Below are 72089 nucleotides of genomic sequence, written 5' to 3' on the forward strand. Positions count from 1 at the left end.
CTATTTGCATGAGTTCTTGCCTCAATTCCAATTAATTTTCCACGATATTCTAATAATATGAGTTTCACCTGTGAAGCCAGAATAGAAAGGTCATTTTCTTTTTCAAGTTATTTTCAAGTCTTCATTCACTGATTATTTTACAAACATTGAAACATTGTAGGCAGTATTCCAACAAATAAACCATTTCCATACTAGTTGAATGTTTTCAAACTTTTTCACATTTCATAACTCATTCAACATTCCAGTTAAGCATCAGCTTTTCAGCATCGCGCATTCACACATATTTTCAGCAGTTAGTGTTTTTAACTTTTTTTTTATATATTTTATGTTGCATCAGAAATAAACTAACATTGGGGTCATGCTCTGAGCTGTCAACATTGTAATATTTTTGGGTAAAATATGTTAATTCTTGTACAGTAGGATAGTCCCTCTTTTACAGCTTTTCAGCATTGCGCATTCACACATAATTTCAGCATTGAGTGTTTTTTAACTTTTTTTTTATATATATTTTATGTTGCATTGTTGAAGGCAGCCTGAGCTTGACTGCATCTGTATGTTTTGGCTATGTGTCAAACAAATAAACTTAAAATTTGAAAGGAAGGCTTATGAAAATGCACACAATTTACTATGAAGTTGTGTAGCCTATGTGATTTATTAGATGAGCTAATGTAACTACCAATCAAAACAAACTTAATTAAAGAATTCACTTCTCGTCAAGATCAGAAATAAACTAACATTGGGGTCATGCTCTGAGCTGTCAATATTGTAATTATTTTTGGTAAAATATGTTAATTCTTGTACAGTGGAAATCGTCCCTTCACTGCATTTATTGATGGCCTTTTCAACTCATTCAAGTCACCGAAATGTATTTAAATATTGAAAGATTAACGTGTATTACTATATCATTGCTGTTGTGATTAATCCCACATTGCCCTTAGGAACTGTTTTCTGTTAACTATTTATTGGACTGTCATTTATTGTAAAACTAAAAAAAAACATTTTAACTCTGGTTTTATCCAACATCTATGATGGTAACTGAATGTGACAGTCAGCTAGTACTATTTTTTTCGCTTAATTAGACAGATTGTAGAGACATAGATGAAATGTGTCAGAGAGGGGAATGACATGCAGAGAAAGACCCGGGCTGGATTCTAACCCGGGTCTGCTGTGAAGAGGACAGACAGACAGACAGACAGACAGACAGGGGAATGACATGCAGAGAAAGACCCGGGCTGGATTCTAACCCGGGTCTGCTGTGAAGAGGACTGAGCCTCTATGGGATGCTCTAACCACTACGAGTGCCCCCTTGTACTCTTTTTTTAGAAAGGGTGTGTGTGTGTGTGTGTGTGTGTGTGTGTGTGTGTGTGTGTGTGTGTGTGTGTGTGTGTGTGTGTGTGTGTGTGTGTGTGTGTGTGTGTGTGTGTGTGTGTGTGTGTGTGTGTGTGTGTGTGTGTGTGTGTGTGTGTGTGTGTGTAATTGCTTGTTAGTGAGTATGCATTTGAAGGTATCCTTATAGCATATTGCTGTGATTTAACGCATAATGCAATTAAATGTCTATCATGTAATGTGAGGGCTTGGCGCAAAAGGGGCGTAAAAAACAAACTTTTTATTTATTGTAATTATTCAATAAATCCATTCTAGTTTGAAACACATATTAAAGCAATCTCTACTTTTATAGAGATTAGGTTCCAAGGAATTCATAGAAAAATAGAAAAAAGTTACCATATTAGCCTTTATGTTATCAGCCTTTATTTCAAAGAGTTAAATGTCTAGTGAAGTTATTGTTTTACCATTTGATAGAAATAATCAAGACCTTATAAAATTATATATAAAAGTAATTTTTGACAAATATGTCACTTACGCCCCTTCTGCTCCAAGCCTCAAATGTATATGTATTGTACAGTATGGACCGAGGAAAGAGTGACTGACTGCTGCGGCATCAGCGAATGGGGATGTTTTTATTAACAAATCTATAAGTTTGTTTTTTTAAAGAGATGAAAATGTGTGCATAATTATTTATTTATTGCCATGATTGTATCCAACATTTCTGAAAAAACTGATACAACAATAATAATTTCAATGTAAATAATCAACTGGCAAATGTTCATGTAATATTATTACACTAATAAAATGTCTGATTCAATTCCACTAAAATGCTTTTCGTATTTTTTGGATTATTATTTGCATTGAGCTAAATATTGTGTAATTAATTGTGTTTCCCATCAAACTCTTGTTAGATCTCCTTGTCTGTGATTATTTCTCTAAGAGACTTTTTCGCTATACATTATCTTATTATAGGGCTATGAACTAAAATAATGAATTGAAACAGAATATTGATTTCATTTAAGTTTGATTTAGGGGGGCGTCCTTAGCTCAGTTGGTAGGGCGTCAAAATAACAATAACAAAAATAAAAGACATTAAGCCCATACGTCCACATTAAAACAAAGATAGCTCAAAACCCATATGTACACCCTGGCTTTTCCTCCCCATTAACTATCTTACCTCTGCACTATAGCCTTGATTTAAAGGCAGAAATGGAGGGGGAATCACATTTGTCAGGTGGCAGTTGGTTTCACAAGCACGGAGCAACTAGTGCGAAGTACATTTCTGAGAGTTGTGCCAGTGGCATGGCTGTATACGCTGGTCACCAAAAGAAACTGATTGTCTACAGTAGCTCAGAAGAGACTGACATCTCCATTCCACTTAACGACACCACTGAGGAGAGTTCAGATGGCCAGAAAGATGATGATGGTGACTTTGTCATTGTGAGCTTTGCAGGTAAAACCACCTAGATCTGCTAGGCCTTGTTTAAGAAAATGTACCTTCAATCTTTGTAAAATATTTACTTTATTTACTTTAAATAAACCTTAAATAAGTGATTGTCTAATGGATTTGTCTTGCATTACAGTTTATGAGATATATATCAATGGCACAATTTACCCCATGGTATTCTTTCCAATGGATCAACTTACACCACACCAGGGGCAAGTTGTGCCACAAGAAAACTTTTTTTCCGAAAGCTATATTTCTTTAACAGTTTATTCCAGATCCAAAGTTTTTATTGCCAGGGATGCACAACATCCTGAAATATATGTAGGGGAAAATGGGGGAATGTGAGCCATCGGGTAATGTGAGACATCCCCTGTATCTAGACAATGGAACACATTTTTGGTCATGTGAGATATACAAGCCCCTCTCATTTCCCCTTGGCCCTGAAAGAGAGGACCTCATGGTAAGCATGTTTTTTTCACAAACATGTATTTTTTGCATGTAAAAGTAAATGTTCTTGCTGTCGACTTAATCGATTGTTGTGCCAAAGCAAATTGATTCAGGTAGAAAAACTTCTATCATACATGTTGATGAACTACCAACATATGAAACCATGTGATGCTGATAACTGAAGATTAGCCTGATTTGCTGAGAGAGGTAGTTTTTCTCAAATTGTGGCAGTGGGGTAAAGTGAGACAAATGATGTGGGGTAAAGTGAGACAGTGTCTGTGCCCTCTTTTAATGAATCCATTATATTTAAGGTAGCAAGGAGACTAGTTTGAATAAGACAAAAGACAATGTGGGCTGGAGGTGGGGGTTGATGGTTGAAGGGGTGTCAGCAAGGGCATGGTTTGGCACGTATGTATGTGGGGGACAGGAGAGTGACCTTTAACATCAATAGACTCTTAAGTAATATGTCTTTATTCAATGAATGATCCCAATAAAACAAATGCAGAAAAATATTAATCAAAGACTCAAAAGATGGAAAATGACAGCTGGGTCTAGTCCTGTGTTCTGAGTCCCAGGCTGTTCTGGTTCTGATTGTTCTTTGCTCTTGTGGTGGACATGCTATAACCTGCTACGCCTGAGTGAGTAATGATTGTATTTGTTCAACGATAAAATAAAGTAACCACTGTTCACATTCGTATCGACCACAACCAGCTTATTTCCACCACATATTTTGGCGTCACGATGACGGATAAAATAACAAGGGAACATGAAGAGACTACCTGTACTGCGGCGGGAATCATCTGTCGGAAAGAGAAATCCAGATGGACGCCGTAGTTGAAAGTTTCATGTCTGTCCCAGTATCTAAAAATAACTGAGAGAACTGCGACGGGAGATAAGGTGTAAACGGCAGGAAGCGCTCTGTGTCAAGGTCAAGGTCACGGAATGATTGTCCGGTCTGGGGACTTCACAGAGGCTCCGTTATGGCCAGGTAATCCACGAAGTTCCACTGTTATAACAAAGAACCGTGTGCAGTTTTATTGACTAAGACTTTGGGAAAAAAGGCTGGACTGGAATCAGGCTTGTTACGTCGCTCTGTGCTTTATGTACGCTCTGGAAAAAGTGAAAAAGACTAAAAGAAAAAGTGCAAAGGGTTGAGACCAACGTCTATGTCATCGTAAATTCAGACTGTGTTTACACAGAGCTGCGGCTCCGCTTAAGGCCATTTAAAAAGCAGTAGAAAAGCAGGAATGTTCAAAATGTTTCAGATTGAGCACAGCAGAGTGTAACTGTTTCAAACATAATCCATCCTATAAACCCTTTGTGTGCCAAATGGTGACAAGATCGGGTTTTGATATTAAAAAGTTTTGGCTGGATTATATTTCCTGAGTCGTTCCACATGTACCTGCTACTTGTGTCTGGGTGTGGTTGTGAAAAGTATTTGGACCCCATGAAAAAACAGGTTGGGTACCTTTTGTAGTTATTCTACATTCTTTGACATAAGTCTTCAGGTTGACACGGCCAGCCAGGTCTGACCAGTTTTTCAGAAACCTGGCCAATCGACCAACCAGCCGGGTCATACCACAATGAAGCTGACGAGCAGCATCATCCTGTTTTAATCATTGTAACCACCAAGGTCCTGCTTTCTGTATTGTTTCTAAAAATAAAAAAATAAAAATAGACCTTAAAAAGTTCTTAAAGCAAAGAAAGATACAAGGCACAAAGAAGTTGGAAATAACTGAAGGAACAGATTTGTGTTCAAAGATTAAGAACTGTTTTGTAATGATTTCAGTAATGCTTTCAGTACTTTTGCAGTGATGAGAGCAGAATGAACTAAGCCTAAATGTTGTAACCAAACATAGGCCAACTTTATAGTTTTGAAGGTAGGTTGGTTTGGTTATTCATGTAGAGAACCGCCTTTTTTTTCTTTTTTGTGTGAAGAATTTGTTGTTGATGTTAATTTTTAAGCGTTATTTATTTCAACAATACCACCAAAAGATTTCAAATTATTTATTGTCATGTGCAGAAATACCAAAAAGTGCAATTTTTGGTGCAGTTAATTAGTGTAAATGTATCTAATACCAGAAACTAGTAGCATAGAAAACGTGCAAATTGTGAAAAAACTTTTAGTTTCCTTTAGTGAATACTAAAGAAGAGCAATGTCTCTGTGTGAACTGATTATTTTGTAGAGATCTGCTGATTGATACGAGTCCTCAAGTATGAAGAACTCTTTGAATTAACTTGAAAAACGCCATGAGATCCAACGCTTACAGGAAATGAGAAAGAAAAAAACATGTCCACGTGCGTTGCCAGTGCCGATAGCTAAAGCAACACAAACAGCTTTCATAGCCTCGCCACATTGCAAACTATTCAATATCTATTCAGAGTTGTGTGTTTACACAGAGCTGCGGCTCCGCTTACGGCCATTTAAAAAGCTGTAGAAAAGCAGGAATGTTCAAAATGTTTCAGATTGAGCACAGTGGAGTGTAACTGTTTCAAACATAATCCATCCTATAAACCCTTTGTGTGCCAAATGGTGACAAGATTGGGTTTTGATATTAAACATTTTTGGCTGGATTATATTTCCTGCGTCGTTCCACATGTACCTGCTACTTGTGTCTGGGTGTGGTTGTGAAAAGTATTTGGACTCCATGAAAAAACAGGTTGGGTACCTTTTGTAGTTCTTCTACATTCTTTGACATAAGTCTTCAGGTTGACACGACCAGCCAGGTCTGACCAGTTTTTCAGAAACCTGGCCAATTGACCAACCAGCCGGGACAGGTCATACCACAATGAAGCTGACGAGCAGCATCATCCTGTTTTAATCATTGCCGTAACCACCAAGGTCCTGCTTTCTGTATTGTTTCTAAAAATAAAAAAATAAAAATAGACCTTAAAAAGTTCTAAAAGCAAAGAAAGATACAAGGCACAAAGAAGTTGGAAATAACTGAAGGAACAGATTTGTGTTCAAAGATTAAGAACTGTTTTGTAATGATTTCAGTAATGTGTTCAATAATTTTGCAATGAAAGCAGAATGAACTAAGCCTAAATGTTGCAACCATACATAGACGAACTTTATAGTTTTGAAGGTAGGTTGGTTTGGTTATTCATGGAGAGAACCGCCTTTTTTTCTTTTTTGTGTGAAGAATTTGTTGTTGATGTTCATTTTTAGGCGTTATTTATTTCAACAATACCACCAAAAGATTTCAAATGATTTATTGTCATGTGCAGAAACACCAAAAAGTGCAATTTTTGGTGCAGTCAATTAGTGTAAATGTATCTAATACCAGAAACTAGTAGCATAGAAAACGTGCAAATTGTGAAAAAACTTTTAGTTTGCTTTAGTGAATACTAAAGAAGAGCAATGTCTCTGTGTGAACTGATTATTTTGTAGAGATCTGCTGATTGATACGAGTCCTCAAGTATGAAGAACTTTTTGAATTAACTTGAAAAACGTCATGAGATCCAACGCTTACAGGAAATGAGAAAGAAAGAAACATGTCCACGTGCGTTGCTAGTGCCGATAGCTAAAGCAACACAAACAGCTTTCATAGCCTCGCCACATTGCAAACTATTCAATATCTATTCAGAGTTGGGTGTTTACACAGAGCTGCGGCTCCGCTTAAGGCCATTTAAAAAGCAGTAGAAAAGCAGGAATGTTCAAAATGTTTCAGATTGAGCACAGCGGAGTGTAACTGTTTCAAACATAATCCATCCTATTAACCCTTTGTGTGCCAAATGGTGACAAGATTGGGTTTTGATATTAAACATTTTTGTCTGGATTATATTTCTTGAGTCGTTCCACATGGACCTGCTACTTGTGTCTGGGTGTGGTTGTGAAAAGTATTTGGACCCCATGAAAAAACAGGTTGGGTACCTTTTGTAGTTCTTCTACATTCTTTGACATAAGTCTTCAGGTTGACACGACTAGCCAGGTCTGACCAGTTTTTCAGAAACCTGGCCAATCGACCAACCAACCGGGTCATACCACAATGAAGCTGACGAGCAGCATCATCCTGTTTTAATCATTGTAACCACCAAGGTCCTGCTTTCTGTATTGTTTCTAAAATAAAAATAGACCTTAAAAAGTTCTTAATGCAAAGAAAGATACAAGGCACAAAGAAGTTGGAAATAACTGAAGGAACAGATTTGTGTTCAAAGATTAAGAACTGTTTTGTAACGAGTTCAGTAATGTTTTTTCAGTAATTTTGCAATGAAAGCAGAATGAACTAAGCCTAAATGTTGTAACCAAACATAGGCCAACTTTATAGTTTTGAAGGTAGGTTGGTTTGGTTATTCATGTAGAGAACCGCCTTTTTTTCTTTTTTGTGTGAAAGATTTCAAATGATTTATTGTCATGTGCAGAAAAAAGTGCTATTTTTGGGTGTGGTTGTGAAAAGTATCTGGACCCCATGAAAAAACAGGTTGGGTACCTTTTGTAGTTCTTCTACATTCTTATAAACAGGACAGGCTAGTTACTCTGTAACTTTTCAGGGGCCCAGCCAATTGTGTGGGCAGGCCTGACGTGCGCTACATGTTACAGGCATTGAGTTGAGACACACCCAGTGATCAATATAAGAGGTAAACTCCTTCCCAGCTCAGACTGACTGCAGCGACCGCCGACATGACACCAGCCTTCATCATCCTCCTCTGCGTCGCGCTAACGGTATTTACACTTTTCAACTCCTTTGTGATTTTCTCTACTAATGACATCTATTGCAGGATGCCCAAGTGAACAACAAGTGTATTTTTTAAACCAGCATAAAACATATTTTTCTATTATTTTGTGCTTTCATCCTTGACAAAAGGCATCAAAATTTGTGATTTTCACCCCAACTACTAGGTGGTGCCCTTTAGGTATAATTTGCATGGGGTTGAATGACAGGCTATTTTCCTGGTTGTCAGTCCTGCAATATTTTTCCCCCCCAAAGGTCAATGTCAAAAAATATTTCAACCTAAATGGTGTTGATGTGTTGGTAGGGATACCAGTGTGTGGTGTATATGTAGATATTGAGAAATTATGGTTTGTGTGTGTGTGTACAGACAGCCAAACTTCAAACACCCAAACTTGTATGTAAAAAATGGCTCAATTTGAAAGCATTAAAATCGGTAAAAACCTATCTTTTTTAAACCATAGCCATGTTGACAGACAAATGTAAATGTGAGGTTATTAGGCATGCATCCCAAACTTAAGACACCAAAATTACACTTTTTACCCCCACTTAGCTGAATTATTCATTCACTTCAGCTTTTACTGATAAGTCAAAATGCTGCCTAAAACAAAACAAGAAAAAAACATGTTTATTTATAATTCTTGTCATTTTTTGCTCATAATAACTTTTTGTCAGGTTGCAGACCTATACATAAAAAAAATGAGCAACACATGAAAGGTTAGGATCCATATGGATACCTAAGGGTTGTGTCTGTGTTAGTTGTGAAATCATTGTGTGTGCGTATGTGTGTGTCTTTGTGTGCTTCCATATATTTGCAGCTAAAAGGTTGCTGCTGACCCAGCATGCACAAAATTCCACTGACACTCTCCCAAAACTGTGTGTGTGTGTGTGTGTGTGTGTGTGTGTGTGTGTGTGTGTGTGTGTGTGTGTGTGTGTGTGTGTGTGTGTGTGTGTGTGTGTGTGTGTGTTGTGTGTTTGTGTTTGTGTTTGTGTGTGAGCATGAGTGAGTGAGTTTGTGTGTGTGTGTGTGTGTGTGTGTGTGTGTGTGTGTGTGTGTGTGTGTGTGTGTGTGTGTGTGTGTTTGTTTGTGTGTATTTCTTAATGTGCTTAAGTATAGTCATAAAAAATGTGCTATGTTTGAGCGTATGTCTTAATATGCTTAAAGGTGGGGTATGTGATTTCTGATCCTAGCTTTAAATATAGTTCTAAAAAGTGTGTTATGTTTGAATGTATTTTTAATATGCTTAAGCTGGGGTGGAGTATTTGGGGAGAAAATGGCAGTTGGGATAGAGATTCGAATCCAAATACCTCAACCGCTCCACTTGTTCTCTTTGGTCCCTCCCCTATGGTCCCTCCCTGACACGCTCTACACCAACAAAGTCGTGCCAAAGTGAATGGACAGTCCCAACAGCCAATAAGAGCAGAGTATCGGAGCCTCGCTCTGATTGGTCAAATTGTCAGCTCATGTTAACTTTGACCAATCAGAAATCATATACCCCAGCTTTAAATAGTATACTTGAGTACAAAATACAGTCATGCCCAAAATTATTCATATACCCCTGGCAAAATTTGACTTAAAGTTACTTTTATTCAACCAGCAAGTTTTTTCTTGATTGGAAATGACCCAGGCTTCTCCCAGAAGATAATAAGACGATGTACAAGAGGCATCATTGTGGAATAAATAATTTTTCAACTTTTATTTACATTTGAACAAAAAGTGGCATGTCCACAATTATTCATACCCTTCTCAATAGTCAATAGAAAAGCCCTTCTTGGCTATTGTAGCAATCAAACGCTTCCTATAATTGCTGACCAGCTTTTTGTATGTCTCCACTGGTAGTTTTGCCTTTTCATCTTTAGCAATGAGCTCCAACTCTTTCAGTTTGAAGCGGCTCACTGCCATCACCCTGATCTTTAGCTCCCTCCACAGATTCTCAATTGGATTAAAGTCAGGACTCTGGCTGGGCCACTGTAAAACCTTAATGTGTTTGTCCGCTCACCATTTCTTCACCACTCTTGCTTTGTGTTTTGGGTCGGAGGGGGCGCCCTTACCCACTGCGCCACGGGCACCCCCATCCTTTTTTTTTAACACAACACACGATCTAACATGAATCTATACGGGTCTATTTGCCTCTATGGTTAAAACATTTATTATTTCTCTTTTGGATTTCTCCATGCAGGTTGATTTAGAAAATAGTGTCTTGATTATTTTAGGTTGTTAGTGACTCTGTGGATCAAATTAGTCTCAAACAAGAATCATCTTTGACTCCGGACACCTCCTCCTCCTTCTGCTATTTTGGGCCAAAGAAAATCTATATACCTTCTTTTTCTTTTGACCTTTTTCCTAACATAAATCTACAGATGTCACTATGTCACTATAAAAACTTTTTTTTTCTCTTTTGGATTTCTCCATCCAGGTTGATTCACAACCGGCCCAACCGACCCCAGCCGGCTCCGTGAGGTTTAACTGCAGCAGCACACCGTGCCCTTCTGGTCAGGACTGCCTCCTGGTGGACGGCACATCTCGCTGCATGGACCCGTGTGATCACTACACGCCGCTAGACGACGCCTGGAGAGCCACGGACAACAGGTTTGAGTTCGGTTTACTATGCGACCCAAACTGGCAGGGCTGGTACCGTCTGTTCCTCGGTAACAGCAGCGTTCAGATGCCAGGGAGATGCATTGATATGGACATGTGTGGATCTGCTGTTCCACTGTGGCTGCAGACGCCCCACCCGCGGCTCTCTGCAGGCATCATACAGGCCCAGGTTTGTGACAGCAGGAGGCGTGGTAAACGTGGAGCCTGCTGCAACTTCAAGTCCAGCCCAATCCATGTGAAAGCCTGCCCAGGACACTACTACGTCTACAAGCTCACAAGGCCCAATGGCAACTGCTATACAGGGTACTGTGCAGGTAAGCAACAAGTTCCTTCTCTGCAGTCACACTGTGGTATCAGAGTTGAGCCAAATGCTAAGATCAAGATCCAGAGGCTTCAGCTGCTGAAGCACAAAGGTTGCGTTCCGAATCGCATACTTTCTACTATATAGTATGTAGAAAAAAGATTTAGGATGTCCCGATTCTTGTGGCCAGATTTAGGATGGTTAGAAGTACCCGGATGTCCTACTTCATGCGGCCAAGATTGTTAGTGTTGAAAAGTGCATCCTATTTGGGCGATTCTGACCCACAATCCAGTGCGCACGTGAAGTGACGTCACATTGACGAAGCCTCCGTATGAAAACAAACGGGGATGCGACGGATATAAAAGCAAGAGGCAAGATCAAGGCGCAATGTTATGATGAAATAAGAGAGTAAAGTATGTTCCAATAGTATGCCTACTGCATCCTAACTAGATTCTTTTTATCGTCGGATGTAGTATGTAGAATAGAAAAAAGAAAGAGTATGCGATTCGGAACGCAACCAAAGTTATAAGTCTAGTTCTTCAGACTGACAGTGAATGGAATCCTTATTCCATATTGTATGTGGAGATGATCATGTCTTTGGATAATTCAGACCTTTGGCTCCATCAGATTCTCTAGTGAACTAATTTGTTTTGTGCTCCTCATCAGATGTCAACACAAAGATACCTGTGTGTAACACCTGCACTGCAGCTGAGACCTGTGTGAGCAATGGCAACGTCTGGAGGTGTGAAGGTGAGTCTGAGTGACCATCAAACATCCACCATTCCACATGATTTACCTTGATGGTTTTGACACAAAAAGAGTGTGGTTTAGGGGAGAACTGGTGTTGGGGTCAGTTCAAAACTGGTTACAGCCTTATCCCAGTTATGAACCGGTTGGTTTCACATCGACCGGAGACAGCCATGGAGCCGGCAAGAGAGCAACGTCATGACGTCACTGTAAACGTGTGTACGTCGCCCGACGCCGCTGCTCTTGTGGCTAACGCTAAAGCTACCGCTAGCTTTTAGCACAACAACAGCGGCGAATACGTCTTATTTTTACACGTGTTGGCTCTCGCTTTGCTTTCTTAACCAAACAGGACCCATACAGCGTATTCTCGCCGGTCAATTTGATCGCTACGTTCGGTAATTATGTTATGTTTACGTCTCGTAGTAGCGGTGTTTTGAAACATGGCGGGCATGAGGTTTGAGTTGGTCTGGTTGGTCAGGATAATCCCTCCCCCGGCCGCTGGCGCAAGCGGTTCTTCTCAAACCCTGCTCAGTCCTGGGGTTTGAGTTGAACCGGTTTTAACGGCCCGGAGCAGGCTCTCTGGCGGTGTGAAACCAAAACACTGGCTCTAACTCCGAACTAGCCCAGAACTAGCGCCGATTTTGCGGCGGGGTGAAAGGCCTATGTGAGGCAGGCAGGCTGGGTGGTGAGATCCGGGTGGGGGGGAGGCTGTAGGCAGACAAGAAAAAACAAGGTAAGTCAAAGTAGCAAAACAACAAGAGCAACGAGCAAAACACTAGTGAGAGAACAACGAGAGAAAACATATACAAGTAGCCAGGTACGTATAAATACCGTGGGTAGTGCGAAGTACGCTCTGGCACCGACTGCAGGGAAACCAGGAGTAGATGTAGGTGGGTTGATTGGTGATGAGGACCAGGTGTGGAAACGGAGACGGACAGGGGGGTGTGGCAGAAGGAGGAGGAGAAGGAGGAACACGCACAGCAGCCAGCTGTGATCACCACACTGCTGTGGTTAAGATAAATTAGTGGATCATGAGCAAAAGCCTTCTGTGTTGGTTTATGCAACATTCAGCATGCTTTGCTGTACTACAGGCATCTTGTCGCTTAGCGGGGAAAACAACATGGCGGTGAAGGACTATTTTTCCAGAGGATCTCGGGGCCGTGGACCAATAGGAAATAGGGGGGGTGGGGTTATCATGGACTACTGCACGGTGGAAGTGTCTGGTTACTAATGTGGGGGGGAGGAGGGTTTCCCGTTTTTGACGTCAGAAACTGATAGAATTCTGACTGGAGTATATTGGGGGGAGGGGAGGAGGTTTTCAGAAAGGGGGAGAGTGAGAAAAGGAGAAAGTTTTCTTTTTTTATATACTTTGGCAGTCTCTAGGCACACCGTGGACACATATTCATGTTCAAAAACATAAAAAAGTGAATTTTGCACAATATGGGAGCTTTACATATAATGGATTCATTAAAAGAGGGTAGAGACACTGTCTCACTTTACCCCACAGCATTTGTCTCACTTTACCCTACAATCTGAGAAAAAACTACCTCTCGTAGCAATTCAGGCTAATCTTCAGTTAGCATCATCACATGGTTTCATATGTTGGTACTTCATCAACATGTATGATCTAAGTTTTTCTACCTGAATCAATTTTCTTTGGCACAACAGTTGATTAAGTTGACAGCAAGAAAATTTACTTTTACATACAAAAATAATATTTTTGTGAAAAAAAAACATGTTTACAACAGCAGAATGACGTCCCCTCCCTCATGGCCAAGGGGAAATGGGAGGGGCTTGAAAACATAATGCTCACATGACCATAAATGTGTTCCGTTACCTAGATACAGGGGGTGTCTCACGTTACCCAATGTCTCACATTAGCTCGTTCTCCCCTACAGTAAGCACAGTGCAGTTGGTTTTCATCACATATTCACTAATTTGATATCTTACAGAATGGTTGTATTTGTGTCCAACAAAAAGCTACATTTTCATCACAAGTAGCCCATCTTTACTCCGATTTGTACCAAACATAAAATAAATCAAGGGGGTAAACTTCCTAAATAGTAGGGTTTGAATAGCAGTTGGAGATTAAATCAAGATAATAGTCAGATTTGGCTTTCCCAACCATGGTTGTGCATCTATTTCTGTGTTGTCTAAAAACAGTCCAATTTGAATTTTCTCCAGAGCGTCTAGCTAGAGACCAGGCTTTATTTCTCTCAGAAAATAAGTTGGAAAGTTAATTTGTGAACCAGGGGTTTGATCTAATTTTTACACACACACACACACACACACACACACACACACACACACACACACACACACACACACACACACACACACACACACACACACACACACACACACACACACACACACACACACACAGGGGGTCTCACCTTTAATTTTGTTTCTTGATCAATAAATAATTTGAACATAAACATAAAAATCACACGTGGACCTCGATGGAAAGGTTAAGGGGTGAGCAGATGGATAGTTTAATTTTTTTGTGTTTTTTTCCCCTCTTCTTTCCCTGTTATATTATGTTTGTAAGAAAAATTGCGTATAGATGTCAAGAGATATGCACAAATGCTTTCAATAAAAAAATACTTGAAACAAAAACTTCTTGTCTGTTTTCAGAACTGGCGTAGGGCCTCCTCCGATCAGCTTGCTGCTGCTGTCGGACCAATCAGCTGTGAGTATTTCCCGTTAATAAAAACAAATCTGTTCTTCATTGAAACAAGCCCTGCGTTCCAAATCTCATACTCTTTATGCTACAAGTGGGACATACTTTTCAGGGCTGTACAGTGCGACAGTTTTGATCGCATTTGCTACTGAAATTGATCACGTGCTATGATGAATACAAGTCCATTCGCACTAGTGCTAGTTGATAATGAGGAGAGGCTGTCTTTGAAACACAGAGGAGAGACGCACAACACTGCTTAGAGGGCTCTACATTAATACTCCAAATGGGGGTAAATGTAGTCTTAGGCAAGTAAGTTATTGAGTCCACCCTTCACTTTGGCTGGTGAAAGATATGTGTCCTCGGGATCTGTGCTCGCCTTCACGTTAAAAGCCTGTTACTAGCCAAACGTGAGTTGACTTTTATTTTGAAGCCGGTAAGAACAGGAAGTTAGCGCTTCACAGCCCTGCAGTGCTCTAGCTAGATAGGCAACTCATTCAGCTGCAGAGAAAAGTCAACAGTAGTCTAAAAACAAAGTTTGAAATAAGCCACTGAAGAAAAACTCCCAACACATTCACAACAACCTATTTAATTTATCCTAAATTGTACCAATATGTATACTTATTTATTTAATAGGCTATGTTTAATGTTTTAAAGTTTGGTTTCAATTAACAGAAGGACATTTTCTAAAAATGTTTATTATTATTAATATAATAATTATATGTATATACAAAACATATATAGATATAGATATTATTTTTATATTTTTATGGGGAAAAATTATTCTGAATCAGCAAAAAATTGCAATTGGCAGGTTAGATTCTTTTGCCTAAATTGCAATCAGTGCACCCCTATTCATTCTTCTATAATTATTACTGCACACACTAGGATATAATATTAATTGAGAATCTCAAATGAGACCAAGATGACAGGCTCAAAGGTAATTACAGTGAAATGCAAGGGTTAAGGTTATGCAAGTTTTCGATCATACTTTGTGTGCTACCAAATTTATTTTTGTGGTACTGAATTTTTTTGCTTGCTAGCACCAGTGCTACCACCTAAAAAAATAAGCGTACAGCCCTGCTTTTACTTGTTTATTTCATCAGAACATGGCGCCTTGATCTTGCCTCTTGCTTTTATATCCGTCTCATCCCCGTTTGTTTTCATACTGGGGCTCCGTTGATGTGACATCACTTATGGTGCACACTGGATTGTTGGTCAGAATCGCCCAAATAGGATGCTGATTTTTAACACTAAAAATCTCGTCCGGATCTAGTAAACATCAGGGTATTTCTAACCATCCTAAATCTGGCCACAAGAATCGGGACATCCTAAATAGCAGAAAGTATGGGGGTTGGAACGCAGCCTTGGTCTTAATGTTCTGATCAATAAATGTTTCTCTGTTTGTGTCTTCAGGGTTTTGAGGAGCAGAAGACGACGTCTCAGCTTTTTACTTTTTTTAATTTTAAACATTAACAGAAAATCAACTCTGATCAATTTAACCAGATATAATCACTAGACGGGTTCACATGGACATTTATATTCAGATTAAAAACGTTTTGTCAAAACCAAACCAGATCAAACCGTTACACATAAAGTCTTTATTCTGAATAAAAAATAAAAAAGAGAACGAGATTTCATTGGGTTGCAGAGCGGTGACTTAAACCTTTTTATAAACCGATCAAAAGAAAAATAGTTCTATGTAAATGAGTCAAAGCCATTTAAAGATTATTTTTTGGCATTTTCAAGTTTTATTAGACAGTACTAAAACTCTTCTGTACTTTAGTATGTAGCGTAGTAAAAAGAAAAGGTATGTGATTTGGAACGCAGGGCTGGTTTATCTACGAAAGGCCGACTCTTTTCTCCCACAAAATTAACTTAAAACCCTGTGTTTTTTTAACGATAATTTTATGGCATTTTCAAGCTTTATTAGACAGTACAGAGTTGAAATGGGGAGAGAGAGAGAGAGAGGGGGGGGGGGGATGACCTGCAGTAAAGGTCCACGGGTCGGATTTTAACCCGCGACCACTGCAACGAAGGCCGGAGCCAATATGGTACACGCTCTATCCACTACGCCACCGGAGCGCTCCACTTTGGGCATTTTAACATCTGATCCATTCATTGTATTAAACGTCCATGTAAACAGTAAAGTTGGAATCTGCAAACTGAATTAATTCTTTCTGTTTGGAGAAATATTATCCATGTTATTAATCAATCAATTCTTATAAACAGTGTGTATTCCTTTGTGATTTTATACTATTATTCTCACTCACACACACACACACACACACACACAAACACACACACACACACACACACACACACACACACACACACACACACACACACACACACACACACACACACACACACACACACACACACACACACACACACACACACACACACACACACACACACACACACACACACACACACACACACACACACACACTCTATGTTAACTGATCAATCATTCGTATAAACAGTGTGTAATCAACACAACTTTAAGCTGATTATTTTTGTGATGATTAAACAAAAATGAAAAATATATAATTGCACTTTGAGTCTGTTTTGTACCCGAGTCAAAACTTTTTACTTTTGTATGTTGCATGTGTGTATTTATGTGTTATGCACATAGATAGTAAATAATATGGATGCAGCATCCGGGCTGACCTCAGTTATTCACACGGCATCCAATAATCCTGGTTTGTGCGCGTCACCATTTTGTGAGGGGGAGGGAGATAGCTGACGTATACCTCCGAGGCAAAGTGAGGGACAACGGGCGGCGAGCTGTCACTCAAGAGATCGCACCAATACATTTTAACCTCCGATAAAATAAAAACTAGCGTGCGCCAAAAAAATTCACCCCCCTCAGTGTTGTCATGGAGATATGACCTACACATACAGACTAAAATGGTTTTGTGGACCAGGCTGTAAATAGGTTTAATAAGACTTTGAAAACAGCCTGTTTAACAAGTGAGTCAATGAGAGATGGCTGTCTTCTGCTTCCTCCCCCCTAGTGGCACTTCCGGTTACTACAGTTGTGGTCACTTCCTTATTGGATGCTGGTAAAAATCGCTGAGGTTGGGGCTTGGTTATGTGAGAAAAGGCTATAGTGAGTAGGCCTATGTAGTGTGGATTGAGGCCTAGGTTTAGGCTACAGATCAAATAATGATCCCAAAGCATTTTCTGCTGGTCGACTTTAATCTTGGAATGGCAACTTTATTCTCGATATTTTGACTAATTTCTTGAGGTGTATTATGAGAAAATAAACGAAAATTCTCCTTCGTAGCCTACTGTTATTGTTTTGACTCTCACCCCTGGCCATAAAACTCATGTCAAAGTCCGTTAACATAAAAAGATCCTGTTGGAATGATAAGACATGTAGTAGGCAGGGTGCGGTTCGACAAAGAGGGTATTGTATTTGAATCGCTCTTAATCATGAAATTAAGCACAACCTTGGGAAGTTGATCTTTCATTTTTTAACCACACCCCTTTAGAAAAATAACAGAAGCTACAGTGGCCTTCAAGGACAAGAACAATTCTACATTTTAAACAATGCACCTGATGACATTCCAACTATGACACTTTCAACATGGCGTTTTTTTTTTTTTTTTAAATGTTTCAGCTATTATGCACTAAATTAAACGTAGGCTACTTATGGATATTATAATAAAAACAATTCTAAAAAATCTGTGGATGAAAAAAAAAAGAAAAAGATTTGTGTTCAAAGATTAAGAACTGTTTTGTAATGATTTCAGTAATGTGTTCTATAATTTTGCAATGAAAGCAGAATGAACTAAGCCTAAATGTTGCAACCAAACATAGACCAACTTTATAGTTTTGAAGGTAGGTTGGTTTGGTTATTCATGTAGAGAACCGCCTTTTTTTTCTTTTTTGTGTGAAGAATTTGTTGTTGATGTTCATTTTTATGCGTTATTTATTTCAACAATACCACCAAAAGATTTCAAATGATTTATTGTCATGTGCAGAAATACCAAAAAGTGCAATATTTGGTGCAGTCAATTAGTGTAAATGTATCTTATACCAGAAACTAGTAGCATAGAAAACGTGCAAATTGTGAAAAAACTTTTAGTTTGCTTTAGTGGATACTAAAGAAGAGCAATGTCTCTGTGTGAACTGATTATTTTGTAGAGATCTGCTGATCTGTTAAACAATTGTGTGAGTGGGAATCAAAATAAATTGGTATGCTGGGTTAAGTCAGAAATGTACGTGCTACTATTGTAAAATAATAAGCTCTACTACATGTTACAGGCATTAGCCTTGTTCGACTTACCCAGGTCTGAGCAAGACCTGCGCAACTATGACGCGCGTCTTGATGAGCGCACAACAAAAATGCTGTGCGCTCAGCAAGCCGAGCGTCATAGTTGCGCAGGTCTTAGCAAGACGGCGACATCTCGAACGAGGCTATTGAGTTGAGACACACCCAGTGATCAATATAAGAGGTAAACTCCTTCCCATCTCAGACTGACTGCAGCGACCGCCGACATGACACCAGCCTTCATCATCCTCCTCTGCCTCGCGCTCAAGGTAATTACACTTTTCAACTCCTTTGTGATTTTCTCTACTAATGACATCTATTGCAGGATGCCCAAGTGAAAAACAAGTGTATTTCTCTATACCAGTGGTTTTCAAACTGTGGGGGGCGGGGTTATGGCAGGGGGGGCGCGGATGAATATGTGAAAAAAAAAATAATAAAAAAAAAAAAATATATATATATATATAGGGGAGAGTAGCCTAAGTTGTGCATTTTGGAAGTTGCAAAACCCCTTGTTTCTAGAAAACCGTGGAAGAAATTGGAAATGTGACCACATATTTAAGAAGAGCCATCCATTTGACTCATCCTGTAAAGAAGGGAGACACAAGGAATAAGATATAAGCACATTTAAGCTCAAAAAACTGTGTTTTGCCTTTCAAAGTAAAATTTCCATGATCAAGGTTTTTTGATTATTGTGTCTGAACAATTATAGACACGTTTGAAAACATTTGACACATGTTTTAGTGCTTTGGTATGCTACACTTTGAGTCTATATAGTTAGCACGATGTCAGCCCTAAATTGCTGCATCATGCCTATTATCCAAAATTCTGGGGATGGGGTGATTTGTGCCAAAGGGCCTAGGTGAGTTATAAGTAAGTAACTTGACTTGCAAGTCAACTAGACATTTGGAAGATGGCAGCCGAGCACACGCGCGGCTCGGCAGGTGCCCCGTGTCTGCTGTGAAACCCGGTTAATGCCATCAAGCCTTTCCATTGTCTTGTTGGATGTTTAACTCTGTTTTAATCATAAGTCTGCTTTTACTAACCACACGGCAGCATATATCCTTCGAAAACAATGCATGCGCTCCGACACACGGAAGTCAGCGTCTTCTGTATTCTACCTTCCTAAACAATGGGCGAGCCAAAGTGCCATCCGCGCTACAAGGAATCACCAACCCAGCCAGTAAAACCGTGAGACTTTTATATCTGGCATTTATGGTATTACTTGCAGGCGACGTGGAGATTAACCCTGTCCCACATCCTTTGAACATTAACTTTCCGGCTAATGTAGCCCCGCTACATGCTCAGCTACATGCTCAGCTGACCTACTCTCATTGTCAAACACAGCCGCGGCTGGGGACGGCTTGGCCAGCAGCCGCGATCATCCAACAACCATGGTCATTTCCCATATGGCCTTCCTGGACTCCCGTGGCCAACTTCGTATTTCCAACAACTTCTGCGCTGCCTTTGGCAGCATACACAACCCAGCTACCCGGGCTGCCACGGCGAGTTGCAACGCCGCATCCTACGGAACTACCGGCGGTTCGTGAAACGGGACCGAGCAGAGAACCAGCTATAAACAGCGGGATTATAGTGAACATTTGTTTCCGTCACCACTGACCAACATCTCAACAGCGGGGCTGCACCTAGCTGCCATCGGCAAGACAGAGGCACTATCTAGCGCATCAGCTGGCGCACTGAGCCGAAGCCCAGCGATGCAGCAGCAGAGGACCGAAGATCGCTTACTATCGCCCCACACTGTTCTCGCCTCCGCGCCGCTACCCGCAGTTCACACCAGCGAGGGGGAAAGGACAAAAGAACTGTTTCCACACACAAGCGCACGTAAGATTCATAACCCAGTACTCAGAAAACATAAACGACTGAAATTATTTAGGACACTTAATCAGGCTAGGACTGTTTGGGATCCAGTGTATAAAAATGGGGGGTTGTTTGGAGGTCATTTAAATGTGCGCAGTTTGGTGCCAAAACGTGAACAGATTGAACATTTGTTGTGTAATTCTAATGTAGACTTTATGGGTTTATCCGAAACGTGGCTCACCAACTCCTCACCCGAAGCTGCAGTGTCACTGGCAGAATACCAAACTTTCAGGAAAGATAGGGGTCAGGGGAAGGGTGGGGGGGTTCTCATGTATGTAAAAAAACATTTAAAATGCAATCAAATTAAATGGCCCAGCAACATCACTCTTGAGTGCATTGGTGTGAATATCTTCCTTTCAAGAGAGATGTCGCTGACAGTCATCTGCATCTATCGCAAACCTACTGCTAATCTGGATTTTTACGACCAACTCAAAGCACTCCTTACCTTATGTGACCATAAAAAAGAAATTCTACTCTTTGGTGATTTCAACGTCAATTGGGATAACAAAAAAGACAGAAAAAAAACTTAAGCTTATAACAGAATATTTCAACCTCACTCAACTAATAGAACAACCCACTAGAATTACGCACCGTACTCACTCCAGAATTGATTTGGTTTTCACAAATAAACCGGAAAGGATTAGCCTGGCATTCCCAGACCTGCCACTAGGCGCTGGCAAATTAAATTTGCTGCGCGTGTTGGTCTGGAGACGCTCCGTTGAAGCTTATCAAGACTACCAGAAATCTGGTATAACGTTTCAATTGGTTCTATCTAATATGGGCGCGCCAGAGCCCTTTATATGGTGCTCTGGGGAGGACGTAACCGGATGACGACAGTGACGTGCATGCGACGTCGAAGCTGTGATAGTAAACATCAAAGATGGCTGCGGATATGTTGTGTGAGTTTGAGACTGCTTTGGCCTCGACCCTTAACGAATTGGAAGACGGGACTCATAGCTTTCACTAGCAAGTAAGTGGAATGTTCTGTTTTGCCGACCGACAACGGCAAACGTTTAATTGAACAGTTTAACAGCTGTTCGCTAAACGAACGGGGCTTACGTCACTTGTGCATCGCTCTGATTGGTTGTAGTGCTATCCAACTGCGTGCAGTGGCATTTGAAATGCACGAGTAGGAGCCGCCCCTAGAGTTGGAAATTACTATTGATCGTCGCCAGACCCTCTATCGTTCAAGATATCAGGGTCAGGATTTCCAGGCTAGGAAAGGATTACAAAAACCCACAACCTGTTAACAGGTCTGGGGCCGGTTTCCCGATAACGTCATCTCTTAGCGCTACGAAGACTCCTACGAAGACTCCTACGTTATGACTTACCAAAGTTGTTTACCTCTGTAGTCGTGGTTCCCGAACCGTGTCTAGGAGAAGCACTCCTTACGTCGTTCGTACACTGCTGAAATCGGTTGCTCCGAGTTCGATTATCCATTTCCTGCTCATTTCATGCGCAGCTGCATCTGTATGCTGTCTAATCAAATCTACCCGTGCATTTCTAGTGTAATATAAAGTCATGAATTAGCCTAGTTTGTTGAATCATCATCTGTGTTTTGGAACTCTTGTTTTATAATCTAAGTATCTTTAAGAACACTAATCACGTTACTTGGTGGGTCAGTAATGAAACTGAAAGTAGATATAATATCGCCAATAGCCTATATAAATAAAAACAGACGGCCCAAACAGCGTCCAAATGAGCTAAAATCCTAAATACAATAAACAGTAACATGGCACACTTATTTTAAGGTAAGCTCTAATTGATTATTCATTCATTTTTTCGCACGTTTACATGTTTTGAGGCGGAGGATCCGACGCACTCTGCCCGGGCTCAGCTGACAGCTGAGAGCCGGTGTGGAACACAGTGCGGAGGTTCTAGTGTTAACCATGTCGAACATACTACCATAGCCTATACCAATTTTAAAAAATATATAGAAAATATAGAAACAGCGGAGGAGATGAAGATTGTTACAGCAATTATTTCCATCATGAATGACTTGTGTGGCAGTTCCATGCGCAACAGGGATGTCACTCATGTCCGTTTTACGCATGGTGCTTACGGAAGGAAATGTGGGGGTTTGTATCTCTGACGATGCCACAGCGATCGCAGGGACTTTCACTTGTGTCATTAAACTTATAAATCTGACTGTATTTCATATCACAGGGATACAGCGATGACTGTAGCCTATTTAATAACAAACTGATAAAAACGATCCGACTGTAGGCTATAGTGTATCACGTATTGGTATTTTCATATTGACGGACATCGCATCCATTCAGTTAATGCTGATTGTCAAGTCAGTTAGATGACTAAAAAGTAGGCTACTTGTTCATATATTTTGAACACTTTGTGAATCAGAGTTAATGGCATTCTGCTAAAATATATAATAGTCTAAGCCTACTTTAAATATACGTGATATACACTATACAGTTGGATCGTTTTTAACAGTTTGTTATTAAATACAGTCATCGCTGTGTCCGTTTGATATGAAATACAGTCAGATTTATTAGTTAAATTACACAAGTGAGAGCTGAAACATCCATACGGTAGAGCTAAGAAGGCTCTGAGGGCGCTCCAGACCAACCTTACCAACGTATGACGTACGAAAGAGATTCGTAGCAAAGAAGGTTTCGGGAAACAGGCGAAACGTTAAGTAGGAACTCTACGTAGGGGTTACGAATGACGTAGCGTTAAGAAGGCTCTAAGAAGGCTTTGGGAAACCGGCCCCTGGTCTCTCAGACCATAATATAATCTTCTTTTCTAGAAAAGTCAAACGCTCAGAAAATCCGTGTCATAGCTCTACCAACCGTACTATTAATATGAAAATACCTATGAACCAATTAGAAAATGTGGATAGAGCTTTGAAAGATATTGACTGGGTTGGCCTTGTGGAATGTGATGATGCAGAGGCTGGCAGTGACTTATTTCTCTCAAAAGTCAAAGAAGTAATCCTCTCTTTCTCCAGGAGAGGGCGCCATGGGAGAAACAAGTCTAAATCTCTCCCCTGGTTTAACTCTGCCTGTTTAAAACTAATGAAGCATAGGGATCAGTTGCTCAGAAAATCTATTAAATCTGGACTTTACATAGACAGACTCAACTTCACAGGAGCCAGAAATAAAGTAACGTCTGAATTACTTTCATTTCATTTCATTTTTTTCATTTAACTTTTATTTATCCTCGAGAGACCAATTAAGGGGTGACCCTCATTTACAATGACGTCGAGTTCAAACAAATTCAAAGGAAAAACAACAATACACAAACAATATTCAACGCAAACACATCAAACACACAACAACAGGTGAAGAGAAAAACAATTGAAACATTTACACAGTGGTGAAATTTAGTGGTAGCAATTCAAATTAAATGGGTGAAAGTACAATATAGCCTAATTAAAACAGTTACAGGTAGAGTTTGGCAGATTTAAAATAGTTTGTTTAAATTGGTTAAAGGATATGAAGTTATTTAATTTAATTTGTTGCTGTAAGTTGTTCCAGGAGTCAGGGGCACTGAAGCTAAAAGCTGTCTTTCCCAGCTCAGACCGGGCTTGTGGGACATAAAGCATAAGCATGTCAGTGGAGCGGGTCTGATAAAGCCCATCTGAGATTTGCAGCAATTCCGTTAAATAACGAGGAAGCTTCCCGGTCAAGGCTTTGTAAATAAAAACATGCCAATGTGCGTCACGTCTCTCTTTAAGGGAGGACCACCCAACCTTTTCATATAAAAGATTACGCAAGATTACGCAATTACGCAAGGCTAAAGCACATTTTTTTATCCAAATTATCGAAAACGCTAGAGGTAACAGTAAAAAAATATGGCAGAACATAAATAAATTAACAGGGAAACAAAACAAGCAGGAAATTACAGGCTTGGAATTAAAAATGAATAATCAATTGGTGAGTGATCCTGTGGCTCTGGCACAAGAGTTTAATTCCTTTTTCATTAAATCCATACATGACTTGGTGAAACAATTCACATTTTCTGAGGGTTCTGATCAGCAGCTTCCCACTTTAACTGACAATGCTTATCCCAAATTTGATATCCAAGAAATCACAGAGCCAGAAGTTATTGAAATCATTACAACCCTGAACAACTCTAAAGCCAAGGATATGTATGGGCTTGATAGTAGCTTTATTAAATCACATAAGGTGACTTTAGCAGCTCCGATCATGCATCTGGTTAATTTATCTATAAAAAAATCCATTGTCCCTAAGGCGTGGAAATTGGCCTCGGTTACCCCTGTATTTAAAGCGGGGGACAAATCTGACATGAATAATTATAGACCAATCAGTATTCTGCCTATAACTTCCAAAATAATTGAAAAATGGGTTACTAAACAGATCATTGAATTTCTCAGTACTAGTCAAACACCTCTACATCCCATGCAGTTCGGGTTTCGGCCACACCACTCTACCGAGACGGCATTGGCCATGTTTATGGAAAAAATTAAATGTCAGCTTGATAAAAATGGATGTGTTGGTGCCGTATTCTTAGATTTAAAAAGAGCCTTCGACACCGTCAATCACAAGGTGCTCCTATCTAAATTGTCTCGTTTAAATTTTTCTGCTCAAACTATTAACTGGTTCCAGTCATACTTGTCCCATAGAGAACAATGCACTGTGGTGGGCGGGGCCAGTTCTGCTTACATGAGTTGTCCAGTAGGAGTCCCCCAAGGGTCCATACTGGGGCCCATTCTATTTTCACGGTATATTAATGATTTACCTGAATACTGTTTGGATGTTGATGTCCAGCTTTATGCTGACGACACTGTAATTTTCACTAAAGCAAAAAATCCTGAGGAGGCAGCACGTGTTCTCTCATCAGCCCTTACACATATACAAACATGGCTCAAAAGATCATGTCTCATTTTAAATGCAAAAAAACTGTGTGTTTATACCTGTCGAAGCAACAGTCTACTATGCTTTCTCATTCTGGAGTGTTCTTGGGCACAGAAGAGTTGGAAGTTGTCAATGAGTTTAAATACTTAGGCGTGATTATAGACTCCAGACTTACTTTAAAAAAACATGTTAAAATGATATCCCAAAAAATTAAATTCAATCTTTGTAATTTCAAGCAAATCAGAGGATGTCTGTCAGATGCAGCTGCTATGATGTTACTGCATTCCATGATACTTTCTCACCAGAACTACTGCATCACCAGCTGGTCCATGTCGGGTTCTTGTATCTTAAAACCAGTTATGCTTCTGTACAAAAAAGCACTTAAAACTCTAGATAAAAAACCTTTCTCTTACCATCATTGTAACATCTTAGAGAAATATAATTTACTGAGTTTCGATAATTTCTGTAAATTCTCCTGCGTATGCTTAATTTACAAAGTACTACATGGCCTGGCGCCACCACCACTGCTAGAGTTTATTAGGTACAAACAGACTCGGATCACCAGAGCTGTTGCAAACAGGGACTGTGAGATTCCTTTCAGGAAAACTGCTTTTAGCCATAACACCCTTTCCGTTACCGGTACTGCATTATGGAACACACTACCTCCAACTATAAGGGCATGTCCCACACTGGCCTCTTTTAAGCGCAAAATAAAGACATGGCTTACTGATAACAAAACATGTAACCACATATAACACTGCACTGTATCGGCCCACTTTCTATTGAATTGTATTTCCTTTTTAACCAATACTTATGTTTGTCCTTGCTTTTTATAGAACCTTTTCATGTTATGTATTTATTGTATATCTTTTGTATTGTTTTTAATGTAACATCCACCTGCCTATGGACAACAGATGGAAATTAGCCCCTGGGCTACAATCTGGCACATTTACATGTTGGAATGACTATGTTTATCAATGTGCACTGTCCTGAAATAATTAAATAAAAACAATAAAAAAAAAGTAAGTAAAATGTATTTATAAAAGCACATTTATGACAGTTTGCACTGTCCAAAGTGCTGTATATAGTGCATTCAGTAGGTAAACAATGAAGGTAAAATAACAATAACCAAAATAAAAGACGTAAAGCCCATACATCCACATAAACACAGATAGTAGTGCAGAGGTAAGATAGTTAATGGGGAGGAAACACCAGGGTGTACATATGGGTTTTGAGCCTTGATTTAAAGGCAGACATGTAGGGGGAATCACATTTGTCAGGTGGCAGTTGGTTCCACAAGCATGGAGCAACTAGTGCAAAGTACATTTCTGAGAGTTGTGCCAGTGGCATGGCTGTATACGCTGGTCACCAAAAGAAAGTGATTGTCTACAGTAGCTCAGAAGAGAGTGACATCTCAATTCCACTTAACGACACCACTGATGAGAGTTCAGATGGCCAGAAAGATGATGATGGTGACTTTGTCATTGTGAGCTTTGCAGGCAAAACCACCTAGATCTGCTAGGCCTTGTTTAAGAAAGTGTACCTTCAATCTTTGTCAACTATTTACTTTATTTACTTTAAATACACCTTAAATAAGTGATTGTCTAATGGATTTGTCTTGCATTACAGTTTTTGAGATATATATAAATTGGCACAATTCACCCCATCTTATTTTCTCCAAATGCACAAATCACCCCACGTTGTGGTGATTTGTGCGACAAGACAACTTTTTTTCCGAAAGCTATATTTCTTAAACAGTTTATTCCAGATCCAAAGTTTTTATTGCCAGGGATGCACAACATCCTGAAATATATGTACATATTTGAGTTGGAGACATAACTGTCAAGGCCTCACTTTAAAATCACTTTGAGTAAAAAGTTGCACAACTTAGGCCACTCTCCCCTATATATATTTCTCTTTTTTTTTTTTTTTGAGTTTGTGTTTTTATATTAAGATCACGGCATAGCTGGACAAGAGTTCTTCTGCTTCGTTCCTCTTACTGCATTTAAATGCATTCATTATATTACAGAGAAATAGGTCTTGTTAAAGAAAAAGACTGCCAAGCCCAACCCAGAGGACCCTGCAATTTTTTTAATTTTAAATTAATATTTTTATGGAAAATCCATGTGTCCTTCTTCAATAGCTTCTAATTCATCAGACCCAGTGTCTCCAAATTATTTGTTCACACAAAATTCCTCATATTTAGCCTCTTAATTTTCGTCTCAAAATCCACCAGATTCATGCATTTCACTTTAAAAAGGTGAAAAAAAATCTCCCGGGGGGGCATACCCCCGGACCCCGCTAGGAGGGTCTGGTTCTCCACTGGCTACTATTTTCCTCCAGCAGGACATTTATTTATTTATTTATTTATTATTATTCTTCCGGACAATTACACATAATACATCATTTTCTCATTGCATATTCATACATATTACTTTGTATTATCGTCCGACATTGGAGGCTTTAGCGAAAAAACACTGGATGTGTGAATGACATTTAACTAGTCAATAATTTGGGCAAGTCTGTCTGTCTATCTTTCTTTCTTCAATGTCCTGCCTTTATTATAGGTGCTATGAAGTTGCTGAGTAGAAATTCAGAAATGATCTGCATAAAAATTAACCCTGGCCAAAATGTATTAGGCTAACATAAGCACAGCTAAAGTTATTCAAAAAGCAAAACGAAAAAAAAGGCCAAAAGGCAGAAAATGGTCCCAGTGGTGCATGAGGGTTAAATAAGTTCATAGGGTGTTGATATACTTGCAAACTTTTAATACACTTCAAATATACTTTAAGTATAGAAAAATACACTTGTTTTTCACTTGGGCATCCTGCAATAGATGTCATTAATTTTTATGCAAGACCCTAAGACCATTTTCGGCCCCCATTGACTTCCATTCAAAACGGCCTATTTTTCCAAATTTGATCCTGCTGACGAACCAGCATAAAATATGTTTTTCTATTATTTTGTGCTTTCATCCTTGACAAAAGGCATCAAAATTTGTGATTTTCACCCCAACTACTAGGTGGTGCCCTTTAGGTATAATTTGCATGGGGTTGAATGACAGGCTATTTTCCTGGTTGACAGTCCTGCAATATTTTTGCCTTGCTTCAACTCTTTCAATTTGAAGCGTCTCACTGCCATCACCCTGATCTTTAGCTCCCTCCACAGATTCTCAATTGGATTCAAGTCAGGACTCTGGCTGGGCCACTGTAAAACGTTAGTGTGTTTGTCCGCTCAGCATTTCTTCACCACTCTTGCTTTGTGTTTTGGGTCGGAGGGGGCGCCCTTGCCCACTGCGCCACGGGCACCCCCATCCTTTTTTTTGTAACACAACATACGATCTAACATGAATCTATACGGGTCTATTTGCCACTATGGTTAAAACATTTATTATTTCTCTTTTGGATTTCTCCATGCAGGTTGATTTAGAAAATAGTGTCTTGATTATTTTAGGTTGTTAGTGACTCTGTGGATCAAATTAGTCTCAAACAAGAATCATCTTTGACTCTGGACACCTCCTCCTCCTTCTGCTATTTTGGGCCAAAGAAAATCTATACACCTTCTTTTTCTTTTGACCTTTTTCCTAACATAAATCTACAGATGTCACTATGTCACTATAAAAACAGTTTTTTTCTCTTTTGGATTTCTCCATCCAGGTTGATTCACAACCGAGCCCAGCCGGCTCCGTGACTTTTTCCTGCGGTGGCAGACAGTGCCCTTCTGGTCAGGACTGCCTCCTGGTGGACGGCACATCTCGCTGCATGGACCCGTGTGATCACTACACGCCGCTAGACGACGACTGGAGAGCCACGGACAACATCAGGGCGGGTTTCCTATGCGACCCAAACTGGCAGGGCTGGTACCGTCTGTTCCTCGGTAACAGCAGCGTTCAGATGCCAGAGAGATGCATTGATATGCACATGTGTGGATCTGCTTTTTCACTGTGGCTGAAGACGCCCCACCCGCGGCTCTCTGCAGGCATCATACAGGCCCAGGTTTGTGGCAGCTCGAGGAGTAGTACATTTGGAGCCTGCTGCAAATTCAAGTCCAACCCAATCCATGTGAAAGCCTGCCCAGGACACTACTACGTCTACAAGTTCACAAGGCCCAATGGCAACTGCTATACAGGGTACTGTGCAGGTGAGCAACACGTTCCTTCTCTGCAGTCACACTGTGGTTTCAACGTTGAGCCAAATGCTAAGATCAAGATCCAGAGGCTTCAGCTGCTGAAGCACAAAGTTATAAGTCTAGTTCTTCAGACTGACAGTGAATGGAATCCTTATTCCCTATTGTATGTGGAGATGATCATGTCTTTGGATAATTCAGACCTTTGGCTCCATCAGATTCTCTAGTGAACTAATTTGTTTTGTGCTCCTCATCAGATGCCAACACAAAGATACCTGTGTGTAACACCTGCACTGGAGCTCAGACCTGTGTGAGCAATGGCAACGTCTGGAGGTGTGAAGGTGAGTCTGAGTGACCATCGAACATCCACCATTCCACATGATTTACCTTGATGGTTTTGACACAAAAAGAGTGTGGTGTAGGGGAGAACGGGGTAATGTGAGACACTTTTTACATTTGCTCCCCTCTAAGTGAGCTAAACTTATATATCAGTAAAATGTACACATTTCCAATTAATTCAGGATGTTTCCTAGCAATGGACATTATCAGAATGTATTCAGGACAAAGGGCAGTGAAAATATGGTTGTTTTAAAAAAAGTTTTCTTGGGTCTCATTTACCCCAGTTTAGGGGTAAACTGAGACAGACTAGCGAAATCAAGGGGGTAAACTGATCCACTTACTTTTTCTACTCTGAAACTACCATAACAACACATTTAGTAACAGTTAGAATCCTGACAGCTAGTTTGAAAACCACATATTCCAGAACTACTGTCAGACTAGTAACAGAATCATGGGGTTTGGTCAATTAAGCAAAACATTTTTCTAAACACTCGAAAGTAACTCTGATACAAATACAACATATAATTCATATTCAATAATTAACGTTCAAATGACAGATAGAACCAGTTAGATTAAAACACAGTCTGGGGGTCAGAACACAAGACCCATAGAGCTAAAAACGAGGCATTGCCAGACTGCTGTGGGGAATATAAATATGTAATTATGAGCAAAAGCTGGATGCTTGTCCCAAAGCTAATAGCTATACACCAGTCAGGCAAAAATACCAATAAAAACATTTATTTTAGTTTCACCGTTTGAAAAAAAGCACAAGTAGCTTCCTATCCGTTGTGTTATTAAAAATGAGGAATTAATAGACTGCTGTGGTTAAGATAAATTAGTGGATTATGAGCAAAAGCCTTCTGTGTTGGTTTATGCAACATTCAGCATGCTTTGCTACAGGCATCTTGTCGCTTAGCAGGGAAAACAACATGGCGGTGAAGGAATATTTTTTTCAGAGGATCTCGGGGCCGTGGACCAATAAGAAATAGGGGGGTGGGGTTATCATGGACTACTGCACGGTGGAAGTGTCTGGTTACTAATGTGGGGGGAGGTGGGTTTCCCGTTTTTGACATCAGAAACTGATAGAATTCTGACTGGAGTATATTGGGGGGAGGTTTTCAGAAAGGGGGAGAGTGAGAAAAGGAGAAAGTTTTCTTTTTTTATATACTTTGGCAGTCTCTAGGCACAACGTGGACACATATTCATGTTCAAAAACATCAAAAAGTGAATTTTGCATAATATGGGAGCTTTACATATAATGGATTCATTAAAAGAGGGTAGAGACACTGTCTCACTTTACCCCACAGCATTTGTCTCACTTTACCCTACAATCTGAGAAAAAACTACCTCTCGTAGCAATTCAGGCTAATCTTCAGGTTCCTTCTCTGCAGTCACACTGTGGTATCAAAGTTGACCCAAATGCTAAGATCAAGATCCAGAGGCTTCAGCTGCTGAAGCACAAAGTTATACGTCTAGTTCTTCAGACTGACAGTGAATGGAATCCTTATTCCATATTGTATGTGGAGATGATCATGTCTTTGGATAATTCAGACCTTTGGCTCCATCAGATTCTCTAGTGAACTAATTTGTCTTGTGCTCCTCATCAGATGCCAACACAAATATACATGTGTGTAAAACCTGCACTGGAGCTCAGACCTGTGTGAGCAATGGCAACGTCTGGAGGTGTGAAGGTGAGTCTGAGTGACCATCCACCATTCCACATGATTTACCTTGATGGTTTTGACACAAAAAGAGTGTGGTGTAGGGGAGAACGGGGTAAAGTGAGACACTTTTTACATTTGCTCCCCTCTAAGCGAGCTAAACTGATTTATCAGTCAAATGTACACATTTCCAATTAATTCAGGAGTTTTCCTAGCAATGGACATTATCAGAATGTATTCAGGACAAAGGGCAGTGAAAATATGGTTGTTTAAAAAAAAAAAGTTTTCTTGGGTCTCACTTTACCCCAGCTTAGGGGTAAACTGAGACAGACTAGCGAAATCAAGGGGGTAAACTGATCCACTTACTTTTTCCACTCTGAAACTACCATAACAACACATTTAGTAACAGTTAGAATCCTGACAGCTAGTTTGAAAACCACATATTCCAGAACTACTGTCGGACTAGTAACAGAATCATGGGGTTTGGTCAATTAAGCAAAACATTTTTCTAAACACTCGAAAGTAACTCTGCTACAAATACAACATATAATTCATATTCAATAATTAACATTCAAATGACTGATAGAACCAGTTAGATTAAAACACAGTCTGGGGGTCAAAACACAAGACCCATAGAGCTAAAAACGAGGCATTGCCAGACTGCTGTGGGGAATATAAATAGGTTATTATGAGCAAAAGATTGATGCTCTTCCCGAAGCTAGCTCGGGAGCTAGTGGCTAAAAATATCACTAAAATCAGTGAAAACATTAGTTTCAAAGTTTGACTTCTACACTATTAGCTTCCAACCCTTTGTCCTGTTTAAAAACGAGGCATCGCTAGACTGGTGTGGGGAATATAAATATGTAATTATGAGCAAAAGCTGGATGCTTGTCCCAAAGCTAATAGCTATACACCAGTCAGGCAAAAATACCAATAAAAACATTTATTTTAGTTTCACCGTTTGAAAAAAAGCACAAGTAGCTTCCTATCCGTTGTGTTATTAAAAATGAGGAATTAATAGACTGCTGTGGTTAAGATAAATTAGTGGATTATGAGCAAAAGCCTTCTGTGTTGGTTTATGCAACATTCAGCATGCTTTGCTGTACTACAGGCATCTTGTCGCTTAGCGGGGAAAACAACATGGCGGTGAAGGATAATTTTTTCAGAGGATCTCGGGGCCGTGGACCAATAAGAAATAGGGGGGGTGGGGTTATCATGGACTACTGCACGGTGGAAGTGTCTGGTTACTAATGTGGGGGGAGGTGGCTTTCCCGTTTTTGACGTCAGAAACTGATAGAATTCTGACTGGAGTATATTGGGGGGAGGTTTTCAGAAAGGGGGAGAGTGAGAAAAGGAGAAAGTTTTCTTTTTTTATATACTTTGGCAGTCTCTAGGCACACCGTGGACACATATTCATGTTCAAAAACATCAAAAAAGTGCATTTTGCATAATATGGGAGGTTTACATATAATGGATTCATTAAAAGAGGGTAGAGACACTGTCTCACTTTACCCCACAGCATTTGTCTCACTTTACCCTACAATCTGAAAAAAAACTACCTCTCGTAGCAATTCAGGCTAATCTTCAGTTAGCATCATCACATGGTTTCATATGTTGGTAGTTCATCAACATGTATGATCTAAGTTTTTTTACCTGAATCAATTTGCTTTGGCACAACAGTTGATTAAGTTGACAGCCAGAAAATTTACTTTTACATGCAAAAAAAAAAATATTGTTTTGAAAAAAACATGCTTACAATAGCAGAATGACGTCCCCTCCCTCATGGCCAAGGGGAAATGGGAGGGGCTTGAAAACATAATGCTCACATGACCATACATGTGTTCCGTTACCTAGATACAGGGGGTGTCTCACATTAGCTCGTTCTCCCCTACAGTAAGCACAGTGCAGTTGGTTTTCATCACATATGATCGGAGAAAGTATCAAAGCACTAATTTGATATCTTATAGAATGGTTGTATTTGTGTCCAACAAAAAGCTACATTGTCATCACAAGTAGCCTATCTTTACTCTGATTTGTACCAAACATAATAGGTATCTTCTTCCAGTGTGATAAGAAAATATACATTTAAGGCATTACTTTTTGTTGAGACCATTTTTTTAAACCAAGTGAAAATGAAGCCTAAGTATTAACAGTTTAAAGGGATATTCAGGATGTTTTGAAGTGGTTGTATGGGATACTTTGGCATAGTAAGTGTGTTAACTTGTGGAAATTGAAGAGATGTTGCTGTAGCAGAAGTCAGCATTGTAGGAAAAAGTATTTTCACCAAATTGAATAGCAATTGAACAGAAATTTAGGTTTTAGGTTAGCATTTATACATGTTGTGAAACAACGTTTTTCTTCTGGCCCCCTCTGCAACAGTACAATGCTGACTTTTGCTACAGTAACCGCCCCCCTAAACTCTTTATAATGACTGTGCTGATCACCATCTCCATAAGGTAACATACTAACTGTGTCTAAGTACTCCATTCAACCCTACTTCAAGAATGAACTATCCCTTAAGTACTGTCAAACTGAGGAAATTGATCATTTTGCTTATTGCTGGTGAAATCAGAACCTGCTGTTGCAATGTCGGTTGAAAGAGATTTTACTTTGACTTCAAACATTACTTGACTCATCAGTTTCTACAACCACACCTGCTCCAACAACAACAACCACACCTGCTCCAACAACAACAACAACCACACCTGCTCCAACAACAACAACAACAACAACCACACCTGCTCCAACAACAACAACAACCACACCTGCTCCAACAACAACAACCACACCTGCTCCAACACCAACAACACCACCTGCTCCAACACCACCAAATTCTCCAGTGAGGCTGATCAACTCCAGCAGTAGCTGCTCTGGCAGAGTGGAAGTCTTCCATAACGGCCAGTGGGGGACAGTGTGTGACGACGGCTGGGGGCTGATTGATGCTGAAGTGGTCTGTCGACAGATTGGCTGTGGCAGGGCTCGGTCAGCTCCAAGAAGTGCACATTTTGGACGGGGAAGTGGACAAATCTGGCTAGATGATCTTCAGTGTTCAGGAAATGAGTCATCACTAACAGACTGTGCACATCTGGGACTAGGCACACACAACTGTGGACATAATGAAGACGCTGGTGTTACTTGTGAAGGTAAATGTCTATACATAGGGGAGAGTGGGGTGAAGTGAGCTAAAATGATTTATCAGTCAAATGTACACTTTTCCCATTCATTCAGGATTTTTCCTATCAATGTAAATTATCAGAAATTATTCAGGATGAAGGGAGGTGAAAATATGATTGTTTAAGAAAAAGTTTTCTTGTGTCTCACTTTACCCCAGCTTAGGGGTAAACTGAGTTAGACCAGAGAAATAAAGGGGGTAAACTGATCCACTTACTTTTTCCACTCTGAAACTACCATAACAACACATTTTGTAACAGTTAGTGTCCCGACAGCTAGCTTGAAAACCACATTTTCCAGAACTAATGTCGGACTAGTAACAGAATCACAGGGTTTTGTCAATCAATCACGTTTTTCTTCACTAAAAACTTGAAAGTAACTCTGATCAAATACAACATATAATTCCTAATGTTTTAATTAACATTCAAATGACAGATTGAACCAGTTAGATTAAAACACATTCTGGGGGTCAGAACACAGGACCCTTAGAGCCAGCTAGTGTCTGGGGGTCAGAGCAAAGGCAATCAGAAACAGCTAGAGCAGCCTGGGACTCAGAACACAGCACTAGACCCACCTGTCATTTTCCATCTTTTAAGTATTTTAATACTATTTTTTTCTGCATTTGTTTTATTGGGATCATGCATTAAATAAAGACATATTACTTAGAGTCCATTGATATTAAAGGTCACTCTCCTGTCCCCCACATGCATACCTGCCAAACCATGCCCTTGCTGACACCCCTTCAACCCCCACCTCCGGACCGCATTGTCTCTATTCAAACTAGTCTCCTTGCTACCTTAACTATAATGGATTCATTAAAAGAGGGCACAGACACTGTCTCACTTTACCCCACAGCATTTGTCTCACTTTACCCCACAATTTGAGAAAAAACTACCTCTCTTAGCAAATCAGGCTAATCTTAAGTAAGCATCATCACATGGTTTCATATGTTGGTAGTTCATCAACATGTATGATCTAAGTTTTTTTTACCTTAATAAATTTGCTTTGGCACAACAGTTGATTAAGTTGACAGCCAGAAAATTTACTTTTACATGCAAAAAAAAATATTGTTTTGAAAAAAACATGCTTACAATAGCAGAATGACGTCCTCTCCCTCATGGCCAAGGGGAAATGGGAGGGGCTTGAAAACATAACGCTCACATGACCATACATGTGTTCCGTTAGATACAGGGGGTGTCTCACATTACCCGATATCTCACATTAGCTCGTTCTCCCCTACAGTAAGCACAGTGCAGTTGGTTTTCATCACATATGACCTGGGAAAGTATCAAAGCACTAATTTGATATCTTATAGAATGGTTGTATTTGTGTCCAACAAAAAGCTACATTGTCATCACAAGTAGCCTATCTTTACTCCAATTTGTACCAAACATGATAGGTATCTTCTTCCAGTGTGATAAGGAAATATTCATTTAAGGCATTACTTTTTGTTGAGACCATTTTTTTAAACCAAGTGAAAATGAAGCCTAAGTATTAACATTTTAAAGGGATATTCAGGATGTTTTGAAGTGGTTTTATGGGATACTTCGGCATAGTAAATGTGTTAACTTGTGGAAATTGAAGAGATGTTGCTGTAGCGAAGTCAGCATTGTAGGAAAAAGTATTTTCACCAAATTGAATAGCAATTGAAGAGAAATTTAGGTTTTAGGTTAGCATTTATACATGTGAAACAACGTTTTTCTTCTGGCCCCCTCTGCAACAGTACAATGCTGACTTTTGCTACAGTAACCTCCCCCCTAAACTCTTTATAATGACTGTGCTGATCACCATCTCCATAAGGTAACATACTAACTGTGTCTAAGTACTCCATTCAACCCTACTTCAAGAATGAACTATCCCTTAAGTACTGTCAAACTGAGGAAATTGATCATTTTGCTTATTGCTGGTGAAATCAGAACCTGCTGTTGCAATGTCGGTTGAAAGAGATTTTACTTTGACTTCAAACATTAATTGACTCATCAGTTTCTACAACCACACCTGCTCCATTACCACCAGGTTCTCGAGTGAGGCTGGTCGGCTCCAGCAGTAGCTGCTCTGGCAGAGTGGAAGTCTTCCATAACGGCTCGTGGGGGACAGTGTGTGACGACCACTGGGGGCTGAGAGATGCTGATGTGGTCTGTCGACAGCTTGGCTGTGGCAGGCAGGGCTGCCTTTACCTGCCACTAGGCCCTGGGGCTGAGAGGTTTCGTAGGCCCCCCCGGGCGGCGGTCTTACAATACAGATGTGTTAAAGCCATGTTTGTCTACACCACAATATCTCTATTGATGAAATACAAAATCACTTAAGGTAACATGTAAATAACCCCCTCCTGGTCTAATGACTTTTAATAACCAAACACACAAGTTATTGAGGAGACAGCGGTGGGGTCCCAGGATCTTTTAGGGGGGTCCGGGGGCATGCCCCCCCGGAAGAAAAATTTGAACCTTTTTAAAGTAAAATGCATCAATCTGGTGCACTTTGAGAAGAAAACTAAGGCTAAATCAACTGTGTCCTATGTGAGCTATTTTCTGGAATAATTTGGAGACACAGAAATACCAAAAAGCAGAAACAAAAATACAAAGGTTTAAAAAACCCAGTCATTCAGCATTCCAATTTTTTTTAAATAATCCCTTATCCCAAAGCTACGTCTCTCTTTGAATTCTTCGTTTTGCTTTTAATGGCTCAACTCAATATAGGCCCTTAATCTGCGTTGCCCCGAACAATGTTATTTAAACAAAAATAACAAAAATTTACTGGTGAATGATAGGCCCGTTGATCTTCATAGGCCAAAAAATAATGTGATTTTTTTCCCCTTTTTCTTTACTGGTTCATGATAGGCCCCTGTTCTCCGTACGCCCGCCCCCCTACGAAGATTAGGGGCCTATCATGAGCCAGTCAATAATTTATTGTTTTAAATGACAATATTCGGGGCCTTCTTAGATCAGGGGCCTATATTGAGACAGAAAAAAAAAAAAAAAAAAAAAAATTTTTTTTTTTTTTTTTTTTTTTGAGAGGCCCCTAATCTTCGTAGGCCCTGGGGCTTCAGCCCAGGTAAGCCCGTGCATAAAGGCGGCCCTGGTGGCAGGGCTCTGTCAGCTCCACAAAGAGCACATTTTGGACGGGGACGTGGACAAATCTGGCTAGATGATCTCCAGTGTTCAGGAAATGAGTCATCGCTAACAGACTGTAGACATCCGGGACTAGGCAGACACAACTGTGGACACTCTGAAGACGCTGGTGTTATTTGTGCAGGTAAATGTCTATACATAGGGGAGAGTGGGGTGAAGTGAGCTAAAATGATTTATCAGTCAAATGTACACTTTTCCCATGCATTCAGGATTTTTCCTATCAATGTAAATTATCAGAAATTATTCAGGATGAAGGGAGGTGAAAATATGATTGTTTAAGAAAAAGTTTTCTTGTGTCTCACTTTACCCCAGCTTAGGGGTAAACTGAGTTAGACCAGAGAAATAAAGGGGGTAAACTGATCCACTTACTTTTTCCACTCTGAAACTACCATAACAACACATTTTGTAACAGTTAGTGTCCCGACAGCTAGCTTGAAAACCACATTTTCCAGAACTAATGTCGGACTAGTAACAGAATCACAGGGTTTTGTCAATCAATCACGTTTTTCTTCACTAAAAACTTGAAAGTAACTCTGATCAAATACAACATATAATTCCTAATGTTTTAATTAACATTCAAATGACAGATTGAACCAGTTAGATTAAAACACATTCTGGGGGTCAGAACACAGGACCCTTAGAGCCAGCTAGTGTCTGGGGGTCAGAGCAAAGGCAATCAGAAACAGCTAGAGCAGCCTGGGACTCAGAACACAGCACTAGACCCACCTGTCATTTTCCATCTTTTGAGTATTTTAATACTATTTTTCTGCATTTGTTTTATTGGGATCATGCATTGAATAAAGACATATTACTTAGAGTCCATTGATATTAAAGGTCACTCTCCTGTCCCCCACATGCATACCTGCCAAACCATGCCCTTGCTGACACCCCTTCAACCCCCACCTCCGGACCGCATTGTCTCTATTCAAACTAGTCTCCTTGCTACCTTAACTATAATGGATTCATTAAAAGAGGGCACAGACACTGTCTCACTTTACCCCACAGCATTTGTCTCACTTTACCCCACAATTTGAGAAAAAAACTACCTCTCTTAGCAAATCAGGCTAATCTTAAGTAAGCATCATCACATGGTTTCATATGTTGGTAGTTCATCAACATGTATGATCTAAGTTTTTTTTACCTGAATCAATTTGCTTTGGCACAACAGTTGATTAAGTTGACAGCCAGAAAATTTACTTTTACATGCAAAAAAAAATGTTGTTTTGAAAAAAACATGCTTACAATAGCAGAATGACGTCCTCTCCCTCATGGCCAAGGGGAAATGGGAGGGGCTTGAAAACATAACGCTCACATGACCATACATGTGTTCCGTTAGATGCAGGGGGTGTCTCACATTACCCGATATCTCACATTAGCTCGTTCTCCCCTACAGTAAGCACAGTGCAGTTGGTTTTCATCACATATGACCTGGGAAAGTATCACAGCACTAATTTGATATCTTATAGAATGGTTGTATTTGTGTCCAACAAAAAGCTACATTGTCATCCCAAGTAGCCTATCTTTACTCCAATTTGTACCAAACATAATAGGTATCTTCTTCCAGTGTGATAAGAAAATATACATTTAAGGCATTACTTTTTGTTGAGACCATTTTTTTAAACCAAGTGAAAATGAAGCCTAAGTATTAACAGTTTAAAGGGATATTCAGGATGTTTTGAAGTGGTTGTATGGGATACTTCGGCATAATAAATGTGTTAACTTGTGGAAATTGAAGAGATGTTGCTGTAGCAGAAGTCAGCATTGTAGGAAAAAGTATTTTCAACAAATTGAATAGCAATTGAACAGAAATTTAGGTTTTAGGTTAGCATTTATACATGTTGTGAAACAACGTTTTTCTTCTGGCCCCCTCTGCAACAGTACAATGCTGACTTTTGCTACAGTAACCGCCCCCCTAAACTCTTTATAATGACTGTGCTGATCACCATCTCCATAAGGTAACATACTAACTGTGTCTAAGTACTCCATTCAACCCTACTTCAAGAATGAACTATCCCTTAAGTACTGTCAAACTGAGGAAATTGATCATTTTGCTTATTGCTGGTGAAATCAGAACCTGCTGTTGCAATGTCGGTTGAAAGAGATTTTACTTTGACTTCAAACATTAATTGACTCATCAGTTTCTACAACCACACCTGCTCCATTACCACCAGGTTCTCGAGTGAGGCTGGTCGGCTCCAACAGTAGATGCTCTGGCAGAGTGGAAGTCTTCCATAACGGCCAGTGGGGGACAGTGTGTGACGACAGCTGGGGGCTGAGTGATGCTGAAGTGGTCTGTCGACAGATTGGCTGTGGCAGGGCTCGGTCAGCTCCAGGAAGTGCACATTTCGGACGGGGAAGTGGACCAATCTGGATAGTTGATCTCCAGTGTTCAGGAAGAGAGTCATCGCTAACAGACTGTGCACATCTGGAACTAGGCACACACAACTGTGGACATCATGAAGACGCTGGTGTTATTTGTGAAGGTAAATGTCTATACATAGGGGAGAGTGGGGTGAAGTGAGCTAAAATTATTTATCAGTCAAATGTACACTTTTCCCATTCATTCAGGATTTTTCCTATCAATGTAAATTATCGGAAATTATTCAGGATGAAGGGAGGTGAAAATATGATTGTTTAAGAAAAAGTTTTCTTGTGTCTCACTTTACCCCAGCTTAGGGGTAAGCTGAGTTAGACCAGAGAAATAAAGGGGGTAAACTGATCCACTTACTTTTTCCACTCTGAAACTACCATAACAACACATTTTGTAACAGTTAGTGTCCCGACAGCTAGCTTGAAAACCACATTTTCCAGAACTAATGTCGGACTAGTAACAGAATCACGGGGTTTTGTCAATCAATCACGTTTTTCTTCACTAAAAACTTGAAAGTAACTCTGATCAAATACAACATATAATTCCTAATGTTTTAATTAACATTCAAATGACAGATTGAACCAGTTAGATTAAAACACATTCTGGGGGTCAGAACACAGGACCCTTAGAGCCAGCTAGTGTCTGGGGGTCAGAGCAAAGGCAATCAGAAACAGCTAGAGCAGCCTGGGACTCAGAACACAGCACTAGACCCACCTGTCATTTTCCATCTTTTGAGTATTTTAATACTATTTTTCTGCATTTGTTTTATTGGGATCATGCATTGAATAAAGACATATTACTTAGAGTCCATTGATATTAAAGGTCACTCTCCTGTCCCCCACATGCATACCTGCCAAACCATGCCCTTGCTGACACCCCTTCAACCCCCACCTCCGGACCGCATTGTCTCTATTCAAACTAGTCTCCTTGCTACCTTAACTATAATGGATTCATTAAAAGAGGGCACAGACACTGTCTCACTTTACCCCACAGCATTTGTCTCACTTTACCCCACAATTTGAGAAAAAAAACTACCTCTCTTAGCAAATCAGGCTAATCTTAAGTAAGCATCATCACATGGTTTCATATGTTGGTAGTTCATCAACATGTATGATCTAAGTTTTTTTTACCTTAATAAATTTGCTTTGGCACAACAGTTGATTAAGTTGACAGCCAGAAAATTTACTTTTACATGCAAAAAAAAATGTTGTTTTGAAAAAAACATACTTACAACAGCACAATGACGTCCTCTCCCTCATGGCCAAGGGGAAATGGGAGGGGCTTGAAAACATAACGCTCACATGACCATACATGTGTTCCGTTAGATGCAGGGGGTGTCTCACATTACCCGATATCTCACATTAGCTCGTTCTCCCCTACAGTAAGCACAGTGCAGTTGGTTTTCATCACATATGACCTGAGAAAGTATCAAAGCACTAATTTGATATCTTACAGAATGGTTGTATTTGTGTCCAACAAAAAGCTACATTGTCATCACAAGTAGCCTATCTTTACTCCAATTTGTACCAAACATAATAGGTATCTTCTTCCAGTGTGATAAGGAAATATTCATTTAAGGCATTACTTTTTGTTGAGACCATTTTTTTAAACCAAGTGAAAATGAAGCCTAAGTATTAACATTTTAAAGGGATATTCAGGATGTTTTGAAGTGGTTGTATGGGATACTTCGGCATAATAAATGTGTTAACTTGTGGAAATTGAAGAGATGTTGCTGTAGCAGAAGTCAGCATTGTAGGAAAAAGTATTTTCACCAAATTGAATAGCAATTGAACAGAAATTTAGGTTTTAGGTTAGCATTTATACATGTTGTGAAACAACGTTTTTCTTCTGGCCCCCTCTGCAACAGTACAATGCTGACTTCTGCTACAGTAACCTCCCCCCTAAACTCTTTATAATGACTGTGCTGATCACCATCTCCATAAGGTAACATACTAACTGTGTCTAAGTACTCCATTCAACCCTACTTCAAGAATGAACTATCCCTTAAGTAATGTCAAACTGAGGAAATTGATCATTTTGCTAATTACTGGTGAAATCAGAACCTGCTGTTGCAATGTCGGTTGAAAGAGATTTTACTTTGACTTCAAACATTAATTGACTCATCAGTTTCTACAACCACACCTGCTCCAACAACAACAACCACACCTGCTCCAACACCACCAGGTTCTCCAGTGAGGCTGGTCGGCTCCAGCAGTAGCTGCTCTGGCAGAGTGGAAGTCTTCCATAACGGCCAGTGGGGGACAGTGTGTGACGACGCCTGGGGGCTGATTGATGCTGAAGTGGTCTGTCGACAGGTTGGCTGTGGCAGGGCTCGGTCAGCTCCAGGAAGTGCACATTTCGGACGGGGAAGTGGACCAATCTGGCTAGATGATCTCCAGTGTTCAGGAACTGAGTCATCGCTAACAGACTGTGCACATCGGGGACTAGGCACACACAACTGTGGACATAATGAAGACGCTGGTGTTACTTGTGAAGGTAAATGTCTATACATAGGGGAGAGTGGGGTGAAGTGAGCTAAAATTATTTATCAGTCAAATGTACACTTTTCCCATGCATTCAGGATTTTTCCTATCAATGTAAATTATCAGAAATTATTCAGGATGAAGGGAGGTGAAAATATGATTGTTTAAGAAAAAGTTTTCTTGTGTCTCACTTTACCCCAGCTTAGGGGTAAACTGAGTTAGACCAGAGAAATAAAGGGGGTAAACTGATCCACTTACTTTTTCCACTCTGGAACTACCATAACAACACATTTTGTAACAGTTAGTGTCCCGACAGCTAGCTTGAAAACCACATTTTCCAGAACTAATGTCGGACTAGTAACAGAATCACGGGGTTTTGTCAATCAATCACGTTTTTCTTCACTAAAAACTTGAAAGTAACTCTGATCAAATACAACATATAATTCCTAATGTTTTAATTAACATTCAAATGACAGATTGAACCAGTTAGATTAAAACACATTCTGGGGGTCAGAACACAGGACCCTTAGAGCCAGCTAGTGTCTGGGGGTCAGAGCAAAGGCAATCAGAAACAGCTAGAGCAGCCTGGGACTCAGAACACAGCACTAGACCCACCTGTCATTTTCCATCTTTTGAGTATTTTAATACTATTTTTCTGCATTTGTTTTATTGGGATCATGCATTGAATAAAGACATATTACTTAGAGTCCATTGATATTAAAGGTCACTCTCCTGTCCCCCACATGCATACCTGCCAAACCATGCCCTTGCTGACACCCCTTCAACCCCCACCTCCGGACCGCATTGTCTCTATTCAAACTAGTCTCCTTGCTACCTTAACTATAATGGATTCATTAAAAGAGGGCACAGACACTGTCTCACTTTACCCCACAGCATTTGTCTCACTTTACCCCACAATTTGAGAAAAAAAACTACCTCTCTTAGCAAATCAGGCTAATCTTAAGTAAGCATCATCACATGGTTTCATATGTTGGTAGTTCATCAACATGTATGATCTAAGTTTTTTTTACCTTAATAAATTTGCTTTGGCACAACAGTTGATTAAGTTGACAGCCAGAAAATTTACTTTTACATGCAAAAAAAAATGTTGTTTTGAAAAAAACATACTTACAACAGCACAATGACGTCCTCTCCCTCATGGCCAAGGGGAAATGGGAGGGGCTTGAAAACATAACGCTCACATGACCATACATGTGTTCCGTTAGATGCAGGGGGTGTCTCACATTACCCGATATCTCACATTAGCTCGTTCTCCCCTACAGTAAGCACAGTGCAGTTGGTTTTCATCACATATGACCTGAGAAAGTATCAAAGCACTAATTTGATATCTTACAGAATGGTTGTATTTGTGTCCAACAAAAAGCTACATTGTCATCACAAGTAGCCTATCTTTACTCCAATTTGTACCAAACATAATAGGTATCTTCTTCCAGTGTGATAAGGAAATATTCATTTAAGGCATTACTTTTTGTTGAGACCATTTTTTTAAACCAAGTGAAAATGAAGCCTAAGTATTAACATTTTAAAGGGATATTCAGGATGTTTTGAAGTGGTTGTATGGGATACTTCGGCATAATAAATGTGTTAACTTGTGGAAATTGAAGAGATGTTGCTGTAGCAGAAGTCAGCATTGTAGGAAAAAGTATTTTCACCAAATTGAATAGCAATTGAACAGAAATTTAGGTTTTAGGTTAGCATTTATACATGTTGTGAAACAACGTTTTTCTTCTGGCCCCCTCTGCAACAGTACAATGCTGACTTCTGCTACAGTAACCTCCCCCCTAAACTCTTTATAATGACTGTGCTGATCACCATCTCCATAAGGTAACATACTAACTGTGTCTAAGTACTCCATTCAACCCTACTTCAAGAATGAACTATCCCTTAAGTAATGTCAAACTGAGGAAATTGATCATTTTGCTAATTACTGGTGAAATCAGAACCTGCTGTTGCAATGTCGGTTGAAAGAGATTTTACTTTGACTTCAAACATTAATTGACTCATCAGTTTCTACAACCACACCTGCTCCAACAACAACAACCACACCTGCTCCAACACCACCAGGTTCTCCAGTGAGGCTGGTCGGCTCCAGCAGTAGCTGCTCTGGCAGAGTGGAAGTCTTCCATAACGGCCAGTGGGGGACAGTGTGTGACGACGCCTGGGGGCTGATTGATGCTGAAGTGGTCTGTCGACAGGTTGGCTGTGGCAGGGCTCGGTCAGCTCCAGGAAGTGCACATTTCGGACGGGGAAGTGGACCAATCTGGCTAGATGATCTCCAGTGTTCAGGAACTGAGTCATCGCTAACAGACTGTGCACATCGGGGACTAGGCACACACAACTGTGGACATAATGAAGACGCTGGTGTTACTTGTGAAGGTAAATGTCTATACATAGGGGAGAGTGGGGTGAAGTGAGCTAAAATTATTTATCAGTCAAATGTACACTTTTCCCATGCATTCAGGATTTTTCCTATCAATGTAAATTATCAGAAATTATTCAGGATGAAGGGAGGTGAAAATATGATTGTTTAAGAAAAAGTTTTCTTGTGTCTCACTTTACCCCAGCTTAGGGGTAAACTGAGTTAGACCAGAGAAATAAAGGGGGTAAACTGATCCACTTACTTTTTCCACTCTGGAACTACCATAACAACACATTTTGTAACAGTTAGTGTCCCGACAGCTAGCTTGAAAACCACATTTTCCAGAACTAATGTCGGACTAGTAACAGAATCACAGGGTTTTGTCAATCAATCACGTTTTTCTTCACTAAAAACTTGAAAGTAACTCTGATCAAATACAACATATAATTCCTAATGTTTTAATTAACATTCAAATGACAGATTGAACCAGTTAGATTAAAACACATTCTGGGGGTCAGAACACAGGACCCTTAGAGCCAGCTAGTGTCTGGGGGTCAGAGCAAAGGCAATCAGAAACAGCTAGAGCAGCCTGGGACTCAGAACACAGCACTAGACCCACCTGTCATTTTCCATCTTTTAAGTATTTTAATACTATTTTTTTCTGCATTTGTTTTATTGGGATCATGCATTAAATAAAGACATATTACTTAGAGTCCATTGATATTAAAGGTCACTCTCCTGTCCCCCACATGCATACCTGCCAAACCATGCCCTTGCTGACACCCCTTCAACCCCCACCTCCGGACCGCATTGTCTCTATTCAAACTAGTCTCCTTGCTACCTTAACTATAATGGATTCATTAAAAGAGGGCACAGACACTGTCTCACTTTACCCCACAGCATTTGTCTCACTTTACCCCACAATTTGAGAAAAAACTACCTCTCTTAGCAAATCAGGCTAATCTTAAGTAAGCATCATCACATGGTTTCATATGTTGGTAGTTCATCAACATGTATGATCTAAGTTTTTTTTACCTTAATAAATTTGCTTTGGCACAACAGTTGATTAAGTTGACAGCCAGAAAATTTACTTTTACATGCAAAAAAAAATATTGTTTTGAAAAAAACATGCTTACAATAGCAGAATGACGTCCTCTCCCTCATGGCCAAGGGGAAATGGGAGGGGCTTGAAAACATAACGCTCACATGACCATACATGTGTTCCGTTAGATACAGGGGGTGTCTCACATTACCCGATATCTCACATTAGCTCGTTCTCCCCTACAGTAAGCACAGTGCAGTTGGTTTTCATCACATATGACCTGGGAAAGTATCAAAGCACTAATTTGATATCTTATAGAATGGTTGTATTTGTGTCCAACAAAAAGCTACATTGTCATCACAAGTAGCCTATCTTTACTCCAATTTGTACCAAACATGATAGGTATCTTCTTCCAGTGTGATAAGGAAATATTCATTTAAGGCATTACTTTTTGTTGAGACCATTTTTTTAAACCAAGTGAAAATGAAGCCTATGTATTAACATTTTAAAGGGATATTCAGGATGTTTTGAAGTGGTTTTATGGGATACTTCGGCATAGTAAATGTGTTAACTTGTGGAAATTGAAGAGATGTTGCTGTAGCGAAGTCAGCATTGTAGGAAAAAGTATTTTCACCAAATTGAATAGCAATTGAAGAGAAATTTAGGTTTTAGGTTAGCATTTATACATGTTGTGAAACAACGTTTTTCTTCTGGCCCCCTCTGCAACAGTACAATGCTGACTTTTGCTACAGTAACCTCCCCCCTAAACTCTTTATAATGACTGTGCTGATCACCATCTCCATAAGGTAACATACTAACTGTGTCTAAGTACTCCATTCAACCCTACTTCAAGAATGAACTATCCCTTAAGTACTGTCAAACTGAGGAAATTGATCATTTTGCTTATTGCTGGTGAAATCAGAACCTGCTGTTGCAATGTCGGTTGAAAGAGATTTTACTTTGACTTCAAACATTAATTGACTCATCAGTTTCTACAACCACACCTGCTCCATTACCACCAGGTTCTCGAGTGAGGCTGGTCGGCTCCAGCAGTAGCTGCTCTGGCAGAGTGGAAGTCTTCCATAACGGCTCGTGGGGGACAGTGTGTGACGACCACTGGGGGCTGAGAGATGCTGATGTGGTCTGTCGACAGCTTGGCTGTGGCAGGGCTCGGTCAGCTCCAGGAAGTGCACATTTTGGACAGGGACGTGGACAAATCTGGCTAGATGATCTCCAGTGTTCAGGAAATGAGTCATCGCTAACAGACTGTAGACATCCGGGACTAGGCAGACACAACTGTGGACACTCTGAAGACGCTGGTGTTATTTGTGCAGGTAAATGTCTATACATAGGGGAGAGTGGGGTGAAGTGAGCTAAAATGATTTATCAGTCAAATGTACACTTTTCCCATGCATTCAGGATTTTTCCTATCAATGTAAATTATCAGAAATTATTCAGGATGAAGGGAGGTGAAAATATGATTGTTTAAGAAAAAGTTTTCTTGTGTCTCACTTTACCCCAGCTTAGGGGTAAACTGAGTTAGACCAGAGAAATAAAGGGGGTAAACTGATCCACTTACTTTTTCCACTCTGAAACTACCATAACAACACATTTTGTAACAGTTAGTGTCCCGACAGCTAGCTTGAAAACCACATTTTCCAGAACTAATGTCGGACTAGTAACAGAATCACAGGGTTTTGTCAATCAATCACGTTTTTCTTCACTAAAAACTTGAAAGTAACTCTGATCAAATACAACATATAATTCCTAATGTTTTAATTAACATTCAAATGACAGATTGAACCAGTTAGATTAAAACACATTCTGGGGGTCAGAACACAGGACCCTTAGAGCCAGCTAGTGTCTGGGGGTCAGAGCAAAGGCAATCAGAAACAGCTAGAGCAGCCTGGGACTCAGAACACAGCACTAGACCCACCTGTCATTTTCCATCTTTTGAGTATTTTAATACTATTTTTCTGCATTTGTTTTATTGGGATCATGCATTGAATAAAGACATATTACTTAGAGTCCATTGATATTAAAGGTCACTCTCCTGTCCCCCACATGCATACCTGCCAAACCATGCCCTTGCTGACACCCCTTCAACCCCCACCTCCGGACCGCATTGTCTCTATTCAAACTAGTCTCCTTGCTACCTTAACTATAATGGATTCATTAAAAGAGGGCACAGACACTGTCTCACTTTACCCCACAGCATTTGTCTCACTTTACCCCACAATTTGAGAAAAAAACTACCTCTCTTAGCAAATCAGGCTAATCTTAAGTAAGCATCATCACATGGTTTCATATGTTGGTAGTTCATCAACATGTATGATCTAAGTTTTTTTTACCTGAATCAATTTGCTTTGGCACAACAGTTGATTAAGTTGACAGCCAGAAAATTTACTTTTACATCAGGGTTCGTACAGATGCTTGAAAGTCGGGAAAATGCTTGATTTTAACCATAGTGTTTTCAAGGTTTGAAATGTGCTTGAAATTTGAACACTGTGCTGGAAAATGCTTGATTTTCTCTATATTGACCAGTGTTGTATTTTAACAAATAGGCTACAAAAAAATTGTATTCTGTAATTTTTTAAAAATTAAGTCGAATGTTTTTTTCTCCGCCGTCTGCTCCCCGTGTTTTCTTTCCGTGCGCACGCGCCTCACCTGGTGATCACTTCAGCAATCAGCAATTATCCAAAACTAACCAAGTCGCTGTCGCTGCTCACATGGACCTATCGCTCCCGAAGCTGCCATGCCAGGTTGCCGATTCAATAAACACTGGCTTGAAAATGATAAATACAAAAATGGGCTACGACGTGGACCAAATGACCGGAAAGGATACTGCTCGGTCTGCAAAAAGGATATCGAGATTTATACAATGGGGGAATCGGCACTTACAAGTCATGCGAAAGGTAAGTCAATTGAGACAAAGTTTTCGTTCAATCATATCGGACAATTTCACTTTAGATGACTGTTCACTCATGTTCTCCTTTGTAAGTTACACTAAATTCCGAGTTTGTGTGTGTGTGTTACTGACTTGTCGATACAAAAATAGCTTGCTAAATTGACGCTCAAATCCGTTAGCAATTAGCTGGTCAGCTAGTTCTGATTCAGTCATTGCATCAACGTCATGTTGTTAGCTAGATAACGTTAGCTCGGGGTACTTTGAGCTAACGTTAGTTCGGGGTTTTTTCATCCTAACGTGACGTTACACCTAGCGGGGTGATAACCGAGGCAGCCCGATGCATTTTCATTTGATAACACTAGTAACATTAGTTACGGTATTTGCTGGCTGAGACGTTGCAAAGTGAATTCAGTCCACGGTCCCAGCATGTTAACGCTATGTCGTGTTATGTGTACCGATGCTTTATTGGACCACAGCCCATTTAGTCCCGTATACGTAAGAAATCATGGACGTATTATGGCTAAAATACCTTTTTTATTGACTGGAATCCCTTTTTGGAAGAGGATCACTTTTTGGCAACACACCGACATACACAAACTGTAACTTAGCACTATTAGGAGTTTATGGTACAAGAGCTACTATTAAAAATAGTTTTAAAAAAATCAATTTTTTTTAAATACAATTATTCAGCCGGGAGAAGAGGGACTCTGTGCCAAGGCTGTATTTGCCCTTAGTTATTCTGTGTGTGTGTGTGTGTGTGTGTGTGTGTGTGTGTGTGTGTGTGTGTGTGTGACTGCACACATTAATAAACATGAGCTCCAAAATTCAACTTGTGTGTGTGAGAGAAATAAGTTATTAATTAGCAAGTATTGCCTACAGCTATTGATTTATGAGTATGGCATAGATATAGTATTGCATACATCTAGAGCTATTGATTATGAGTAGTATACATATAGTCATGTTGTTATTAACCTGATAGATGGTCATTTTGCTCATATGAACTAAACTGATAAAGGCCTGTTGAGGGCCATACTCTTGAATTTGCTTCTCTCAATAACATTTGATTTGTTTTTCCTTTTTCTCAGGCAGGAAACATCAAGACCATTTAAAGCATAGGTCCGGTCCTTCCCTGGGGGCTTATTTCCAACAGCCACATACTGCATCTAGCAGTGGAGACGTGACCTGCTCAACTTCAACATCAAACGGTGCAACCCAAGCTACTACAGCAACAGCCAGTTGTGAAAAGGACACCTCAGCAAACACCAAGAGACCTTTCATTAGCACAAACCCAGCTCTGATGGCAGAGATTTGTTGGACAACAAAAATGATAACCAGCCATTATTCCTACAAGTCATGTGAGAACATTGGAGCGGTTTTCAAAACCATGTTTCCTGACAGTGAGGTTGCAAAACAGTTTGCTTGTGGGGAGAAGAAAGCAGCATATCTTTCCACGTTTGGGATAGCTCCTCATTTCCTGTCCCTGATGAAAGAATAAGTCAAGAAAGATCGATATGTGCTTCTCTTTGATGAAAGCTTGAACAGGGAAATGAGGAAAAGCCAGCTTGATGTGCACGTGCGATTCTGGCAAGATAACCATGTTAAAACAAGATATCTAAGTTCGGTTTTCATGGGTCATCACACTGCGGTACAAATGTACGAAAAACTGGATACTGTTTGTTCAGAAATTGGGTTCCACAACCTCATGCAGCTTTCAATGGATGGGCCCAATGTGAACTTAAAGCTTTTGAGACTGTTACAACAAAACATTAAAGATCAAACAGGAAAGAACATGGTGGATGTTGGAAGCTGTGGTTTACACATACTGCACAATTCCTTCAGAGCAGGCTGTTTTTTTATTTATTTATTTATTTACATGTTTGATTAATGTGCAAGTGAATGTACATGTGTTATAACTGTAAAGAAAGGTGCTATTGTGTCTTTACAGTATGTTCATTGTTAACAGACTGTTTAATTAGTGTTTGGACCGAAAATGATTTCCAATTGCACTTATTCCTTTGCCCATGGAATTTATTTTGTTGTGAACTATTTAGATATAGTGCAGAATGTGAATGTATTTGATCTATTTTTGGTAAATTGGCATTATTTGCACTTGAATTCAATTACATATTGTTTAAATGTTTGCCTAATGTGCAAGCTAATTTACATTTGTTATAACTTTGCATTGTTTGCACGTGAAGTACATCAAATGTACATGTTTAATTCATGTTTGCTAAATTTGAAAGTAAAGAATGAATTAACTAAAAGTTATTGTGTTTGTTTATCATTCATAGAGGATTGTTCCCTTGCCATGTAAATTGTCATTTCTGCAAAAGAGCAACAGACAAATAGAAATGAAGGTAAACAGGGAGGATTATTTGTCATGTATATGTATATATAGAGTCTATTTAAAGCTTCGGGTTCCTTGAAAAGGTTCACATTTTATCTTGAAAGTGCTGGAAAAGTGCTTGAATTTTACACTTAAAAAGCTGTACGAACCCTGTACATGCAAAAAAAAATGTTGTTTTGAAAAAAACATGCTTACAATAGCAGAATGACGTCCTCTCCCTCATGGCCAAGGGGAAATGGGAGGGGCTTGAAAACATAACGCTCACATGACCATACATGTGTTCCGTTAGATGCAGGGGGTGTCTCACATTACCCGATATCTCACATTAGCTCGTTCTCCCCTACAGTAAGCACAGTGCAGTTGGTTTTCATCACATATGACCTGGGAAAGTATCACAGCACTAATTTGATATCTTATAGAATGGTTGTATTTGTGTCCAACAAAAAGCTACATTGTCATCCCAAGTAGCCTATCTTTACTCCAATTTGTACCAAACATAATAGGTATCTTCTTCCAGTGTGATAAGAAAATATACATTTAAGGCATTACTTTTTGTTGAGACCATTTTTTTAAACCAAGTGAAAATGAAGCCTAAGTATTAACAGTTTAAAGGGATATTCAGGATGTTTTGAAGTGGTTGTATGGGATACTTCGGCATAATAAATGTGTTAACTTGTGGAAATTGAAGAGATGTTGCTGTAGCAGAAGTCAGCATTGTAGGAAAAAGTATTTTCACCAAATTGAATAGCAATTGAACAGAAATTTAGGTTTTAGGTTAGCATTTATACATGTTGTGAAACAACGTTTTTCTTCTGGCCCCCTCTGCAACAGTACAATGCTGACTTTTGCTACAGTAACCGCCCCCCTAAACTCTTTATAATGACTGTGCTGATCACCATCTCCATAAGGTAACATACTAACTGTGTCTAAGTACTCCATTCAACCCTACTTCAAGAATGAACTATCCCTTAAGTACTGTCAAACTGAGGAAATTGATCATTTTGCTTATTGCTGGTGAAATCAGAACCTGCTGTTGCAATGTCGGTTGAAAGAGATTTTACTTTGACTTCAAACATTAATTGACTCATCAGTTTCTACAACCACACCTGCTCCATTACCACCAGGTTCTCCAGTGAGGCTGGTCGGCTCCAGCAGTAGCTGCTCTGGCAGAGTGGAAGTCTTCCATAACGGCCAGTGGGGGACAGTGTGTGACGACGCCTGGGGGCTGATTGATGCTGAAGTGGTCTGTCGACAGGTTGGCTGTGGCAGGGCTCGGTCAGCTCCAGGAAGTGCACATTTCGGACGGGGAAGTGGACCAATCTGGCTAGATGATCTCCAGTGTTCAGGAACTGAGTCATCGCTAACAGACTGTGCACATCGGGGACTAGGCACACACAACTGTGGACATAATGAAGACGCTGGTGTTACTTGTGAAGGTAAATGTCTATACATAGGGGAGAGTGGGGTGAAGTGAGCTAAAATTATTTATCAGTCAAATGTACACTTTTCCCATGCATTCAGGATTTTTCCTATCAATGTAAATTATCAGAAATTATTCAGGATGAAGGGAGGTGAAAATATGATTGTTTAAGAAAAAGTTTTCTTGTGTCTCACTTTACCCCAGCTTAGGGGTAAACTGAGTTAGACCAGAGAAATAAAGGGGGTAAACTGATCCACTTACTTTTTCCACTCTGGAACTACCATAACAACACATTTTGTAACAGTTAGTGTCCCGACAGCTAGCTTGAAAACCACATTTTCCAGAACTAATGTCGGACTAGTAACAGAATCACGGGGTTTTGTCAATCAATCACGTTTTTCTTCACTAAAAACTTGAAAGTAACTCTGATCAAATACAACATATAATTCCTAATGTTTTAATTAACATTCAAATGACAGATTGAACCAGTTAGATTAAAACACATTCTGGGGGTCAGAACACAGGACCCTTAGAGCCAGCTAGTGTCTGGGGGTCAGAGCAAAGGCAATCAGAAACAGCTAGAGCAGCCTGGGACTCAGAACACAGCACTAGACCCACCTGTCATTTTCCATCTTTTGAGTATTTTAATACTATTTTTCTGCATTTGTTTTATTGGGATCATGCATTGAATAAAGACATATTACTTAGAGTCCATTGATATTAAAGGTCACTCTCCTGTCCCCCACATGCATACCTGCCAAACCATGCCCTTGCTGACACCCCTTCAACCCCCACCTCCGGACCGCATTGTCTCTATTCAAACTAGTCTCCTTGCTACCTTAACTATAATGGATTCATTAAAAGAGGGCACAGACACTGTCTCACTTTACCCCACAGCATTTGTCTCACTTTACCCCACAATTTGAGAAAAAAACTACCTCTCTTAGCAAATCAGGCTAATCTTAACCCATAAGGACCCACGGTGACATCCGTGTTACACACACTTTGAATGTCCAAACATTTTCCTCATACAGGTTTATACTAGATTTTTACTCATTAAGTCCCTTAGTGACATATACTCAACATCCTGGTGTGGTTGTCATGTGACAGCCATGTGACTGTGTCAGGAAGTGACTTCCCAAAGATTGCAGAGTGACAGCTGCACACAATTAGAGAAATTAGCAAATTTCAAAAGCTTGTTTTTTGTTACTAAAGGTAAGTTAAAACCCATTTAACACTTCTAATGCTTTAATAGGGTGTCCTGTATTACATTTAACCCAGTCTGACCATATTTCATTAACAACTTTATATAGAACAAGTTAGGTAAATATCGCTGTGACGTATACGTCACATCGGGCCGTTAGCCTCAAAATAGTAAAAAAAAATTGGAGTGACGTATTTGTCACAATAACAAAAATGGTAATAAGCTAATCAATTAATTATGGTTTTTCATTTATTTTGAATTAATATATGTTCTTTTGCTAAATTCAAAGTACATTTGAACAAATCTAAACAAAAATTAATGACAACACATTGTAATATTAGGGTTCAAAAAAAAAAAGTTTGGATAATATTTTGGATAAAAAAAAAATTAAAATTTCCAAAAAAAAAAAAAAAAAATGAGAAAACATCAGAAATGTGTTCTATGTGGTCTACTTAGTCTTGTGTTCCATCCCTCATATTTTTCCTATAAGTAGAACTGGGTGCGGGTTCTTATGGGTTAAGTAAGCATCATCACATGGTTTCATATGTTGGTAGTTCATCAACATGTATGATCTAAGTTTTTTTTACCTTAATAAATTTGCTTTGGCACAACAGTTGATTAAGTTGACAGCCAGAAAATTTACTTTTACATGCAAAAAAAAATGTTGTTTTGAAAAAAACATGCTTACAACAGCACAATGACGTCCTCTCCCTCATGGCCAAGGGGAAATGGGAGGGGCTTGAAAACATAATGCTCACATGACCAAACATGTGTTCCGTTACCTAGCTACAGGGGGTGTCTCACATTAGCTCGTTCTCCCCTACAGTAAGCACAGTGCAGTTGGTTTTCATCACATATGACCTGAGAAAGTATCACAGCACTAATTTGATATCTTACAGAATGGTTGTATTTGTGTCCAACAAAAAGCTAATATTTCTTCACAAGTAGCCCATCTTTACTCCGATTTGTAGCAAACATAAAATAAATCAAGGGGGTAAACTTCCTAAATAGTAGGGTTTGAATAGCAGTTGGAGATTAAATCAAGATAATAGTCAGATTTGGCTTTCCCAACCATTGTTGTGCATCTATTTCTGTGTTGTCTAAAAACAGTCCAATTTGAATTTTCTCCAGAGCGTCTAGCTAGAGACCAGGGGCCTCATTTATCAACCGTACTTACGCACAAATCTGTGCGTAAGTAGGGCGTAAGAACATTGCCACGCAAAGTATGGCATTTACCAAAATGTACTTAGACTTATGAATGTGTGTAAATGTAAGCACAACTCTGACCATGCTTACGAACATAATCTAGTGGTAGAATAGCGATATTACAAGCACAAAGCAAAGCATTTAAGAGTTTCAACGTCTGCATTAACACTAGAACCGCCAGCGTTCTCTTTATATCTATAATCGCCACGCGTCAAATCCACCCGTGCATTTCTAGGGTAATATAAAGTCATACATTTGTTTGTTTAATCATCATCTGTGTTTTGGACCTCTTGTTTTATAATCTAAGTTTCTTTAAGAACACTGATCACGACTCAGTAATGAAACTGAAGTAGATATAAAATCGCCAATACATCAATGAAAACAGATGGTCAAAACAGCGTCCAAATGAGCTAACATCCTAAATGCAATAAATAGTTATATGGCACACTTATTTTTAGGTAAACTCTAATTGATTATTCATTAAATGTGTCACGTTTACATGTTTTGAAGCGGAGGATCCCTCCGATGCTCTCTGTGCGTCTCAGCACTCAGCTGTGAGCTGGACGAGCCGCGGTGACTCGCCAGACTCGCCAATCACTCATTTCACTTAGTAGGCTAACTCTATTGTTGTTAGGAGCTTATCTTCATCTCTTTTTTATTGAAAGAGTTTATGAATGACTGCACGTAAAGTTGTCAGATCGCGGCAAACAATGCCGTTGCCTTACAACTTGCTCGAAAATATCACATTTTCCCATGCAGCAAGCTTTCTTTTGTTTTAATGCCTGCACTAAGTGCGCCAACAAAATATGTTTTGCTTCGATTCAACCTCGTTTACAAGGGTTTCCATTTATGTGTTGGAGAAGTTTCTTTTCGTTACCCTCGGCTCTTTACCATTGTGGCGGAGAGGGGTAAAACACATTCAGATGGTTGATAAAGGGATGTGTTGTGACCATATATGGTTAATTGGAGGCGTTTCTGAATGCAAATGGGCTGAGCGTGAACGAGCATGACACTTAAGAACATGTGGGATTTATCAAGATTGATGACTTACTGGTGTGCGTACGATAGGCCAGCGCACGTTTGATAAATACCGATTTTTTTGTACTTAAGCACATACTAAATTTCATTCGTAAGAGTGAATTTAGAACCTTTTCTACGCACTGTTGATAAATGAGGCCCCTGGCTTTATCTCTCTCAGAAAATAAGTTGGAAAGTTCATTTGTGAACCAGGGGTTTGATCTAATTTTTACACACACACACACACACACAGGGGGTCTCACCTTTTATTTTGTTTCTTGATCAATAAATAATTTGAACATAAACATAAAAATCACATGTGGACCTCGATGGAAAGGTTAAGGGGTGAGCAGATGGATAGTTTAATTTTTTTGTGTTTTTTTCCCCTCTTCTTTCCCTGTTATATTATGTTTGTAAAAAAAATTGCGTATAGATGTCAAGAGATATGCACAAATGCTTTCAATAAAAAAAAATTTGAAACAAAAACTTCTTGTCTGTTTTCAGAACTGGCGTATAGGGCCTCCTCCGATCAGCTTGCTGCTGCTGTCGGACCAATCAGCTGTGAGTATTTCCCGTTAATAAAAACAAATCTGTTCTTCATTGAAACAAGCCCTGCGTTCCAAATCTCATACTCTTTATGCTACAAGTGGGACATACGTTTACTTGTTTATTTCATCATAACATGGCGCCTTGATCTTGCCTCTTGCTTTTATATCCGTCTCATCCCCGTTTGTTTTCATACTGGGGCTCCATTGATGTGACATCACTTACGGTGCGCACTGGATTGTTGATCAGAATCGTCCAAATAGGATGCTGATTTTTAACACTAAAAATCTCGTCCGGATCTAGTAGACATCAGGGTATTTCTAACCATCCTAAATCTGGCCACAAGAATCGGGACAACCTAAATAGCAGAAAGTATGGGGGTTGGAACGCAGCCTTGGTCTTTATGTTCTGATCGATAAATGTTTCTCTGTTTGTGTCTTTAGGGTTTTGAGGAGCAGAAGACGACGTTACGCACTGCGAGAACGATCGGCAAGATAAATAAATCATTTCCATGCTGGCAGCATTCCACTCTCCTTTTTTCGGCTCTCTGATTTCTGCTGTAATAATTCAGACTGACAAACTCTTCCTCTTGAATGAAGTTGGCGACACACTTTTGTTTTACTCAGCTGCTCACAATCAGTCCGTTTGTGTAAAGTTAGCGGCACAAGATCAGTCCATTTTGTGCGGATGCAGAGTCAAATGACGGCCAAACGCCCCCTCTCATGGGGACGCGCACAGAGCCTGAAGCCGAAACCCTCGTTCAACATAAGAGGTTGATAACTTCCTTCGTGATACCGGTTAGCTCTGAGCGAGGGTTTATGTAATGTTGAACCAGATCAAAAAAAGAGAGCCGGGCTCTGTTGAGTTTGTTTCGTAGTATACCCCTCTGCAATGAAGGTCCCTGTGTGAAAAACAAATGGTGAAACTTACTGTTGTGTTGGAAACTGTAAAGAGTATTATTTTTAATAGCTTCAGGCTGCTACCTGCTACCTGTCTGACTGTAAGCAGTGGTGGTACAAGCAGCAGTATATATCTCCAGTGTAATGTGTATACAGACAAGAAGTAAGTTGCCTCTGCTGGTGTTTGTTTCCTGTCCAAACAGCACAGTATCACTCAGAACTAGTTGCTTATTGAGCCAGGGCTATACTGAATTTATTAGTAGCCTATCTTATTTTATATTGGAAGAAAACACTAATCACCTCAGTTTGTAGCTTTGCCATAACTACAGATGTACAGCTGTGTTCAAAATAATAGCAGTGTGTTTAAAAAAGTGAGGCAAGATCAAAATCTGTATCATAGCTTTTATTTCCAAACACGCTAGTCCAAATCCAAATATGAAGAAACTTTTGTCAAATGTTTCTTCATCTTTTCAGAAAGTGAAGAAAAAGGAATATTAGACTGTTCAAAAAAATAGCAGTCTGCATTTTCCTTTACAACTCAAACATTTACTGTATCAACTGAAAAATGCATGAAGATTTAGCTTTCCTATGAATCACTGAACTAATATTTAGTTGTATAACCTCTGTTTCTGAGAACTGCTTCACATCTGTGTTGCATGGAGTCGACCAACTTATGGCACCTGTGAACAGGTGTTTCAGCCCAGGACGATTGGACCACATTCCACAATTCCTCTGCATTTCTTGGTTTTGCCTCAAAAACAGCATTTTTGATGTCACCACATAGGTTTTCTATTGGATTAAGGTCCAGGGATTGGGCTGGCCACTCCATAACGTTAATCTTGTTGGTCTGGAACCAAGATCTTGTTCGCTTACTGGTGTGTTTGGGGTCGTTGACTTGTTGGAACACCCATTTCAAGGGCATTTCCTCTTCAGCATAAGGCAACATGACCTCTTCAAGTATTCTAATGTATCCAAACTGATCCATGATCCATGGTATGCGATAAATAGACCCGACACCATAGCATGAGAAACATCCCCATAACATGATGTCTGTGCCACCATGCTTCACTGTCTTCAAAGTGTACCGTGGCTTGAATTCAGTGTTTGGGGGTCGTCTGACAAACTGTCTGCGGCCCCTATTCAAGAGAGAGAGAATTATCAATATTCCTGCTTAATGAAATGGAAAACCCAACATTTGTTGTAGAGCCACAAGCATGGGATCAACAGAAAGTTCTCAATGAGCTTTGAAAGTGCCATCTAGGAGGCATTATCATGGAGCCAAGTCCTTAATAAAGGTTGTTGTGACATGGGAAGTGGTGTGTTAAAGCACCCAATGACCTGCATGTGAAAGTGCCCTCACTGTCCCCCCTCATCAAATACTTCAGGCGATGGGGAGGGACATCTTAATTCTGTATTTTCTGGATTCCAACATGTAATCTGTTAAACAGGTGGTTCCAAGTTATTTTGGGGCCTTTTTGGGGGCGGGTCAGTGGGACTACAATTGACAACTGTCATCAGTAAGACGGCGGGTTTCAAGCAGAATTGGTTACACATCTCTAGCCCATTGTTTGGCCAAATAGTCCCCAAAACGACTGTGTGATGATGGCAAATTGAACTTTTGACATGATTAATTTGGAAGCTAATAACTTAGGAAGGCAAAAAGGTTGGGAGACAGGGGGAGCTTAGCCTGAAAGGCCTGAAAGAGCTTTATTACATATCCCAAATTCAAATTCGTATCTGGAATGTTTTTTTTTTTGACCCCTGATAGATTTTTGACTTTGGCGAGGCCTCTGGGAATGGTCGACGTTGAGGCCACGCTGCTTATTCAGATGTAAAGAGTCAACTTGGTCATATTTGGTCGTAGAGCCACGACCAAGGCATCACAGAAAGGTCTTGAAGAGCTGGGCATCATATGATAACATTTTATCGTGAGCATCTGAAGATATTGTTTGTAAAGTTTGATGTCAATTTTGCAAAGATTGTGGGACCCCAAATGAAATTATACGGGCTCAATTTGTCGTGGCCTATGAAAAAGTATGCAGCTGACTTGAGTGAATCTGTGGATATTACGTTTTTGACAGTCGGATGTTCGGTGTGGGAGTTAGAGGCAAATACGTTTCCTAATTTATGCACTTTGATTGTAGCGCCACCTATGGACTATGGAAAATATATATATAAAGATCTAAAAATCAATAGGGTTCCCTGCCCAGTAGGGCTCGGGAACCGCGTTGCTCTGCATAACCAAGCCCCAACCTCAGCGATTTTCATCCAATAAGGAAGTGACCACAATTGTAGTAACCGGAAGTGCCACTAGGGGGGTGGAGGCAGAAGACAGCCATCTCTCATTGACTCACTTGTTAAACAGGCTGTTTTCAAAGTCTTATTAAACCTATTTACAGCCTGGTCCACAAAACCATTTTAGTCTGTATGTTTAGGTCATATCTCCATGAAAACACTGAGGGGGATGAATTTTTTCGGACCACGCTAGTTTTTATTTTATCGGAGGTTAAAATGTATTGGCGCGATCTCTTGAGTGACAGCTCTCCGGCGGTTGTCCCTCACTTTGCCTCGGAGGTATACGTCAGCTATCTCCCTCCCCCTCACAAAATGGCGACGCGCACAAACCAGGATTATTGGATGCCGTGTGAATAACTGAGGTCAGCCCGGATGCTACATCCATATTATTTACTATCTATGTGCATAACACATAAATACACACATGCAAAATACAAAAGTAAAAAGTTTTGACTCGGGTACAAAACAGACTCAAAGTGCAATTATATATTTTTAATTTTTGTTTAATCATCACAAAAATAATCAGCTTAAAGTTGTGTTGATTACACACTGTTTATACGAATGATTGATTAGTTAACATAGAGTGTGTGTGTGTGTGTGTGTGTGTGTGTTTGTTTGTTTGTTTGTTTGTTTGTTTGTGTGTGTGTACAAAGGAATACACACTGTTTATAAGGATTGATTGATTAATAACATGGATAATATTTCTCCAAACAGAATGAATTAATTCAGTTTGCAGATTCCAACTTTACTGTTTACATGGACGTTTAATACAATGAATGGATCAGATGTTAAAATGCCCAAAGTGGAGCGCTCCGGTGGTGTAGTGGATAGAGCGTGTACCATATTGGCTCCGGCCTTCGTTGCAGTGGTCGCGGGTTCAAATCTGACCCGTGGACCTTTACTGCAGGTCATCCCCCCTCTCTCTCTCTCTCTCTCTCTCTCTCTCTCTCTCTCTCTCTCTCTCTCTCTCTCTCTCTCTCTCTCTCTCTCTCTCTCTCCCCATTTCAACTCTGTACTGTCTAATGAAGCTTGAAAATGCCATAAAATTATCGTAAAAAAAAAAGTATATTGCAGTGTGTAGGATTTTGCGGCACAGGGTTTTAAGTTAATTTTGTGGGAGAAAAGAGTCTGCCTTTCGTAGATACACCAGCCCTGCGTTCCAAATCACATACCCTTTCTTTTTACTACGCTACATACTAAATTACAGAAGAGTTTTAGTACTGTCTAATAAAGCTTGAAAATGCCAAAAAATAATCTTTAAATGGCTTTGACTCATTTACATAGAACTATTTTTCTTTTGATCGGTTTATAAAAAGGTTTAAGTCACCGCTCTGCAACCCAATGAAATCTCATTCTCTTTTTTATTTTTTATTCAGAATAAAGACTTTATGTGTAACGGTTTGATCTGGTTGGTTTGATTTTGACAAAACGTTTTTAATCTGAATATAAATGTCCATGTGAACCCGTCTAGTGATTATATCTGGTTAAATTGATCAGAGTTGATTTTCTGTTAATGTTTAAAATGAAAAAAAGTAAAAAGCTGAGACGTCGTCTTCTGCTCCTCAAAACCCTGAAGACACAAACAGAGAAACATTTATCGATCAGAACATTAAGACCAAGGCTGCGTTCCAATCCCCATACTTTCTGCTATTTAGTATGTCCCGATTCTTGTGGCCAGATTTAGGATGGTTAGAAATACCCTGATGTCTACTAGATCCGGACGAGATTTTTAGTGTTAAAAATCAGCATCCTATTTGGGCGATTCTGACCAACAATCCAGTGCGCACCATAAGTGATGTCACATCAACGAAGCCCCAGTATGAAAACAAACAGGGATAAGACGGATATAAAAGCAAGAGGCAAGATCAAGGCGCCATGTTATGATGAAATAAACAAGTAAACGTATGTCCCACTTGTAGCATAAAGAGTATGAGATTTGGAATGCAGGGCTTGTTTCAATGAAGAACAGATTTGTTTTTATTAACGGGAAATACTCACAGCTGATTGGTCCGACAGCAGCAGCAAGCTGATCGGAGGAGGCCCTACACTTCTGAAAACAGACAAGAAGTTTTTGTTTAAAATATTTTTTTATTGAAAGCATTTGTGCATATCTCTTGACATCTATAAGCAATTTGTTTTACAATCATAATATAACAGGGAAAGAAGAGGGAAAAAACACAAAAAAATAGGAAAAAATTAAACTATCCATCTGCTCACCCCTTAACCTTTCCATCGAGGTCCACGTGTGATTTTTATGTTTATGTTCAAATTATTTATTGATCAAGAAACGAAATAAAAGGTGAGACCCCCTGTGTGTGTGTGTGTGTGTGTGTGTGTGTGTGTGTGTGTGTGTGTGTGTGTGTGTGTGTGTGTGTGTGTGTGTGTGTGTGTGTGTGTGTGTGTGTGTGTGTGTGTGTGTGTGTGTGTGTGTGTGTGTGTGTGTGTGTGTGTGTGTGTGTGTGTGTGTGTGTGTGTGTGTGTGTGTGTGTGTGTGTGTGTGTGTGTGTGTGTGTGTGTGTGTGTGTGTGTGTGTGTGTGTGTGTAAAAAATAGATCAAACCCCTGGTTCACAAATTAACTTTCCAACTTATTTTCTGAGAGAAATAAAGCCTGGTCTCTAGCTAGACGCTCTGGAGAAAATTCAAATTGGACTGTTTTTAGACAGTCCAATTTGAATTTTGCATCTATTTTTGTGAACTAGATGCACAAAAATGGTTGGGAAAGCCAAATCTGACTATTATCTTGATTTAATCTCCAACTGCTATTCAAACCCTACTATTTAGGAAGTTTACCCCCTTGATTTATTTTATGTTTGGTACAAATCGGAGTAAAGATGGGCTACTTGTGATGAAAATGTAGCTTTTTGTTGGACACAAATACAACCATTCTGTAAGATATCAAATTAGTGCTGTGATACTTTCTCAGGTCATATGTGATGAAAACCAACTGCACTGTGCTTACTGTAGGGGAGAACAAGGTAATGTGAGACACCCCCTGTATCTAGGTAACGGAACACATTTATGGTCATGTGAGCATTATGTTTTCAAGCCCCTCTCATTTCCCCTTGGCCATGAGGGAGAGGACGTCATTGTGCTGTTGTAAGCATGTTTTTTTTCACAAAAATATTATTTTTGTATGTAAAAGTAAATTTTCTTGCTGTCAACTTAATCAACTGTTGTGCCAAAGAAAATTGATTCAGGTAGAAAAACTTAGATCATACATGTTGATGAAGTACCAACATATGAAACCATGTGATGATGATAACTGAAGATTAGCCTGAAATGCTAAGAGAGGTAGTTTTTTCTCAGATTGTAGGGTAAAGTGAGACAAATGCTGTGGGGTAAAGTGAGACAGTGTCTCTACCCTCTTTTAATGAATCCATTATATGTAAAGCTCCCATATTATGCAAAATTCACTTTTTTATGTTTTTGAACATGAATATGTGTCCACGGTGTGCCTAGAGTCTGCCAAAGTATATAAAAAAAGAAAACTTTCTCCTTTTCTCACTCTCCCCCTTTCTGAAAACCTCCCCCCTCCCCCCAATATACTCCAGTCAGAATTCTATCAGTTTCTGACGTCAAAAACGGGAAAGCCACCTCCCCCCACATTAGTAACCAGACACTTCCACCGTGCAGTAGTCCATGATAACCCCACCCCCCTATTTCTTATTGGTCCACGGCCCGAGATCCTCTGGAAAAATATTCCTTCACCGCCATGTTGTTTTCCCCGCTAAGCGACAAGATGCCTGTAGCAAAGCATGCTGAATGTTGCATAAACCAACACAGAAGGCTTTTGCTCATAAACCACTCATTTATCTTAACCACAGCAGTCTATTAATTCCTCTTTTTTAATAACACAACGGATAGGAAGCTACTTGTGCTTTTTTTCAAACGGTGAAACTAAAATAAATGTTTTTATTGGTATTTTTGCCTGACTGGTGTATAGCTATTAGCTTTGGGACAAGCATCCAGCTTTTGCTCATAATAACATATTTATATTCCCCACACCAGTCTAGCGATGCCTCGTTTTTAAACAGGACAAAGGGTTGGAAGCTAATAGTGTAGAAGTCAAACTTTGAAACTAATGTTTTCACTGATTTTAGTGATATTTTTAGCCGCTAGCTCCCGAGCTAGCTTCGGGAAGAGCATCAATCTTTTGCTCATAATAACCTATTTATATTCCCCACAGCAGTCTGGCAATGCCTCGTTTTTAGCTCTATGGGTCTTGTGTTCTGACCCCCAGACTGTGTTTTAATCTAACTGGTTCTGTCTGTCATTTGAATGTTAATTATTGAATATGAATTATATGTTGTATTTGTATCAGAGTTACTTTCGAGTGTTTAGAAAAAATTTTGCTTAATTGACCAAACCCCATGATTCTGTTACTAGTCCGACAGTAGTTCTGGAATATGTTGTTTTCAAACTAGCTGTCAGGATTCTAACTGTTACTAAATGTGTTGTTATGGTAGTTTCAGAGTGGAAAAAGTAAGTGGATCAGTTTACCCCCTTGATTTCGCTAGTCTGTCTCAGTTTACCCCTAAACTGGGGTAAAGTGAGACCCAAGAAAACTTTTTTTAAAACAACCATATTTTCACTGCCCTTTGTCCTGAATACATTCTGATAATGTCCATTGCTAGGAAACATCCTGAACTAACTGGAAATGTGTACATTTTACTGATGAATCAGTTTAGCTCGCTTAGAGGGGAGTAAATGTAAAAAGTGTCTCACATTACCCCGTTCTCCCCTACACCACACTCTTTTTGTGTCAAAACCATCAAGGTAAATCATGTGGAATAGTGGATGTTTGATGGTCACTCAGACTCACCTTCACACCTCCAGACGTTGCCATTGCTCACACAGGTCTCAGCTGCAGTGCAGGTGTTACACACAGGTATCTTTGTGTTGACATCTGATGAGGAGCACAAAACAAATTAGTTCACTAGAGAATCTGATGGCACCAAAGGTCTGAATTATCCAAAGACATGATCATCTCCACATACAATATGGAATAAGGATTCCATTCACTGTCAGTCTGAAGAACTAGACTTATAACTTTGTGCTTCAGCAGCTGAAGCTTCTGGATCTTGATCTTGGCATTTGGCTCAACTATGATACCACAGTGTGACGCATAGAAGGAACTTGTTGCTTACCTGCACAGTACGCTTTATAGCAGCCACTGCGCCTTGTGAGCTTGTAGACGTAGTAGTTTCCTGGGCAGGCTTTCACATGGATTGGGTTGGACTTGAAGTCGCAGCAGGCTCCAAATGTACTACTCCTCGAGCTGCCACAAACCCTGGCCTGTATGATGCCTGCAGAGAGCCGCGGGTGGGGCGTCTGCAGCCACAGTGGAACAGCAGTTCCACACATGTATTGCTCAATGCATCTCCCTGGCATCTGAACGCTGCTGTTACCGAGGAACAGACGGTACCAGCCCTGCCAGTTTGGGTCGCATAGGAAACCCACCCTCCTGGGTGAAGTGTCTTGCCCAAGGACACAACAACCATGACACAAGTGGCAGGGCGGGGATTGAACCTCCAACCCTTTGATCATCGGCCGACCCGCTCTACCAACTGAGACCCAGTCGCCCCGATCTCCAGAAAACTTAAAAGGACTTTGGTCAAACACTACAATACACTTGGACCTGAGTGTGAACTGAATAGATATCTAGCTACAGAAAAGCTTCATCCATCTGTTCTTTTCACCTGTTATTTTAATTTGATTTAAATGTTTTATTTCTATTCGTATTTTTCCATTCACTTTTCTAATGTCTATTCTATACTTGATGTATTTTAATCTTGATGTATTTCAATCTTGCCCCTGTAAAGCACTTTGAATGTCCTTGTGTCTGAATTGTGCTATAGAAATAATCTTGCCTTGCCTTTTACTTCCTTAAAGATCAAAGATTTACTAAAATAAACAACTGTAATAAAGCCAGACTGAGTTGATTATACTTGATCAAACTTTTTATTCGTGATCTCTACATTTCCAAGATAAAATAGGAGAAACATAAACATAATCCATGTCTTGTGATGAACAGAAAAGTGAGAACAGCACATTGCACTTAGCTGAAACATAAACCAGAACATTCAAGCAACTGAGCTAAGAAATCCTTCCTTTCTAAAGTAGAAGTTTAGAACATCTGACGCTCAATAAATGCTTAATAATACAGACGAAACAATGACATACAAGCAAATTTACAAAAAAGTACACAAAATAACAGTCCCCTTGGCTTAGCTTATGGCTTTTTCACGATGAATGTGCCGTTTTATTTCCCCGCAAGAAAAAGTGCAAAAATCTCCCAACATATGCACACATACAGCCCTGTAAAAACATGAAGAGACCACTCCAAATGTTCAGTGTCTTTCGTTTTACTATGTATAGGCATGTGTTTGAGTAGAATGAACATTTTGGTTTTATAATATAAACTACTGACAACATTTCTACCAAATTCCAATAAATTTTTTGTCATTTAGAGCATTTTTTAATAAGTTATGTAGAGATGAAGATTGAAGAACAATCCAGAATGGTCTCTTCATTTTTTCCAGAGCTGTACACACATAGATATACAAGGAATGAAGTTACATTTTTGATTACAGTGTGCAAACTTACCCTGCGTTCCAAATCGCATACTCTTTTTTCTTTCTATTCTACATACTACATCCGGCCATAAAAATAATCTAGTTAGGATGCAGTATGCTACAATTGGGACATACTTTTACTTATTTATTTCATCATAACATTACGCCTTGATCTTGCCTCTTACTTTTATATCTGTCGCATCCCCGGTTGTTGTCATTATGGAAGCTCCGTCGATGTGACGTCACTTCCGGTGCGCATTGGATTGTGGGTCAGAATCGGCCAAATAGCATGCTGTTTTGAACACTAAAAAATCTCGGTCGGATCTAGTAGGACATCCGGGTCTTCCTAACCATACTAAATCTGGCCACAAGAATCGGGACTTCCTAAATCTTTTTTTCTACCGTACTAAATAGCAGAAAGTATGCGATTTGGAAGGCAGGGTTAATTGTAGCTCATCAAGGCCATTTTTATTACCAACATGTTTGATTTTCAGAATGACATGTAAACAAAAACACAGGGTTGGACTTCTACTTTGTCGCATCCGGAATGAATGGGAGTCCGTTGAGGCAATGTGTGTGTGTGTCAAAGGTGAACCAGCTCCATTAGTGTGTGTTCCATCATCTGCTTAATGCTCTGGCCTTCTTCTTTAGCGCGTGTGAGTTTATCTGTTAATATAGCAGGGCAGGGCACCCATTAAGGAATAGAAAGAGAAAATAATAACAGAGAATAAAGAGAAAAACAGCTTCAAATAAGGATCAACACTTTCAGTTTTAATCAGAAATTTTAAGCGAGCGACTCGACGGTTGTTGATAGCCTGCTTATCAAACAGTCTTACCCATTCCACAGAACACCCGAGGCAAATCAATTATAACGCCAGACTATCGATGTAAATGTCTGTGTTGATAGAATAATGTTAGAAATAAAACTAACCTTGCGGAACTACCCCTTTAACCGCACTGCCTTATCTGGTGTGAATGCAGCCTAAAGCCCCTATCTCACTGGGCTGCGACAGTGTGCGACAAGTTGGAGACACAAAATTGCGACAAAATATGCGAATTAGCGACAATTTTCAATTGCAGTCTCACTGAGTTGGTTCCTCACGACACGTTTGCCAATGTCCTGGCCAACACTTGCCGGGAGGTCGCATTTATGTCTCGCGAACGTCTGGCGAGTGTCGCACGAACGGAATGTCAGTCTCATTTTTGTCTCAAATCAGTCGCAATTTAGTTTCATATATCGCCAAACCCTCGCAAAGTTGTCTCACATTGCTCGCACTTTCTGACTCGCGGAGACTAAATTGAGAAGGGTTTGCAACGCGTTTGAGACACATGCGACCACTCTGAGACTATTTTGAGACTAGATTTGTCGCACACTTTTTTTGAACATGTTCAAAATTCAAGCGACAGGACTGCGCGGCTCTGCGACTCATGCGAGGAAATTGAGACCTCCGCGAACGTTTGGAGACAGTTTAGAGACTCCCTCGCGACTGCAGTCTCCAACTTGTCGCAAACAGTCGCAGCCCAGTGAGATAGGGGCTTAAAGAGACAGGAGGATATTTGTGGCTGTAGAAGGAATCTGGACCACTTTTTACAGCATTTTAAAGCTATAGCCCAAGCACCATGCAGAGTTCAACTGGCGTTATCTGCTACAGCTCGGTCAATAACTCATAATAAATAAATAAATATATATATATAAAACAAATTCTTTAGACTTCTTCTCCTAAACTAAGATCAACTTACCTCCTCGTTTTAAATGCCAGTCTGCGCATGCATAATGTGAAAAATCATACATTCGATTTCCCAGTTCTATTTGGAAGCATTTACTTGGTATAAGTTGTGTTTTATAAAAGACACAGTTTGTCTAAGCTCTTTGTATATGACCAGCGTTAGACAATATGCCTTGTCTGAACACATTTCAGTTTTCAGAAGAATAAAAGCAATAATATAGGGGAGAACGGGGTAAGTAGGCACACTTTTTACTCTAGTGAGAATTGCTCATCACCAAAACATCTGTCAATAGCCATTCCTACATTAAATTGAAGCTTAAGGTGTTGGCTAAAAATGTGTGTCTCTCTTTTTTTCCAACTTATTGTAATGAAGAAGTAATTTACCATCAAAGACACTCTGACACATTGTGACAACCAACCCCATCAAGGGGTCGGTTGTCACACACTATGGGGTTGTTTGTCACAATGTTATCTTAATGGGAAAAATCTTAAAAAGAAGGCAAGGAGGCAGGACCAAATTTGAATGTTTAATTGCATTGTCAAGTTGACAAATAGGCCTACATAACGTTCTGTAGCCTTGGCAGCTGGTCTAGTTTGGGATGCACTGGGTTGTTTTGATTTTGTTGCCCTTTTTTCTTTTGCTTGCTAGCTGCCTTTTCCTGCTCTATTATTTCCTTCTCTGGGGTGTCAGTGAGGATACAGCTTGACAATTTCTTTCGTTATTGGGTTCCTTTTCTGGCTGCAGCCTTGAGATAACATGTGACAACCAACCCCCCAAAAAATTTGACGACCAACCCCAACTTGAATTTCTTGCTAGCATCAAGGCCAACAACCATCTGACAACTAATTAGCTTGCTAACCACAATCTAAACTATAGTTTACCCTTCACACTTTCTGAGGGTAACAAGTGTTTTGTTATAAACCCATTGTGTAAAAGCCTAGAAGAAAAATACTGAGAAGCAAAATATTTGGAATTTGACATGAAAAACACAAAACATCCTCTCACCTGAAATGCAGCAGTCTAACTCCAAGGAAGTCTATGTATGTGACCTCTGATCCCAATTCTGGACCTTTTTTATATCAACATTTCAGAGCTAGCGCGCTCTGGTGGCGAGATATAACGAATGTGACATCCAACCCATGTGACAAATTACCCCGTTCTCCCCTATATATATACATACAGCTCTGGAAAAAATGAAGAGACCACTCCAAATGTTCAGTGTCTCTCGTTTGACTATTTATAGGCATATGTTTGAGTAGAATGAACATTTTGGTTTTGCTCTACAAACTACTGACAAACATTTCTACCAAATTCCCCCCCAAAAAATATTGTCATTAAAGAGCATTTCCATTAAGTATTGTAGAGATGAAGATTGAAGAAAAATCCAGACTGGTCTCTTAATTTTTTCCAGAGCTGTATACACACACACACACACACACACGCATGCACGCAAGCACATGCGCACACACACACACACACACACACACGCACACACACACACGCACACACACGCACACACACACACGCACACACACACACGAGCCCGTTGCAGTTCAGGCTTCGTTTAAGGCTACTCTGAGTTCATTGGTCAGGAGACGGTTTTTCTCAAGCTGCTTGTAAAGATGATCTTTGCAGTCAGAAAGCAGGAGAGAGAGAAAGAAAGAGAGAAAAAGAGATAGAATAAAATGTTAGTACAAAAGGACAAGAAGAGTTGGTGCTGATTTGAAGATAATCACAAAAGAGGTTAGTTTGAAATCAAGCTGTTGATTCACATAAACATTATCAAAATGAAGGTGTAGTCAGTGATTCTGGAGAACGCTTCCTGTCAACAATCAGTGAATATATCCTCCCAATCTGCCACCTGTCCGTACTGTGTGTGCACTGGGGGAAAACATATAATTTTAATAAGCTCTGTAACTCACATTGGATTAGAGACATTATGTCATGTATGAATCTGGAGAAAATTCGTTGTACTGCCTATGGATCTGAGACTAAATTTTATAGAGTGTGGCGCCCCTTCCTGGACTACTATGAGAAACCGACCACAATGTTTGAGGAATAGCTTCCCTCTTTTATTTGAATTTTTTTTTTTTTTTTTTTTTTTTTTTTCATATTGGTTGTTTGTTTTTGTTTCTTGTTGTGTGTGTTTGTGTTTGTGTTTCGTTTCTGTTTTTTGTTTTCTTTGACGTTGTGTATTGCTTTGTGTGTTGATTTCTTAATGCAGGACTGTTTGTGATTGGGTGGGATATGTTCGGGAGGGAAAAAAAGGGGAAAAAATTAATAATCCATGGTATTGCAGCTGTTTGACACTTTGTGATTTAATAAAAAAAACCTTTGAAGGAAAAGCATGTAGCAGAATGAGGCTGTAATCAAAAAAATAAATAAATAAAATAAAAATAAGCTCTGTAAATGGGTATGTTGCTAGAGACAGTGCGGAACGCGTCATAATCGGAGGCCGCGCCCATCGTGGGGGAAAACAATACACAGCGCTCCATCCACTTTGTATTGAATGACACCCGTATTCGGCAAACAAACTTAATAAAAACGTAATACGACATGCCTTTCACAAATACACGTTACTTTCTTTTAAGCCACGACTCTTGTCTGTCTATACGAGCTGTTTTGGTGAAAAAGTACTGAGTAATTTCGTGAGGGTTAGCCTACAGCAGAAGGCTAACATTAGCCTAGCATACAGCATACATTAGTTAAGAGTTTTGTCTCGATATTGAAAATTACTCAATACTTTTTCACAAAAACAGCTCGTATAGACAGACAAGAGTCGTGGCTTTAAAGAAAGTAACGTGTATTTGTGAAAGGCATGTCGTATTACGTTTTTATTAAGTTTGTTTGCAGAATACGGGTGTCATTCAATATAAAGTGAATGGAGCGCTGTGTATTGTTTTCCCCCACGATGGGCGTGGCCTCCGATTATGACGCGTTCCGCACTGTCTCTATGGTGGGCCCCCCTTTGTTTACAGAGCTTAGCCAAAAAAAAATTCAGCGCACACACTTAATATGTTCAGCTAGCAGACCATGAGAAAATATTCACTGAGAAAAAGTGTGTTTTTGTCAACAAGCGTTTTCAAGAATCGCTGACTCGGCCTTTAAAGGAATACTTCACCCATACGGAACCGGTGTTCTATCATTATAAAATCACTATTATAATATAATGAATGAGGTTTTTCTTCCCTCAGTCTTTCCTCAGTCTTCCCTTGGCCCAGCTGTCCTGTTAATCCTAACCCTACAGTTTTACTAGTGTGATGTCACACATGGGAAAATGTAGGGTTAGACAGTGAGACCATAAACCACTCTTTCTGCTTTTTCTCAGGCTAGGATGAACCGATTTCTAAAATATTTGAACATTTATAACTACATAGGATCTCAGAGTTCAATACACCTTCATATTTCCACCGGTGAAGTGGGTCTTTAATATGTTCAGCTAGCAAATATTCACTGAGAAAAAGTGTGTTTGTCAACAAGCGTTTTCAAGAATCGCTGTCTCGGCCTTTAAGTAACACCTCACTAGGTCGACTTTCACATTCTCAGAGGGGCACAGCCGTCCCGTCCTAGTCATGATTACTTGTGTACTTACTGCAGCTTTTACCAGTGCTGTGTCTGAAATTGCGCACTTCTGTACTTACACTTACTTTTTTAGTGCACTTTGCGCAAAACCGGAGAGTGTGCCAAAATGCAGTGCACTGTAAGTTCCTCGGTCGTGCACTCAAAACGGTCTAAAACTTGAGTGTGGAGCGATGGACACTTTCCACACTCAACGGCCGCCATCTTGCCTACGTAGCGGAGAGGACGGGACATTAAAATCAAAATAGAGGAGCTTGAAGCAACTGTGGAGACGGACGCGCTCTACAAAAGTTAAATTACACATTTGTTTAGTTTTTCCGTACAACTACACTGTTTTAGACTGTATCCGACCGTTAAAAAAAAAAATACCACCGAAGAAGAACCTTCAAAATGCAAAGTCATTTCCGGTAGGTGCGCGACGGCAGTTTGGACAGTGCACTGTAGAAATG

At 39.8% G+C, this 72089-nt stretch overlaps 2 protein-coding genes across 2 annotated transcripts in view; both read left to right on the plus strand.

Moving 5' to 3' along the window:
- LOC307253543 (NACHT, LRR and PYD domains-containing protein 3-like) overlaps positions 1-2143 on the plus strand; it is a 15754-nt gene extending 13611 nt beyond the window's left edge. Inside the window, exon 12 of the mRNA XM_080031650.1 lies at positions 1-2143. This exon is cut by the window's left edge and continues 2105 nt beyond it. The gene's annotated coding sequence lies outside the window, so the exon portion shown is untranslated.
- Positions 2144-34176: 32033 nt separating this feature from the next.
- Positions 34177-53746, plus strand: LOC307263340 (scavenger receptor cysteine-rich domain-containing protein DMBT1-like; the record flags this gene model as incomplete). Its single annotated transcript, XM_080044474.1, has 9 exons — positions 34177-34483; positions 36528-36672; positions 37597-37763; positions 39811-40122; positions 42138-42506; positions 44522-44890; positions 46905-47249; positions 52262-52606; positions 53718-53746. Coding segments are annotated over 9 exons (2388 nt in total), but the record flags the coding sequence as incomplete, so codon positions are not given.
- Between the last annotated feature and the right edge of the window lie 18343 nt (positions 53747-72089).

The sequence above is a fragment of the Ammodytes marinus genome, assembly GCF_949987685.1.
Source record: "Ammodytes marinus genome assembly, chromosome: 1".
In the NCBI taxonomy this organism is placed as follows: domain Eukaryota; kingdom Metazoa; phylum Chordata; class Actinopteri; order Uranoscopiformes; family Ammodytidae; genus Ammodytes; species Ammodytes marinus.